This window comes from Bidens hawaiensis, unplaced genomic scaffold (assembly GCF_021521415.1).
Source record: "Bidens hawaiensis isolate Kalapana, Puna unplaced genomic scaffold, B.hawaiensis_p1.1 tig00004283_1, whole genome shotgun sequence".
NCBI classification, from domain to species: Eukaryota; Viridiplantae; Streptophyta; class Magnoliopsida; order Asterales; family Asteraceae; genus Bidens; species Bidens hawaiensis.
In genome coordinates, this window is record NW_027491258.1 from 1,002,640 (window position 1) to 1,074,728 (window position 72,089).

At 36.6% G+C, this 72,089-nt stretch overlaps 3 protein-coding genes across 3 annotated transcripts; all 3 read left to right on the top strand.

The window, feature by feature from the left end:
• Window positions 1-20,503: 20,503 nt before the first annotated feature.
• LOC143626148 (CASP-like protein 1) lies at window positions 20,504-22,142 on the top strand. Its single transcript, XM_077096309.1, has 3 exons — window positions 20,504-20,748; window positions 21,437-21,566; window positions 21,672-22,142. Exons 1-3 carry the CDS (start codon window positions 20,504-20,506, stop codon window positions 21,894-21,896), a joined length of 600 nt encoding a protein of 199 aa, XP_076952424.1. The 3' UTR covers window positions 21,897-22,142.
• A 13,835-nt stretch (window positions 22,143-35,977) lies between these two features.
• Window positions 35,978-37,833, top strand: LOC143626219 (CASP-like protein 1). Its single transcript, XM_077096367.1, has 3 exons — window positions 35,978-36,308; window positions 36,413-36,542; window positions 37,398-37,833. The coding sequence occupies exons 1-3, from the start codon at window positions 36,022-36,024 to the stop codon at window positions 37,620-37,622; spliced, it is 642 nt and encodes a 213-aa protein (XP_076952482.1). The 5' UTR covers window positions 35,978-36,021; the 3' UTR covers window positions 37,623-37,833.
• A 4,229-nt stretch (window positions 37,834-42,062) lies between these two features.
• Window positions 42,063-42,517, top strand: LOC143626181 (uncharacterized). Its single transcript, XM_077096330.1, has 2 exons — window positions 42,063-42,267; window positions 42,360-42,517. The coding sequence occupies exons 1-2, from the start codon at window positions 42,063-42,065 to the stop codon at window positions 42,515-42,517; spliced, it is 363 nt and encodes a 120-aa protein (XP_076952445.1).
• The last annotated feature ends 29,572 nt before the right edge of the window (window positions 42,518-72,089 follow it).

Sequence of the window (72,089 nt, forward strand, 5' to 3'; positions counted from 1 at the left end):
ATGTCAGGTAGGATGGAAAAATAGGCCGTAAAGCTAAGCGCTTATGATATAGCATATGAACCTAGGACTGCCATCAAATCCCAGGCATTGGCAGACTTTGTGGATGATTTCACCAGTGAACTTAAAGAAGAAGCAGACTTGGAAGTCCAACAACTTGAAGAAACCAAAGATAAGTGGACTCTATACACTGATGGTGCTTCAAATGTTAGAGGAACAGGTCTCGGGATCCTGCTGAAATCGCCACAGGGGGACATTATACCTCAATCCATATCCTGCGGATTCCAAGCCACAAACAATGAGGCAGAATATGAAGCTTTGATAGCAGGATTACAACTAGCAATCGACATGAAAATCAGGTTTATTCAAGTACATGTTGATTCATTATTATTAACTAATCATTTTAATGGTTCATATACTGTTAGAGGAGAAAAACTAATGAAATATTTAGAGCTAGTAAAAAAACTAGCAAAATGTTTCGAAATGTTTGATATTTCACAGGTACCTAGAGAAGAGAATGTTGAAGCAGATGCCCTAGCATACTTAGCTTCATCCTTCAGAATACCAGAGGGTGTCAAGATTCCTATCATACACATCCTGAGCCCAGCAATAGAAGAGCAAGGTGTCAATGAAATATCAGAAAATGATGAAGATATGAGAACCAAGGATCCTGAGGATAATGAAAATTCTTGGATTATTCCCATCAGGAAATATATTCAGGATGGCGTTATCCCCAAGGATGAAAACCCAAGAGATTTTCGCACAAATGTAATACCATATACTATAATGAATGATATATTATACAGAAAATCTCTTGCAGGACCATATCTTAGGTGCTTGGAGAAGGCAGAAGCTCAAGAAGTTCTTCAGGATATCCATGAAGGAGACTGTGGGAATCATACTGGGGGCAGAGCACTATTCTCCAAAATCCTGAGAACAAGATACTTTTGGCCAACGATGAAGAGGGATGCTATGAATTATTCTCAGAAGTGTGATACATGCCAAAGACACAGCAACATTCTGCACCAGCCGGCTGAACCATTGTATCCTATTATATCCCCTTGGTCTTTCATGAAGTGGGGTATGGATATAGTGGGAAAGCTACCAAGAGCCCCGAGAGGAAAAGTCTTTATGCTGACAATGACAGACTATTTCTCAAAGTGGATCGAGGCTGAATATTTTGTTCTAGTCAGAGAGAAAGAAGTTATCTCATTCATCAAGCGCAATATCCTGACAAGATTTTGAATCCCAGCAGAGATAGTGTGTGACAATGGCTCGCAGTTCATTGGCAAGAGGACCACCAACTTCTGTGCTAGTTGGGGAATCGAAATGATCACTTCAACACCTGTCCATCCTCAGGCTAACGGACAGGCCAAGTCAAGCAACAAAATCATTATCAATAACCTGAAGAAAAAGTTGGGGTCTAAATAAGGAAAATGGGCCGAGGAACTACCCTTTGTTCTTTGGGCAGTCAGGACCACTTCAAAGAATGCTACTGGTCAGACTTCTTTCTCATTGGTGTTTGGAGCTGAAGCAGTTATCCCGACAGAGATGGTTATCCCTACAGCTAGAGTCAGTCATCAAAATCCCAAAGATAACACTCAAAGTCTACTTAAAGATTTAGATGCAGTAGAAGAACTCAGGGATTTAGCAAAGATCAGAATGGCCTCTTATCACCAGAAGATAGCGAAATCCTATAACAAAAATATCTGGGTTCGTAGATTTCAAGAAGGGGATTTGGTTCTCCGAAAAGCCTTTCAGAATACTACAAATCCTGCAGATGGAAAGCTTGCACCAAAGTGGGAAGGGCCTTACTTGATAGATTCAGAAGCAGGAAAGGGGGCATACAAATTGTCCACTTTGGATGGTGACTTACTACCAAGGGCTTGGAACGCTATCCACCTCAAAAAATATTTTATGTAAGATTTCTATCCCGAGGATAATTTAACAGTAATGTTAAACAACTAAGGTATGTATTCTAATTTATCTTTTTATTTTTTCAATTTTATTATTCTTCCATCCTGGTACTGACTTAAGCATCGGAGGGGTGTTAGCAAGGCTAACACCCACCCCTCACCTAGAATTGACTGTTTTGTAGCTTGGAGATTTGTGATATCCCAACATGGAATGGAGTTAATTTGGGCCTTGTCGCCAGTATTTTTAGGCCTTGTCGCCAGTTTAATCCTAAGGTTTAAGGGGTTTTCACCTCTTCTTAAGGGACTTGTCGCCAGTTGGCCTTTGTCGCCAGTTAAAGGTGTTAGGGCCCAAATTTTATAGTCGGATCTGTGGTCAGCTCAAGATTCTAAATATGCTCGGGATCCCGAATATGTTCAAGATTCTCAGATAAGTTTAGTATCCTGAGTATTATTGCTAATAAATAGATATTTCTCTCTTGGTGTTGATTTATAATTGCAGATATTAATTGTTGATTTATTCCATGCGAAATACACGGTTGGTGGTTACATAAAACGTGTGGAGTGAGTTATAACCGCTAGCATTAAGGGCCAAGTAATGGTTAATGATTAACCATTGACTGCCGATGTGCGAAAATATATATATATATATATATATATATTTATATGAATAAAACACAAGTCGCAACTAAACTTTAAAAACCAAACAATCTATCCTATTTCACACAAACGGCAAGTGTACCAGTCGTGTATAGCACAGATGAGGAAAGTCCGGATATCGAACTCGAAGACACGTGAAAACGTTTATAATCACTAAACTCTAACCAAGACTCACCAAAATATTTAATTGTTTTTTTTTTAGATTTGATTTAACTACTTAACTTAACTAAATGAAAACTTTTGACAAAACTTCGGAAACTTTGACTGCAGTGATAAAAACGTCTACCTAGGTAAGAATCATATTGAAGGAGATGACAAGACAATGGATTGAAAACTCTCACGACACCGGTCCTAAAGGATGACACAACTAAGGTTCGCTCAAGAAGGTCAGATCACCTCTCGGTCTCACTAACAAACTCTAACATATTTTAGTTGATTTTAAGAACAAACCGGGAAAACAAATTATTAACGTGTTCTAATGCCGACTCACCTCTCGGTCTCACCGACACACTAGCCTAATGGAAACGAATACTACGCAACCAAGGATAGAGGAACAATTCAACTTAACTTAAACTAGACCAACTAATCGCTCAAACATCTAAACCCGACAAGAACAAAACCCGCTCTCGCGCGATCTTAATTCTAACAAGTAAAAGTAATGAGACGAGTTTACTTCTTATCACCTCTCGGTCTCCAAGAAGGTGTTTCACAACTGATTTTATCTAATTAATTTACCCACTTATCCCTACGGTTTTACTTCCCCCAAATAAACCCTAAACACAAAGTAAAGAGCCTTAAACATGCAACAACTAATCAAAACCGATTCAATTAATTAAAGCACGAGGTTATTAGGTATAATCAAACAAAACACAGCCACTAAACACAATCTAATTTACTGTTAAATCAAACTTTACATTAACAATTTAAGCCATGATCATTAACAATCCATATTACTAGTCAAAACCTAACAATATTCATCAAACCTAGGTAGAACAAACAAGATTAGCTACTCATTAAGTTTGGACAGCCATTAACATTCAAGTAAAACATCATAAACATCAACATAAACATAATCAAACTCATTCAAAATCCAAGAATAACTAAATCAATGTCGAACAATCAATTACTTGCAAAACAATCTAAAGAAAAAGATCAATTCAACTAGTTAGGGTTCTTGAACAAAAAGTAAAGTTTATGAGAGTTTTACTTAGAGTATATGGCTGATATAAATGATGAAAAACGAGTATAGCTGCTGTCCCAAGTCACCCAAGCCTTCTTTCCTTCTTCCCTAGCCGCCACCTAGCCACCACAAAATTTTCTTTCTTTTTCCTCTTGCTGCTGATCGGACTAGGTAGTATGAGTTAGTGTTCTTTGATTTCGGTTTTTGTGGCTGGATTATGGCAGAAAATTAAGTTAATTAACTTAATATAATATCATGTAAGGCTTCTAACTTGTGGGCTTGGGTCGGGCCTTGAGTTGTAGTTTTAAAACTTGACCAAAAAGGCCCCAAGAGTCTTCCAATTTAACTCTTTTTTTTTCACCATCTTTCATAAACCTACAATTAACATTTAAACTTTGTAAATTATTGCACTTAACCCCCAATACTTTCATAAAATAAACAATTAAGCATAAAAACCATTATAAAATCATAAGGAAAGTAAGTGTGTTTTACAACACATCAACTGTTATCCTGAAATCTCGTACTTATAGTTAATATTAGCACGTGTGGGACCATGTTTGGTGAGTAACTCTCAAAAGAATCAGTCAAACATGTGAGAGACCAAGTCCAACATATAACTTCGCATTTAAAGCCATTCAACCACGTAATTAAAGCATGAAACGTTTTTCATTAAAGATAAAGGCGGATTTCCCGGGATAACAGTTGTAATCTTTTCTTATAAATACGACCTGATAATATCATTAGAGCACACACATTCACTTACCTAGCTACTAGCATACTCTGTAACACTTAGCATTCGATCACTTATCAGCTCCACCACTTGTAATCACCAATTTACGTTATTAATAAAGTCGACGGTGATAGTTTTCACCGTCCGGGGGTTTTTTGTGCCGGAGGTTACCATAATCATATACGAATCCGACCAAAAATTACGTTCTTAATCTTTGACCGAAGTAATTCGACCAAAGATTACGTTGTTAATTCTTAACCGACGTAAGATTATTGTGGTCAAGGGTTTTTTCCCTCGTAATCATATCATTGTGTTCGATCTTATTATCACCAAACACTTCACCTCACACACTAATTTGATCAAAAGTTGCTTTGCCAATTTTTGACCGAAACAATTTGGCGCCCACCGTGGAGAAAACGGTGCTTTGATCATTATTCACTCTCAAACGAAACCCTACTCTCAATATCCACAACATGTCTTCCCAACCAAAGATTGTTTCTTTCTCTGCCGCAACCTCAGATTTCTCAGCGAGGCCGCCTATGCCTCTCCCTCCTGCTGGTGGTATCCAGAAGAAACCTGACAACGTTCAGAAGAAACCTGCTACTCCTGTATTCTCAGGTTCGAGGCCATCTCCCCAGGATCCCGTCATGGTGTCCAAAAACGACTTTATGTCTCTGTACAAAAGGCTACAGGAACAGATGGATCGCCAGAACAAGACCAACCAAATGCTCGTGAGGGAACTGGAAGATTTCAAGAAAGCCAAAAAGCCGGCTGAAGAATTCACACCACTAATCCCAAGATCTCTGGATTTCACTCCTCCAGGATCTTCAGGATTGGTGCATCCAGAGCCGACCACGGCGTACAACTCTGGACCCCCATATTTCCAGCATTTGGGGTCTGCGGGATTGCACTTATCTGAATCTCAAGGATACCCGTATGCGTCATCTGCTGGGCCTTTTCAACATGCAGGATCCTCAGGATTGTCACAACCTGGAGGACCCTCCGGATTGTTCCAACAGTATGGATCCTCAGGATTGTTCCAACAGTCTGGATCCTCAGGATTATTCCAGCAGTCTGGATCTTCAGGATTTTTTCAACAGTCCGGATCCTCAGGATTGTTCCATCAGGCTAGTCCTTATAAGCAGGCGGTATCTTCAGGATTAGCTCAAGCTCAGAAGCCCTCAAGATCCTCTGATGTGCATCAGGGAGACTTTATCCCGATGCAGGCCAATGCTCCAATTGCTCCGCTTACCAACCCTGGAAATACTATGTTTGGGAATACGAACTACAACGCCCAGACCGCTCCTCAGAATATTAATCAGGGTAACTCTTTCAATACGATTCCATTTAATGCTAATCAAGGATTTTTGCAGGATGCAGATTTAAGTTCGATTTTAGCCCGAGAATTACAAAAACTTAAGGACATGATATCAAATGTCCCCGGCATAATCCGTCCCATAGCTGAAGTTCCCACTGATAGTCACAGGATATCCCGGTTTGTGCCGTCAATTAGAGACGTACAGATCCCAAAACGGTTTCAAACCCCAAATATGAAACTATATGATGGCTCAACGGATCCCGAGGAACACGTCGCACAATATAAAGAACGTATGGAGATCAATCCAATCCCTATGGAAATCAAGGAAACATGTCTTTGCAAAGGGTTTGGGTCTACCTTGACCGGAGCAGCCATGAAATGGCTACTGAGTATTCCTCCTAACACTATCAATTCTTTTTCTCATTTAGTTAACATGTTTAATAACCAGTTTTCTTGCAGTAGAACTTTTGAGAAAATAACAGGTGATATTTATAGGGTTACCCAGACCTGGGGAATCCTTGAGAGATTTTATTACCAGGTTCAGTAAGGAGTCGCTGGAAATTCCGAATCTAAACCCAGCTTCAGCAGTGGAAGCTCTCAAGTTGGGGTTAGAAAAATGCTCCTTTTTCTATGATGATCTCGTTATGACTCCGTGCAGGTCCTTAGACGAAGAAAGAAGCAGAGCTCTGAGGTTTATCAGGCTAGAAGACGACAAGAAAAACTCTAAGGTCGATATCCCAAAGTATGATTAGACGAACAGGAAATCCGAATCCCCAGGAAAATCATATCGAGCAAAACCTTACTACAAGCCTGATAACCCAAGGATTAATGTAGTAGATGAGGAAAATGATGAAGAATATCCTAAGATCCTTGAATATTGTTTTTCTGTTGATATTGGTGGATTAATGTGTGTCATGCAGGATTTAGTTGAGAAAGCTAGGTGGCCAAGGAAAATGGAGAGACCAGGAGCTTGGAAAGACAAATCAAAATGTGTGCCTTCCACGAAGACTTTGGACACTTGACTGATGATTGCATTGCACTCAGAAGGGAGATCAGCTATCTTCTCAGCAAAGGCCACTTGAAAGAGCTACTTAGCAAGAAGAAGGGAAGAGAGCAGGATCCCGAGAAAATTCCTGAAAAGCTGACTCCTCCACCAACGGATGCAAGAACAATCATGTTCATATACGGAGGATCTGACATTTGTGGAACCTCCTATTCTGCTGCAAAGAGAAATGCTGACCAAAGAAAATTAGAAGTGGCTGACAGACCAACAAAGACTTCTGTTCTCACTCAAGAGAGGATTATATCCTTCGATGAAAGCGATAGAGTCGATGTTCAGGATCCTCATCATGATAGTTTGGTAATAAATTTATATGTGGCTAACCATTATGTTCGCAGGATCCTCATAGATGGCGGAAGCTCTGTCAACATTATTCAATTAGACGGGCTGAAAAAGATGAATATTCCTGAGAATGAGATCATCCCCATTTCCTCAGTATTGGTTGGATTCAGTGGAGAAACTAAGAGCACTATTGGGGAGATTAAGCTCCCAATATATGTCGAAGGGGTAAATAAAATGCAAAAATTTTGTGTTATTGACTGTTTATCTTGTTGCAATATTATATTAGGCAAGCCCTGGATACACGACATGAAAGCGGTACCATCCACTTATCACCAATGCGTGAAACTCCCAAGTCCGTGGGGAGTTATCAAAATTATTAGTGACTAACAAGACATGAAGAATTGCTACACCTCTTCCATGAAGGGTATTGCTAAACCTCAGCAGGCGTAGCAATTACAAAAGCCAGCACGAGACGAAATGGAGGCCAGGAAAAAAGAAATTAAAGAAGTACCTCTTTATCCCGAGGATCCTGAAGTCAAAGTGCTGATAGGAACGAGTATTCCTAAGGATATTGAATCAAATCTGCTCGATTTCCTCAAGACAAGGTCGTCAACATTTGCATGGAAACATGAGGACATGACAGGTATTTCCAAAGATATTATAACACATAAACTTGGAATTGATAATTCTTTCAGGCCAATCCATCAAAAAGGAAGAAAGTTTGCACCTGAAAGAAACATAAATATTCAAGAAGAAGTAGAAAGACTCTTGAAGGCAAAAATGATCAGGGAAGTTCCATATCCCCGATAGTTAGCAAATGTGGTGGTTGTACAGAAAAAGAATGGCAAATGGAGAGTTTGTGTAGATTTCACAGACTTGAATAAGGCTTGTCCTAAAGATCCATTCCCTCTACCACACATTGATTTGATGGTAGACGCTACAGCCGGCCACGAGATACTGACATTTATGGACGCATCCTCAGGATTTCAGCAAATCCAGATGGAGCCCTCAGATCAAGAAGATACGGCCTTCATGACTCCCACAGGTATTTATTGTTATATTGCTATGCCCTTTGGACTTAGAAATGCAGGTGCGACCTGTCAGAGGTTAGTTAACATGATGTTCAAAGAGCAACTGGGGGACACGATGGAGGTCTATATTGATGATATGGTGGTGAATTCCAAGAAAGCTGAGGATCACCTCCAAGATCTCAAGACCGCATTTGATATCCTTGACAAATACAACATGAAGCTGAATCCTTCAAAGTGCCATTTCGTAGTGAAGTCTGGCAAATTCTTGGGATACATGGTCACCAAAAGAGGGATAGAGGCGAGTCCGGAGCAGATACAAGCTATCTTGAATCTGAAATCCCCAGCATCAGTCAAGGATGTTCAAAGGCTAACTGGCAGGATAGCGGTGCTCAACAGATTTATATCCAAATCCTCAGAAAAATGTAAATAATTTTATGATATCCTGAGGAAAAACAAAAGGTTCGAGTGGACCAGTAAGCATGAGGAAGCTTTAGCATCCTTAAAAGCTTATGTTTCTTCCGCTCCTCTACTGGTTAAACCCGAGGAAGGTGAATCCCTATCTCTATATTTAGCGGTATCAAATAATGCTATAAGTGCAGTTTTGACTAAGGATCTCGAAGGTCAACAACATCCCATATATTATGTAAGTAAAAGTCTTTTGGATGCTGAAACCAGGTATTCTTATCTTGAAAAATTAATTTTAGCACTTATTATGTCATCTACTAAACTTAGACACTATTTTGAAACTCACACTATATGTGTTAAAACTAATCCTATTAACTCTGTTTTGAGAAAACCAGAAATGTCAGGTAGAATGGCAAAATGGGCTGTGAAGCTAAGTGCATATGATATAACATATGAACCTAGGACTACCATCAAATCCCAGGCATTAGCAGACTTCGTGGCAAATTTCACCAGTGAACTTAAAGAAAAGGCATATTTTGAAGTCCAACAACTTGAAGAAACCAAAGATAAGTGGACTCTATACACTGATGGTGCTTCAAATGTTAGAGGAACAGGTCTCGGGATTCTGCTGAAATCGCCACAGGGGGACATTATACCTCAATCCATATCCTGCGGATTTCAAGCCACAAATAATGAGGCAGAATATGAAGCTTTGATAGCAGGATTACAACTAGCAATCGATATGAAAATCAGGTTTATTCAAGTATATGTTGATTCGTTATTATTAACTAATCATTTTAATGGTTCATATACTGCTAGAGGAGAAAGACTAATGAAATATCTAGAGCTAGTCAAAAATCTAGCAAAGTGTTTCGAAATGTTTGATATTTCATAGGTACCTAGAGAAGAAAATGTTGAAGTAGATGCCCTAGCATATTTAGCTTCATCCTTCAGGATACCAGAAGGTGTCAAGATCCCTATCATACATATCCTGAGCCCAGCAATAGAAGAACAAGGTGTCAATTAGATATCAGAAGATGGTAGAGATATGGGAGTCACGAATCCTGAGGATAATGAAAGTTCTTGGATTATCCCAATCAAGGAGTATCTTCAGGATGGAGTCATCCCCAAGGATCAAAACCCAAGAGCTTTTCGCATAAAGGTAATCCCATATACTATAATGAATAATATATTATACAGAAAATCTCTTGCAGGACCATATCTTAGGTGCTTGGAGAAGGCAGAAGCTCAAGAAGTTCTTCAGGATATCCAAGATGGAGATTGTGGGAATCACACTGGGGGCAGAGCACTATTCTCCAAGATCCTGAGGACGGGATATTTCTGGCCAACGATGAAGAGGGATGCTATGAATTATTCTCAGAAATGTGATGCATGCCAGAGACATAGCAACATTTTGCATCAGCCAGCAGAACCATTATATCCTATTATATCCCCTTGGCCTTTCATGAAGTGGGGAATGGATATCGTGGGGAAATTACCAAGAGCCTCAGGAGGAAAAGTCTTTATGTTGGCTATGACGGATTATTTCTCTAAGTGGATCGAAGCGGAAGCCTTTGTTCAAGTCAGAGAGAAAGAAGTTTTCTCATTCATCAAGCTAAATATCCTGACAAGATTTGGGATTCCGGCAGAGATAGTGTGTGACAATGGCTCGCAATTCATCGGCAAGAGAACAACTAACTTATGTGCCAGTTGGGGAATCAAGATGATCACACCAACACCTGTCCATCCTCAGGCTAACGGACATGCCGAATCAAGCAACAAAATCATTATCAATAACTTGAAGAAGAAGTTAGGGTCTAAGAAAGGAAAAGGGCCGAGGAACTACCTTTTGTTCTTTGGGCAGATAGAACCACTTCGAAGAATGCTACTGGTCAGACTCCTTTCTCGTTAGTATTTGGAGCTGAAGCAGTTATCCCTACAAAGATGGTTATCCAATAGCCAGAGTCAATCATCAAAATTCCGAAGATAATACTTGAAGTCTACTTGAAGATCTAGATGCGGTAGAAGAACACCAGGATTTGGCAAAAATCAGAATGGCATCCTATCAACAAAAGATAGCAAAGTCCTACAACAAGAATATCAGAGTTCGAAGGTTTCAAGAAGGGGATTTGGTTTTCTGAAAAGCTTTTCAGAATACTACCAATCCTAAGGATGGAAAGCTTGCACCAAAATGGGAAGGTCCCTACTTGATCGACTCAGAAGCAGGAAAAGGGGCATACAAGTTGTCTACTTTTGATGGTGATCTGCTACCGAGGGCTTGGAATGCTATACACCTCAAAAAATATTTCATGTAAGACTTCTATCCCGAGGATAACTGTTATACTAAACATTCAAGGTATGTATTCGAATTTATACTTTTATTCATTTTCAATATTATTATTCTTCAAACAAAGTACTGACTTAAGCATCGGAGGGGTGCTAGCAAGGCTAACACCCACCCCTCACTTAGAGTTGACTGTTTTGTAGATATATGGAATAAGGTTAACTTGGGCCTTCGTCGCTAGTCCAAAGGGCCTTGTCGCCAGCTTATTCCTAAGGTATAATGGGTTTTCACCTCTTCTAAGGTTTAAGGGATTTTCATCTCTTATTAAGATTGCATGTAGCGCACGTTTATTCAACCTTAGTTGGAGAGGCGGGGCCAGCACATGAAATATAGTGACTTGTTACCTCGTTATCCTCGGCTATTGGTTTGAATCTCGAGGTTTAAGGGGTTTTCACCTCTTCTTAAAGTCGCATGTAGCGCGTGTTTATTCGGCCTTAGTTCGAGAGGCGGGGCCAGCACATGAAATATAGTGACTTGTTACCTCGTTATCCTCGGCTATAGGTTTGAATCTCAAGTTTATGGTAGACGTGCCATAATCTAAGGTTTAGGAGATTTTCATCTCTTCTAAAGGGCCTCGTCGCCAGTTCATTCCTAAGGTTTAAGAGATTTTCATCTCTTCTAAAAGGCCTTGTGCAAGTTCGTTTCTAATGGTTTAAGAGACTTTTCATCTCTTCTAAAGGGCCTTGTCGCCAGTTTATTTAGGCCATGTCGCCAGAATTTCTAAAAATATTATCAGGATAATGCTGATATTACAATTCTATCGCTATATCCCCAGGATTAGAGGAGCATCCTAAACAATGATCTTATTGCAAGAATAAGATGGCTAGACATTATCCAGGTTAATTGATATACGGTTCTGGTATGATTTAATATTTGTGAATATTCTATATTTCGTATTACTTATCTTATTTACAAGATGAAGTTTATGACTTGGTATTGGTTTATTGACTAAAACTTAAGCTATTACTAAGAAATTTTTCATTTTTAACAAACTTAAAATTTTTTCTCTAATAAACAGGGATTTCGAAGGACTGATCTATTCTCGTAATAATGTCACCTTTAGTCGGTGCAAAAACATAAAATTTTGGTGCTAAATGGATAACAGTTTATCATTAGAAAATTTAACAGCTGAAATTGGTAAAAACAACTGTCAAATTTTGGGGAAAATTGTTAGGGCCCAAATTTTACAGTCGGATCTGTGGTCAGCTCAGGATCCTAAATATGCTCGGGATTCCGAATATGTTCAGGATTCTCAAATAAGTTTAGTATCCTGAGTATTATTGCTAATAAATAGATATTTCTCTCTTGGTGTTGATTTATAATTTCATATATTAATTGTTGATTTACTCCATGCGAAATACACGGTTGGTGGTTACATAAAATGTGTGGAATGAGTTATAACCGCTAGCATTAAGGGCCAAGTAATGGTTAATGATTAACCATTGACTGTTATCCTGAAATCTCGCACTTATAGTTAATATTAGCAGGTGTGGGACCATGTTTGGTGAGTAACTCTCAAAAGAATCAGTCAAACATTTGAGAGACCAAGTCCAAAGATTACGTAGTTAATCTTTGACCGAAGTAATTCGACCAAAGATTACGTTGTTAATTCTTGACCGACGTAAGATTATTGTGATCAAGGGTTTTTTCCTCGTAATCATATCATTGTGTTCGATCTTATTATCAACAAGCACTTCACCTCACGTACTAATTTGATCAAAAGTTGCTTTGCCAATTTTTGACCGAAACAAAAGGTATTATTCAATACTTTCTAAGGTTTAAGGGGTTTTCAACTCTTCTTACGATCGCCTGTAGCGCACGTTTATTCGGTCGTAGTTTGAGAGACGGGGCCAGCACATGAAATATAGTGACTTGTTACCTTGTTATCCTCAGCTAGTGGTTTGAATCTCAAGTTAATGGTAGACGTACCATTTTCCAAGGTTTAAGGGGTTTTCACCTCTTCTCAAGGGCCATGTCGCCGGTTTAATCCTAAGGTTTAAGGGGTTTTCACCTCTTCTCAAGGGCCTTGTTGCCAGTTTAGGCCTTGTCGCCAATATATTTGGGCCTCGTCGCCAGAATTTCTGAAATTATTCTCAGGATAAGATTGCAGGATATCCTTATGATTAGAAGAACAACCCGAGAGGTAATCTTGTTAACAAGGACGAAGTGGTCTATACCTTATCAAAGTTGATTACTAAATGATTCTGGTATGACTTCCTATTTTGCAATGATCTTTATTTCCTTCTATTTAATGAATTATATGACTTTATGTTGATTCATTAACTTAAACCTAAATTTTGTTTCTTATCTCACTTAGATTTCTAAGTTCTAAATGAAATCAACTTTATTGTGAAAATTCGATAACCTGAGCGAAGATAAAACACCAACATAAGTTATAAAAGGTTATTTTACTAATATTAAAAGTGCAGGAAAAGGATGATTCAGGTTTCACTCAAAAAAGAGCCCATCCACCTGAACCATCATATTGTCTTGAAGCAGGAAATAAAAGGTTTGGGCTTCGTCCTGAACCAGGATCCTTCCACCCAAACCGTTATCCTAAGCATACTACATTATCCTTACATAACCTTAATAAAAATTGTCCAAACAACCATCAAAAACACATAAAAAACACCTGAAAACCAGGCGTAAACCTTATCACCATCAACCTGGTCTCCCTCCTTCTTCTCCGACTCCGTCACCTCACCAGCCTTGTCTTCCTACACCTGCTCGCTAACACCAGCTTCCTTGACCACCTCAGAAGTGCCCGCCACATCATCTTCCTCGATATTCTCACCCCTCAGCATCTTCAGCTTCTTCCTCCAAGCCATAGAGTTCCAGGAGTCCATCGTGTAGCCTTTCGCTTGAACTTCCTCTGACATCTTGAGCATCGACTCCAGGATACTGGTGGCTGCACACTTTTTGGCCTCTTCAAGGAACTCAGCCTTCTCCAACTCAAATGAGGCTCTGAGATCCGAAATCTCTTTATCCTTCTTTTTGAGCAGCTTATCCTTGATGTCAGCAGCATGCAGAAGATCGACAACCTTAGCCTCAGCATCTTTTTGGGCCAACTCAGCATCCTGGGATCTCTGACGGTAACCTTCAGTTTTCTGTTATCCCCAAATTGACATAAGTTTTCTGCAGTTTACTATTTTCAGGATAAGCAAAAATAGTTACTGTCCCGAGAAAATTGGCAAGAGCTTGCAGCTTCTCCACAGCATCAGTAGTGCTCATATCAGCAAAGGGCTCGGTCTCTGCCGAAGTAGTGGCTTTCTTCTTCTTCTGTGCTGCGCTTTTCTGACGGGTCGTTGGAACTCTCACTATCGGAGAAGCGGTCTTGGAGTGTTCTTGCTTTACGACGGTCCTATCCTCAATAAGATCTTCCAGATCAACTAAGCTGAAAGAAGACTTTGGCTTCGGCATCCCTATACAACAATTCATCAAGTTATTCCCAAAAAGGTAAAATCCTAAGGATTTCATAAAAGACCCAAAAAACTTACCAGAAGACATACTCTCAACAGACTTTGCAGCAGTTACACTCGTCTCTCCCGTTTTTTCTTCTAACCAGAACTCCTTATCCTCTGGTGGAATCTTAAACAAAGCCTTAAGCCTTCTATTTGTATCCTTCCTATACTTTACCAAATCTTCAAACATTACTGCCAACAAAGAAACCATATTAACATAAAATATTTGCAAAAGAAATTCTATCCTAAAGATTTCCTACCCTTGTGAACCCATTTGATAGGCAAATTCATTCTGTCGGGAATAGAGTCACGACGAACAAAAAAGAATTTTTTCTTCCAATCAGGGTCACTAATGGACACCTTGGGAACCATGTAAAGTCGGCTGGATTTAGATTGAAGACAGTAGCGAAAAGATCCGTGAGTACGAAGATTATAAGTCGGGCTATCTCGGGTACGCCTATGGATAACCCATGGGTTTTGTTCAGTCGATCTACCGTGGCCAAAACCCTCCACACCATTGGTATGACTTGCGAGTACGAGAACCTGGTAATGTCAAAAAACACATTGATAAGCGGGGGAAAAGGGTATGAAAGGCCGATTGAAAAAGGATAATAGAAGAAACACACCCAGGTTTTGGAGGAAAAGTCAGCCTTGGCCTTGGAATCGTAGGGTCTAATGATGGCTTCGGCGGGTAGCAGGCCTGAGTCTTTCAGAAATTTGATATCAAGATCTCTAAAGAGATATTGGTCTTCATCGGTGGCCAAAATGAGACCCTGGTCAATAAAATCGTCCGAGAGCGCAAAGGAGAAAGGATTGGGCGCTCGAGGGGTTCTCTTCCTCATTATCGATTGGATCGAGAGAAAAATTTCATGAAATTAAGAAGACAATAGATAAGACCTAACCTGATAATGAACTGGTGGAAGGGTATTGTGATTTGGAAAATTGGGAATGGTTTAATTATAACCTAAGGAAGCGGTTGTGAAGTCTCCTTGATCCCCGCGCACGTCCTTTCAAATCGCAGAGATATTATTTTAAAATTCAAAATTTTTACAGCTGTCACGCAGTAAAAATTGGGGGCAATTGTTGGGTGTACATTTTCTATCCTCAGGATGAGCTGCGATTCAAGGGTTTTGAGCTATCATGTCAATGCTAATATTCTGAGGAAAGTACTTTGACTTATTCAGTTGTCCTATATTATTTTTATTTGTTTTGCAGATAAGATCACGTGTTAAATATGTTAATACGAACGTGGACTTACAACGACTAATGCTTGGACTTCGTCAAATGGAACGTGGGTAAGCAACGGATTATGAAGGAAATAGTCTAGGGTTTCCGGTTATTTCGGGATAGCAGTTGTAATCTTTTATTATATATATGAGCTGATAATATCATTAGGCGACACACAATTCACTTATTTAGCTACTAGTAGTCATTGTATCACTTAGCTCACGATCACTTATCAGCTCCACCATTTGTAAACACCATTTTTATTAATATAATTGACGGTGATAGTTTTCACCGTCCGGGGGTTTTTTGTGCCGGAGATCATAATAATCAAGCGTTAATTCGACCAAAAGTTAAGTTCATAATCTTTAACCGAAGAGATTCGACTAAAGATTACGTTGTAAACACTTGACCGAAACGAAGATTATCATAATCAAGGGTTTTTTCCCTCGTAATCATATCCTTGTGTTCACTCTTATTGTTAACAAGCACTCCACCTCACGCACTAATTTGATCAAAAGTTGCTTTGCCAATTTTTGACCGAAACACATACTCTTCTTCTTATCCACAACTTCCACCCAACTTTATTTTTCTTCCTCTCATCAAATACCCATCTTATATATATATAATAAACAAAACCACTCTTCTTCCTCACTTTACCTTCATTGCCGCCGTCCCCCGTTGCCAGCTCACCCCGTCGCACTTCCCGTCACGGTCGCACATCCCCGTCCCTATCGCTCCCCGTAGCTCATGCAATTCAATATGGAGATCAACAAAATATTATTTGGAATTCAATTTGTACTTAATCTTCGGGTGCGGATTCGAAGAATTTATCCGTTCGTGTCCGACTTGAAGCGGGTCAACTCGGATCGACTACCAGAGGAGGTGGCTCAACTAGTTAGTTTACAATTATTGTTATGTTTATCCCGACAAAATTAATAATTCAGGTGTTTTGTTGAATGTTATATTATGGTTAGGTGATATATATATATATATATATATATATATATATATATATATATTGTGTTCATTTTCGTGTTATATATATGTATAAGAAAAATAAATTATATAGGTTGGTTTCGATGTGTTTGTGTTCGGTTCGGGTGATATATATATATATAATGAATTATATAGGTTCTTTTCGATGTGTTCGTGTTCGGTTAGGGTGAAAACTATAAAAAAATGAATTATATAGGTTCGTTTCAATGTGTTCGTGTTCGGTTCTGGTAAAAACTATAAAAACATGTTTTGTTAGTTTCGTTTCGATGTGTTCGTGTCGGTTCGGGTGAGAACTATAAAAAATAATTTTTTTAGTTTCGATTCAATGTGTTCGTGTCAGTTCGGGTGAAAACTATAAAAAAATGAATTATATAGGTTCGTTTCGATGTGTTCGTGTTCGGTTCGGTTAAAACTATATTTTTTTTAGTTTCGATTTGATGTTATCGTTTCGGTTCGGGTGAATACTATAAAAAAATATATTTTTAGTTTCGTTTCAATGTGTTCGTATCGGTTCGGGTGAAAACTATAAAAAATGAATTTTATAGGTTCGTTTCGATGTGTTCGTGTTCGGGTAAAAACTATAAAAAAATGATTTTTTTAGTTTCGTTTCGATGTGTTCGTGTCGGTTCGGGTGAAAACTATAAAAAGAATGATTTTTATAGGTTTGTTTCGATGTTTCCGTGTCAGTTCGGGTGATATATATATATATATATATTTGATTTATAGGTTTGTTTCGTTACGTTCGTGTCGGTTCCAATGATATATATATATATATATATATATATATATATAAATGATTTTATTGGTTCGTTTCGTTGTGTTCGTGTCGGTTTGTGTGATATATATACATAAAAAAATGATTTTATAAGTTCGTTTCAACGTTTTCGTGTCGGTTCTGGTGAAATCTATAAAAAATAAACGGGTAATTTAAATTTTGGAGGGAATTAAACATTAGGGGTATAATTGTAAATTATTTGAAACACAGGTGTTCAAATTACGCAACTGAAAAGGGCATAATAGTCATTACACGGGTCAACTAACGGAATGGCTCATACTGAGCTCGCCAATAAATAACAGTGGTACAACATGCACATTTTAAAATGCAGTGGTTAATTGTATGCCTGCCGATATTATATAGAGAGGCAAATCATAATTTTCTCTTTCTTGTTATATTTATAGCTTCTGCAATTTACTTCTCTGCTGCTGAAAGCCTAAAGCGTGTTGCTTCCACCATAAGGCTGAGTGTAGTGGGCGTGGGCTTGGGCGACAAAAGGGCGCGAAGGGTCTAGAACACCCCCCCGGGCGATAATTGGGCGAAAAGGGGCGGGGGCGGGTTGTATTTGTCGCCGGTTGGAGAAGAAAATAATAATATTATATATAAATGACCGTTTGACAACGGTCAATGTTAAAAAAAAATTAATTAATTTAAACTATATATATATAAACATACACCCTTCTTCTCCATTCCATACACAATTCATACCCAAATTCTTCAAAAAATCTAGCAAAATGAATTCTACAAACAACCCGAACCAACCGAAATTCGTGGAACTCGCCGCTACCATGAAAGAAATCATCAAAAAACACAAAAAGTGTGTCGAGGAACTCAACGATGTCATGAGAGAAACCAACAAACAACAAGAAAATATTGCCGCTATGTTGGAATTGCGGGAAATGAGTGAAGAATACGAATCCTTCAAAGCGGCCGGGTTACACGAAGAGGTCGCATTATTGCAACGACAACGAATTGAAAAAATGCGCGAATATTATGGATATTAGTATTTTTTTTAGTTATGTGTCTTTTTTTTAGTTATGTATTTTTTTTAGTTATGTTTTTTTTTGTATTTCTTTTTAATTTTAATGCAATTTTATTTTATTATTTAAATAAATTAGTTTTTATTTGATTAGTTTAATTATAAAAAGAAAATAATGAAAAAAGATAATGTGGGCCCAACTTGTAGCCCCTACATCATTACACTCCAAAAACAAATTCTCATTCCTTGCTGACTGTGCGCCACGTGTCACAATTCGCCCCCATTTGTAGCTCCTCCAATACGCATAGCCTAAATATATATAGCAACCAAAAGTAATAAAGTAGTGATAAATTGCTAATCAACGATCATCACTTCATTGCTCAAAACTCAATATTAACAACATAAATTAGAACAAAGACAACAAAGCTAGTAACAAACCGATGATATAATATTTAATGAAGATGACGATCACATCGAATATTAAAACTCAATAAATTACGAATTCTACTTAATAAAGCCCAAAAATATCAAAGGCAAGTAGTGACTGAAACTTTCAACTTTGAACGAAGACACTATAATACATTTCATGCAAAACGATGGTAAGGAAATAACAAAATTAAATCAACCACTCTGTTAATTTGGATATATTGTCACTTGCTTTATTTATTAATTTTCTCCTTATCTAATTGCCATTCAAAAATAAATGAATTATTTTCTAATTTTTTATTTCTTTTTTTTTAACATCATTTGGAACTACCCCCGATACCGGCCTGAGTGATCGAGTCTTTCTGAAACAGGATGTTTTCTTAACAGATTAAGCCACTCATGTGTTATACGTTTCAGTTCGAAATAGTATAACTCCTGATGATCAAATCACTCTGGTTTTCTACTTGAATTGCCTTTTGTTTTACAAGTATGCAACAATGGTCTGCAAGAATTAAACAATGGCCGTGTAGGAAAACTATAGGAAGGCCTAGAATTGAAGAATGAATTATGAAAGTGATGATCTGACTTAAGTTTCTCCTATGTTAGCTCGATTTACTACAACTCGTTTTAGCACCTTAATGGGGCATGTTGTTTTGTTCTTATGTCATTTATAATTTGACATCCGACCACACCATTCGCAAGATTCTTTTCTTTATAGTCATCTTTTCTATGATTTTACCAAAAACACTTTCAACCCATCTTGATTTCTTGAATATACTCATAAGTTACAAATATCCTTTATGCCGCATACAATCTAGTTTTTAGCAGGTAAAGCTTAAAATTTTGAATTTCTTCGAATTCTAATAGTCATATATGCATGAAACATGGAATGTGGAACCGTTCGAGTTGCACATCTTGTTTACAACAAACATTTGTTAGGACCACTGTTTAGAGCATGAAGCTTGGATAACATTCGGCTAATGATGAACCCCCACTTCAAATGTCATTCCAATTGGCTCAAAGCTAGAGAAAACAGAAAACTCTGGAAAGACATTAAACTTAAACTTGCCATTCCCGCTTTGGTGAGGTGGTAAAATGGTTAAGGTATGAAAAAGAAGGCTACGGGTTTCAAACCCTATAGTGTGCAACAAATTTTGTCATTTAAAAAAAAAAACTTTAACTTGATAAATGATTTAATTATACAAAACAGTTGTATAGTTTAGTGACTTTATATGTCAGATCTACATTAGCAAAATCATCCAATATTCGTAACCAACTTCTTTTTGAACAGCTAAATGTTACTTTACAGGGACTAAACTCTTGACCTCTTATTATACACTCTAAAAATCATATCATATTCGTAACCAACTAGTCAACTGCCATGACGTGCTATATAATTATGTTGTTTATTTTAGTAATTTGAAAAAGAAACTTTTTATTAGCTAGAAAAACAAACTTTAATTTAGATTTAACCGTGAAAAAAAAAGAAGTCTAGTTTTTATTTCTGATTTTCCTCCTAACCCAACTAATCAAACACATCCAGACAATTAATTAACGTCATATTGAACCCCACAATTTTGTCAAAATATAGAATAAATTGCTTATTAATTTGTGCTTCTTTGAACATGCTTACATGCGCTACCACAATCATCCAAACAAGTTGAAAAACTCTATATAAATGTATGATGGTACATAGAACTACACTTAAATTAAGTAGCCATGACATCCATTACTCCACCACATTCTACCCTATCAACGGCGTCTCTAGAATCGGAATACAAGGGTATAACAGGTGATGTCAAAAATCATGTGGTGGTTGATGTGGTTTTGAGGGTCATGCTGTTTGTAACTTCCTTGATTGGTATCATTCTTATGATCAATTCTAAACAAACCAAGTCGATACATGTTGCGCCGGGCATGACAATACCCATGGCTGCAAAATTCAGTCAATCCCCGGCTTTCATGTAAGTAGGATTTTTCCGGGATTATTAGGTGATTTAGGAATCCTCAAGGCAGGGTTTCCACTTGGCGGGCACACATTTCACCAGTCTCTTCAAAGTCAAGTATGTGTTTAGGTGAGCTTTTAAAACTTGCTTATTTGCTATTTGTTTGTTGAAAGCAAAAAATGTTTGGTAAAGCTAATAAAAAAGCTTTAAAATGGAGCTTTTAAAAAGTTGCTTTTGTTTTTCAAAAAGCAAATAAGCAAAAAAGCAATTCAAAAAGCTCATCCAAACACCCCCTAAAAATATTTGGGGATAGGACTTGTCCTCAAGATAAGTTTAATGAAACGACGATGTTTTGAGTTTTTCACTTAAAAATAAATAATATATATTAAAAAAAAACAAATTAACCTTGTCTCGAGGACATTCGATCGACTTGACATATATTCGCGAACCCTATCTTGGGAATAAATCGTCGAGATAAGTCCTGTCGAGACAGATCTAATTTCTTGTAGTGACTCTATGGAGTGTGCTTAATTGCCACCCAAACGAACTTGCTTACATGGGCAGGGAACTGCCTAAAAGTACAAGAATTTCAAAAACCGCTGTTAAATACTTAGTTGAATCCTGAGCCCCAACTTATAATCCAAACTAAATTCCATATAACGTGTCTGAAAAACAGTACTAGATTTTTGTTTACATTATGATGCAGATATTATGTAGCAACACTGTCGGTTACTTGCTTTTACAGCATCATTACTGGTGTGCTATCAGTTCTAATAATGTTGAAACCAAAAAGAAGCTCCACTCGACTGCTGTTTTGCTTTCTTATCCTTGACACAGTAAGAACAAATTAAAAACTTATCCTTATTGTATGGTAGTTCATATAATAAAAGTATGAACAAATTACAAACTTGTAGTTATTATCACTTGTTTATATATTGCAGCTTTTGTTTGGTATCATGGCTTCTGCTACAGGAGCAGCAGGAGGTGTAGCTTACATAGGATTCAAAGGAAACTCTCATACGAAATGGAACATGATTTGCAACATGTACGATTCGTTCTGCGGTCATATTGCCGGATCTATTGCTGTATCACTCTTACCCTCCATAGGACTTTTGCTGCTAATTTGGCTCTATATTTTCGTGCTTTCCAAGAAGATCGTTAGATGATAGTTAGGTTGGCATGGTAAAAATTTTCTCCTATGTTACAATATTTGTTATTTCCTTCTGTCATGAGATTTGAAAGGGTGTATGCAATCCTTAATTTGTACAAGGTTACTTTTTGCGAAGTTTGTGACAATAACTGTCACATAAGAGCAAAGAATAATTACAGTGATTGTTCTTTGTCACAACACAAAGTATTCGAGGTCCTAAGTTGACCAACACCTGAAACGAAGGCAGAAAATTACTAAAATAGCCCCCCCCCCCAGTTGACTTTTATGAATGGTCAAAACTACCTTTGACTATATCCTGATCATGCGCCAAACCTTCACCTCGTGCACCATTTAAAAAAAGTTAACTTCCTTGTACTGCGTCATATGGCTTAGCACATCACCTACTACATTGTTTTCTTATGCCCCGCCGTTTACTCATGCGCCATTTTACCAATACACACACACAAATGTCATTTTCTCTTACATCATCCTCACTTTTGCCAATATTTCTCCTGCACCATATTTTTGTCTCCTGTGCCAAAATTATATGCGTCAATATTTGATTAAGTAGTAATTTAACAAAGTTTATGGCTATTTTGGCAATTCTCTTAGTCAACTGGGTATTATAGTGATTTTCACCCTATCCGTTGCAGATGATATAGATATACCGACGTACAGTCGAAAGCGTCTCACTAATTTATGTTATATATGTACTTTGGTTTATATACATGATATATTATGGTTTATATACGAGAGTTTTTCAGTGAAAGCCGCCTTTAACTTGAAAACCCGAAAACAATTACCAACCAATTAGTTCATTTTAATCTTCTTCTTTTTTTTTTAATATAAAGTTGGAATTGTAAAAAAGCAAGTAAAAGGCTGGTTAAAATAATATAGACCAAAAGTCTAGTGGGTTGTTTGATAAACTCTGAATGATTCCAATAAAAAACTACATCTGAATCGGAAAAAGGTGGAGTGTGTTTGGTTCACTAAAAATACATCTCTAAATGGTTCATGGAGTCTCTTAATCAGTCTGATTTCATAGCACAACATTGTCAAACAACCCCCAAGGCCAAAATTCATTATCTTGAGCCAATATTTATCATAACCAAACATTTCCAGCTCAAGTATATACCAGCGAACCGGACCAATCAGTTTTCTACTATCAAAGAGACCAAATTTCAGTTTGGGTTTAGGTCAAAGCCAACAACGACTCATACACACCCCCAAGCATGATTAAGTGATTAAGAATCATTAGCCCCATTGTCAGGGATTACTCAACATTTATAGATGCTTAAGACTAGGCATTATATTGATTTTAAGTTATATAATTAGCATGTGTTTTGATCACTACGTTTGTTATTATCAGTGGCGGATCCAGACTTGAAACCGAGCCGTAGCGCTAAAAAATTTTGTTTCTTCATATTTAATACAATGTTAATGAAACAAATATAAACAACATGACAACAAATAAATTTAAACTAACCGGGTTAACGAACCAACATTGGCGGATCTAGGTTGGGCTGTAAATATCTCCTCTTCGATTTTTGATAGCTTGAAACCGAGCCATTACATCTCCTTCATTTACTTTATCAAACGTTTCTCTTTCGACCGCACAAACTAAAGCATTGTTCAAATACTCATTACTCATTCGATTGGGCAAATCCATCTTGCCTTTCGCATTGTATTTTTTTTGGACACCATCTCCATCTAATTTAATCAATTGAAGTACCTCAACAACTTCCGGGAATAATTTTAACAATCTTGTGATCGTTCAATGATGAGAACCCCATTGCGTGTCTCCTGCTTGTGCAAGGGATTGTTTTTTTAACAAACCTGTGATTGCGCTGCTGCCTGCTACTGTATTATTTTGTGTTGTTGTTGTTGTAAATGTGTAACATCCCGTTTTTCTAGTTTCGGTTAATAAATGAAAGTATGAGTTATTATGAGTCGGGCTACTGTTGGGGTAAATGGATATGAGTTATGGACTTGGGTTATGAAGGAAAGAGGAAAAGACCATGGGCTTAAGCCCATGAACCATAATTATATAAGCATTAATTACCAAGAATTCTCATTTACACACATTCCATACACCTCCCAAAACACACACTTAGCTCTCTCTCATCTTGCTCTCTCTCTCTATCTCTATCTCTCTCTCTCTCTCTCGCCGAAATCACCAAGGAAAACTAATCCCGATCCAAGGTAATGATAGTATGATATTGTATGAGCTCAAACCCGTTAGATCTAGTTGCGAAACGACGAGCCGACACCTTTAAACCGTTAAAGTCACGAGATCCGGGTGGAATCGGGTATAAACCGAACCTAAGATGAGCTTAGGGGTCACCCTAGCTCAGATCCGGATCGAACGGGACGAAAAACGGTGAAAATGCTGCAAAAATACGCTTTTCCGGCGAACCCGCGGTTTTCCGACGACGACGGCGCCGGAAAGGCGGCAAGTATGAGGAAGGGGATGTCAGAGAATGTTTCTGACATTCTCTGACCTAACCCTAATTCGTTAACGGGAAGTTAACGAATTAGAGATAATTCGTTAACAGGGAGTTAACGAATTATAAGCAATTCTCCCAGTGATTCGTTAAGGAAGAAGATAACGAATTAGCTCATCCAGTTCGTTACGTCAAGATAACGAATTAGGCTAACGAACTAGGATAGCGAACCATATAACGAATTAAGTCATGTTCAGATGACGAATTGGAATGACGAATCAGATGCTGACCAGATGACGAATCAGTTAACGAACTATATCACAAAAGATAACGAATTGGTTAACGAATTAGGCTTAATTCGTTATAAGAAATGCTTTAGCGAATTAGAAATAATTTAAAATCCTAATGGAAAATATGTTAAGACAGTTAATGAAAATAATTTTTTTCTAAGCTGACCTGATAGCTTGACCCCCGGCCAGGGACTCTGCCCCTTGGACCCCGCTAGGGGCTGCCGCCCCTAGAACCCCGCTGCTAGGGGCGCTGCCCCCCGGACCCCTGTTTGTTGAGGGTTATAACTAAACTAGAAATACGATATGGGTAACAATAAATGATTGATATGTGAAATTGTTATACAGTTGGCCGCGCACAGCTAAAGAAGGGAATAACTATAAACGGTGAACGTAACCGCATTCAGGTGAGTTTCTAGCCCCACTTCCTTGTTTTGTTTTCGGGGATGTGTGCATACTCGATGTGATAGTTAATACACTTACCTTAAGTGGTTTATGCTTGGTATGATTTATGTATGATGACTGCTTAGCGTGAACGATCTTCGGATATTGCATGTACCGTCAGGAGGTAGTTAAAGATATGAATGATATATGATGTATGAATGATGTATGTATGTTATGTATGTATTATTGATAGTACGTGAACGATATTCGGATATTGCATGTACTGTCAAGGGATGGTTTAAAGATATGGTTGACATATATATGATGTATAAGTGATGTATGAATGTACAAAAGTTATAATTATGAATGTATAGAAATGTATGGAATACAGAGTTAGAACAGGGAACCGACCCTGCTAATGTCGGCGAATGTAGGGAACCGACCCTAAAAATATCGAAGAATGTAGGGAACCGACCTCAATAATATCGGCGAATGTAGGGAACCGACCCCAATAATATCGGCGAATGTAGGGGACCGACCCTAATAATATCGGCGAATGTTATAGGGCGGAATGCTCTTTAAAACGTATAAGTACGAATGAAAGTATGTATGTAAGGATGAAAAAAGAATGAAAGTACGTATGTATGTAAGTAAATATGAAGGTATGTACCTTCGGGTGCATATGTAAGTATGTGGATGTATTATATGTTATAATAGATTAACTAGAACTCACTCAGCGTAGCTGACTTTTTAGTATACACGCAGGTTAACAGATTGAGACAGCTGGTTTGAGCAGGACACATGGCAAGATTGAAGAGGCTGGCATCTGAAGATTTGTCTTGATGTTTGATACTATGTTTTAATTATGTTTTAATTAAAAAGACAAGTTATTTATATTTGTAATGAATGGTTGGCTTTTATATTATTTCGCGAAAATTTTAATTAACTCTGATATTTAGAACTGTGTTTATGAGTAAATCCAACGCCAATGTAGGGCACCGGTAACGGGGCCTTACAAAATGGATAGGTGAAGTGGTGAAAGGTAGTTTGGTTGGGTTAATGGGTTTTTTGTTTGGGCTTTGGATTTTGATTGAGTTTAAAACATAGATTGGTTGGGCTTAAAATCTTAGCTGTAACGTTATTTTTTTCCAGCGGTAACGAAACATGAAAATCGGCCAAAAAAATTCTTTTTACACTACCGGTAAAAAGTTAAGCCGTAGCGGGGACTACCTCTTATATGTATGTATGTCCGCCACTTGTTATTATAATCCCTCCGTTATATTATATTGATGTTTTTAAGAAAAGAAACTAGTTTATATTGTGACTAACAGGTTGGCCGTGCATTGTAGCAAGATTTTATATGCGCGAGATGTTTTTCTTTTGTTTTTTATATGGAAATGAACCCCGTAAATGTTTACAAATTTAAGAAGCAAATCCAGCTAAAAGAAAAGGAGACATTAACGATTAGGACAGATTCCAAATAAATGTTAGACCATCTCCAATGCAAGGAAAAAAAAGGGACCCTTAGTTATCCTTAATGATGTGGCTTATGACTTGGATGAAAGAGAGATGCGAGAGAAAGGAAAAAGCCATTAGCTAAGGGCTTAAAAAAGAAGGAAAGGGTGTTTTGTGAGTGGAGATGTGGGACCCACATGATGATAGGGAGAAGTTTTGATGTTGGGTATTTATGTGGCAATGGATAGATAGGAAGGGCAAATGGTTGCATTATGGATAGTCTTAGTTCTCAGACAATATATAGCATTAGTAACCCCAATGTGAGGGCCCGCACGATTTCCATACAAAATACCAGTGACTAACGATATAATCAAACTTAAATAAGATTTAAAAAACGGTAATTTAAAAAGATAAAATTAAAATAAATAAACTTCTAACGTAAGATAGTTATTAGTTTGTGCATGATGCATTACAAGTTTGCAAACTTATTAATATGGATTTAATGAAGTTAATTGAATGTAGAGCTAAAGAAAAAAGAAACATTTTTAAAATAGTTATAATTAGTTAACGTAAATGATACGTACCTGGTTTCATAGAATCTATTCCCGCCTAAACTCATGTAATCAAACAAGCGGGAACAATTTAAGCAGAAATTAGTGGGGCAGTTATGTTCTAGAACCGCCAATTAGGTTTAGTATTAATAGGGTTATCTTTGTTTTATTAGTTATGGATGTTTATGTTTATCAGAATTTGGGTTCTTTAACCTTGTAATTGGAGATCAAGCCTATCTCGAATGCGGCTATTATCTTAATTTCAGTACTTTAGTTTTCTGGTTTCTATCATTGGTTCCATTGCCGGGAATTGAAGATGGTTGCCAACAACCGTTCAGTTCTACCATCAGCAAATCAGGTTGTTCTTGCTACTCAATTAGCAGCCATTGAGACCCGCTGATAGCCTTGAAGGAGGACATCGCAGAGATCACGGCGGTTTGGATAAATGTTAACTAGGAATCTCACAGCTCACTACTGGATATGGCTAAAGAAGAGGTCCCATACGAAGATTGGCTAAAACATGCTTTCGGTGTTCAGTTGGAACTTGAAGACAGTGTTCAATTAAAGATAGAAAATGATGTTAAGTTGAAGACCGAAGACCGATCTGAGCATGTTTTGGATGTTCAATTGCGGGTCGAAGATTTGGAAAGTGACCAAAATAGAATGAAGTTATTGCATACCAACTTACATGTGAAAGATTTGGAAGAAAATCAAACTCACGTGAAGTTATCTCTTCCTCACATGACTTCATGAGTTGATGAAACTCACAAATGGGCTAAAGTTGGTGGCTGGAATGATCCAGATGGTGTTGAAGACAGACATTTCCCATCATCAAGTGTGGACTGGCCCACTTGCACATAAAAAAGTTACTAATTGGTTCAACATATGTCTCATCTCGACCGCATTTCGTGATTTGAAGCATAGTGTTCGAAGATTATTGGAGGCACAGATCTTGGCAACCATTGAATGGCTCTTTGCTTGGTGCATCGTTTTTTTTTTCAGACTTGAGGACAAGTCGTTTTACCGGGCGCGAAGTATTGATACATACCTGGTCCCTTAGAATCTATTCCCGCCTAAACCCATGTTACTAAACAAGTGGGAACAATTTAAGCATAAATTAGTGGGGTAGTTATGTGCTAGAACCGTCAATTAGGTTCAATGTTAATAGGGTTATCTTTGTTTTATTAGTCATGGATGTTTATGTTTATCAGAATTAGGGTTCTTTAACCTTGTAATTGGAGATCAAGCCTATCTCGAATGTGGCCATTATCTTAAATTCAGTACTTTAGTTTTCCGGTTTCTATCAATAAATGCATAAAGTATTATATCATATAAATAAAATATTGTAAAACTATTAAAATCAAGATACTCTTAGCATGTCCTTCTTAAATGGACAAATGCTTTATTAGACTCTATCTACAATGCTATGAGTGCCCTTAAGAGTCCTTACGTGTCATATCATATCCTTACAAATCCTCATTTCACCTCCAACCTTACAAATATTATTACAATTCTTAGTTTCCACCTCTTCATCTAGATACTACACACAACATTCAAATAAAACATTTTCTTTTACTAGATTGGACTCACTCATATGCAAAAAGCAAGACAAACCAGTGTTTTGAAACCCGGCCCGCCCGGTCAGACCTGTACGGCCGGGACCCGGATCTCTAAACCGGGTCGGGTCAGGGTATTTAGCTCGTTTTCTAAAAACCTGGCCGGGTTTTCCGGGTAGCGGTCGGCCCGGACCTGGTGACCCGACGGGTCAACCGGTAAAACCCATTTTTTCATTAAATTCAAAATGAAATGTGCATGCCGAGATTTGAACTTGGGCAATTTCCCATATAGAAGCTTTAATAATTACTAATGAAACATAAATAAAAATGTATTCAAAAAGTAATGTATGAAACATAAATAAAAATTAAAGTTTGTTATTATTATTTTTGGTTATTATTATTTTTTATATGTATATGAATTATATATATAAATTAATATATATTTAAATTATTTATGACGACATTCGGGTCAAACACCAGTCCGTTCTTCCGGGTCGGTCCGACCTTTGACTCAGTAAGCGGTCCGGGTCGACGTCCGGGCCGGGTCTGAAAACATTGACAAAAACCAAGACCTTTGTAGAGAGCTTGATTGCTTCAAAGGCATGTAACTTAATACAAAGGCATAATTCTCCAACGATAAGGACCTATACGAGCTAGCAAAGACATGTAACTTATGAATGCGTAGAAATGAATGCGTTGAAGATAGTGTAATTTAGTATAGAGAAGTTGGCGCTTTTCTTTGACACACGACATAGTGTGCTCAACAACTTGGGAAAAATAAAGGGGGGTGGGGGGAAAGAATACTCTTACCAAGTACCAATAGTTGAAGTTCAAAGTTTCAAGCTATAGTTTTCTACAACCTGAAAAGGTTGTTATAAATCAACTAATGTTGTTTGTCCTTAAGCACACGTTTAAAGACCAACGTGAGTTACGTTCACTTAAAGGCAGCATCTCTAGTGAATTGCTTCATGGACATTGGCCGCATCTTTTAATGTGATGTTGACGGTAGTCGGCACTTGTATGATCTTTTGCCTTTTATTTTTTTATTTATTCTGTATATTTAAAATAATTTTTAATAAGTTATAGACTTATAGGCTAAACAAGTTTTGAACCGAATAATATAAATAAGCAATCTCAATATCTTCTCCTTATTACAATAACATATTTTAATTTTCTTTCAGTTTTAGTGATTACTAAATGTTTTTATCTTTTTGTCCATGGATTTAAATTAGTAGAGCTCCTAATAAGCTATTTGATACCCCGGGTCAATAGAAGCTAAATCTATACAAGCTAATTCATTAGCTATTCTAAATTGACTCGAAGAAAGCTTGAATTAAGTTGGGTTTAAACGAGCTCGATCAAGCATATCAAAACTAAATTAGAGGTCATCTAATAACCGAAAAGGAGCTCAAGTTTCACATACCAAACTTAATAGGTTCGTAAGCTTAAATGAGTATTATATATAAATATAATCATTTTTATTTTGTATAACAAATCTATAATTACATAATATGTATTATACATAATAAAATAATTTAATCACATACATCTAATGTATTTTAATTACTTTATATATATACACACACACTAGCTTTTATCCCCCCGTATTACGGGGTTGTTTTACAATATTCGTTTCTAATATTTATATAATTTTTTGGATTTTAATTTTATTTATCGTAAGAAAAATTAATATACTTAACGTTTGATGATGAAAGAGTTTCACAAATAAATGAGATGTTATAACCAGGTTTAAAAGTTATCTGGGTTTGATGAGGCCCATGACCCGCTTAGATTTTTTTAGGGGCAATTTCATAGAATAGTAACCAAGTTTTAAAAGTGTTCCAATTAGGTCACTCAACTTTAAAAAGTGTTCCAATCAGGTCACTCAGCTTTCATATTTTATTAAATTAACGATTTTAACATGTTTTTTAACGTTTTTATTTTTTGTTTCACATACTAAATCTTTTTATCTTTTTTTGATGTTGACGTTGAGTGGCGACGTTGATTTTATTTTTTATTTTTGAATTTAAATATAATTAACGTTTTTTAATTTTTTAAAAATATAACTACATATATTGCAAATTCCGACCCCCACATCTTATCCTCCATTTCTTTCTTAACATACAAAAAAATCGGTGAGACTCAATTTGAAGATTTAGTGACCCGATTTAAGAAAAATATGCATGAGTGACCTAATTGGAACACTTTTGAAAGTTGGTTACTATTCTATGAGATATTCCCTTTTTTTTACTATAAATTTTTTTCTTAATAATACATGTTTTTTTTTAAACAAATTAGATATTATTTTTTAGTATATATTCTATTTTATAGGATTTTTCATATCAAATATTTGGTAAGATTACTTTTTAATTTAATGAGATATTATAACAGGTTTAAGGCCCATATGAGTTTGGTGATACTCATATTCGTAAATTTGAGTCAAATGCATGAAAAACCTGCATTTACAAATAAATTAATATGATGGCTTTAGAGGAGCTCAGAAACAACAAGAGAGCTTTTAAATCTAACGCACAAAACGTGAGAAACAAGTAGAGTAATTATATAATTACTCTATAATGTAATGACTAATTACTCTACTTGTATATATAATTACTCTACTTGATTTTCACGTTTAACACGTTAATTTCATTTGTATTTAATTCAAACATTATATATATATATATATATATATCCTAAATATATATAAATGAAACCTCCCTATTTTCTCTCAAACCACCAGATTGATTTATTTGTAAATGATGGTTTCTCATACATTTGACCCGAATTCATGGGCATGGGTCTTACCAAACCTAGATAGTCATTAAATGGGTTATAACATCTCATTATATTAAAAATTAATCTTACTGATGTGCTAAAAGTAGTTAAATAATTATTAACTAAAAATAAGTTAATCTAGACACTAAGTAATAATTCTAGACTCTTAACTTAACTATAACTACTAACCGGCAAGTGTACCGGTCGACTTTAGTACAGTTAAGTAAGCCAGGATATCGAACCCACGAGACTCTATAAATTACGTAAACTAGCTAATTAGACTCAACTTACTAACACGACTATTTAATAATATTATTTGAAGGGGGTTTTAAACTAATTATTAATTAACTAAATCTAACCCTAATTGATTAAAATATAATAAAACATAATCATTACTTAAAACCTAATTAATTAAATATTATAAACTTAACCCTAATTAAATAAAATATAATAAACTATAAAACACTTAGATTAACTCAGATGATGAAAATAACTACCTATGCTAGAATCCTCAATGTTACGGAAATCATCAAATGAGAAACTTAAGTTATGGAACTGGGATTGTAAAATAGACCCTTGACAGAAAACCCGAACAGGACCCTTGACCTTCAAGAAGACACCTATGGATTTCTAACAAGTTTTAAGATTCACCAGTTTTATGAATTAAACTTCCTTACGGTTATTTAATAATTTATGTCTAAGTATCTTTATGACAAAATCTTACCTTACAGCGCGGAAATCAAAGATAGTTAAGAAGACTCAATTGACTTAATAGACTAAGTTGACGATCAAACATAGACGGACTCCTTACGAAGAACTAAATCTAACAATCCTAACCAACAAACATCTATCAATAACCTATCACCTTACAGCTTTCTAGGCTAGCAGCTCACTTTTATCTATTTATTTAGTTTTATTGTTTCTATGATCTTAATGCATATCAATTATAAACTAGTAAATAACACACAGTAAATGACCTAACAAAACCCTATCCTATGAAACAATCACCAAGGGTAATGTGAAACAATAATTCCAAGTAAATAAAACCAAGCAAACATGCGCATCAATTAACTCAAACTCAACACTTTACTTAAAACAAAAAATCCATAACGAAAAGAAATCCCAACAAAATCAAACCGAACTAAGGTTCATCATGACCTAGGTAGTTTATGAGGTTTAGCCTAGCATCATATAATATAAATCAAACAAAGCAAAAAAAAAACTGAAAACATGGTGAATGAATGAGAAACGAAAGAATAAAGGCGATAAAACCCGTAGTCTTCGATCTTGAACGTAAAGCTCTTCACCGGCTGTTCTCTTGCCTTCAAAATCACCACAAGACTCAAAAGTATGCTCTCTAAAACTCCGAATTCATCTGGTGGCTTCAGGTTATTGTCAGGTTTAAGTTAAAGATGTTTAAATACCAAAAACAAGGCCCGACAAGTAACAAAAACAAACTAAAAAATCCATCAGCTTTGCCTAGCCGCCGCGCGACGGGCTTTGGCCTCCCCGGTCGCGCGGCGCGGCGTGCTCCACCAAGGGGGCCGGTCAGACCGGCCTGGTCTGACCGCTTCTCTATTCTGGCACCTTCCTGACGCGTTCCGGATCTCCGTTTTGCTTTTTAACTCGTTTTTCGTCCTTTTTTATATCAAATCCCGGAACCTACAAAACATAAAAAAATGTTAGTAGTATACAAATCTTGACTAAAAACGAACAAAAACAATTAAAATATTAAATAAAATATACACGGGAAACATAAACATTTAGCATTATATCACTTACCAAATATTTTTTGATATGAAAATCCGATAAAATGATATACTAAAAATTAATATCTGACTTTTTTTTTTTTAAATATATATTATTTATAGTTATGAAACAATTTTATAGTATAAACAAGTGGGTCATGGGTATCATCAAACCTATATAACTTTTAAACGGGTTATAACATCTCATTTATTTATGAAACTCTTACATCATCAAACCCTAAGTATATCATTAATTTTCTTACAATTAATAAAATTATAAAATACAAAAAAATATTTCAATATTAGAAACGTAAAATGTAAAACAAACCCCGTAATCAAACCCTAATTTAATTTCTCAATACTGGTTCAGTTACATTAACAATTCTTTTTTCTTTCAAGTTTAACTTAAAAGAAAAGTTTCACAAAATAACATCCAAATTATAACAAATGAACATAAACGAATAAATATAAAAAATTAAGCAGATAATTCATTCAACGTTTCATTGAAAAATAAACATAACCAACACAAATTAATCAAAATAAGTTCAAGTATATTATTAACTTCTTATAATAAATTAATAAACTAAAATTCAAAGAAAACACATTCACAATATTAAAAACAGAAAATTTATACAATCCTATAATACGAGAGATAAAAACTAGTATATATATATATAACGATGATATTTTAACAATACACATATATAAATATCGATTTATTTAATATACACGTGCTGAGTTAGAAAATTTAGTAATGGTAGTTTGAGCCTTAGACACATAGAGGTCAACTTAAGATATATTAAATTAAATGTGTTGAGAATGGTGGAGCAAAAGACGGTTTGATTCAGTATGTATTTTTAATTATAACCAAAACCGATGGCTTCGGTTAAAGGATAAGCTTAACCATAATTGATTTTTAGTTATGGTTAAACGATTATTGTTTAGGTAATGGTTGGTTCAGTTAACGTTCTATTATTTAAATCTTGTTTGCTTTTTAGATTTATTTTAAAAAGTAGTGATTACTTGAAATAGAAGGCAGACGGGTAACAAGTTGTGTCGCTACTGGCTACCCCATTTGAATTGTACGTAAAACCCAATATTTTAAAAGCTACATTGATTGATCTTGAAATTATAACATTACTATGCATGACCAGTTGAACTTGGCTAAGTAACTCCACAACTATAGGCGCGAGGAAACCAAAAGTGTCAAAAGCAAAGCAAAAGATATAAATACATGTTAGTTGTCAAGACATACATTCTCATATATAGTCAATTTGCATGAATCAGCTTGGCAAACTGGGAAACCACTACTCCTTAAGCCCACCAGAGGGGAAACCTGATGCAGCGGTAAAACGAGAATGAAGATCAATCACGTTGATTCAATCGAATACCGTGATGACTTCCAAACCCTAAAAATCTCCACCCAAAGGTCAGGGAAAATGAAGAGAAAAATTAATTATTATAAAATTCAAGTCTGCCTTTTGAAATTACATAACCAACATATAAATAAGAGTTCTAATACGAAATGAGCCTAAAACGGGCCATGGGCCAAACACAAACCCAAAAATAAAAACATAAAAAGTGCTGAAAAAACAATAAATGGCCCATAACTTTATTTAGGAGTCGTTTTTGGGCTTCGGACAGGGGCCAAACCGATGTGGGCAGATTGCCACAATGGGCTCCTCGTCTCAAGCTTCGATTTGACTGGTAATAGGCCTGAAACAGAGCTTCGTGGGCCAAGTTATGCCCGTTTTCGTGGGCCACCTTTGGAGACACGATCATGGGCCTCCAAATATAACATAGTCTGTTCATCAATACTTGGGCCTTCATCAAAACCACTGTTAGATCCACACACACATGTTTTCTTCATATTCATCCAAACACCAAAATGTCAACCGGTCGAAGAGATAATCTTCCATTCAACGGGCCAATCAAGAATCAAGAAATTAATAGGTGTTTTTTTTAACAGAAATTCAAAATTCTATTATGGAATTATTTTCCAAAATCTAGATATATAATTTTTTAAAGATAATTTTTCTGGTCACAATAATAAAATGATAAAATGAATCAAATTTGTAAACGGATGTTGGGAAAAAACTTATTGCCAATAATTTTTTTATGAAAACTGTAAGAAACTATAAATAAATTTGTTTTGTATTAGTTTTTCATGCTACAAATAAAATTGTTTACAGCTTTAGTTTTTGTTTTAGTTAAATCACAGTTTAACAAAATAAAAACTAAAATTTAGTTGACTAAAAATGTGTATGTTTGGTTCGGTTTATTAATGTTCGGTTGTAGGACACCATTGTCTATAACCATAACCATGATTTATCGGTTAATCAAAGAACTTTAATCATAACTATCGGGTAATATAGTTAATTTGCTTTGGTTACCGCTTAATTTCGATTAACGGTTAAGATATGCTCACCCCTAGAATGCTAAATTTGAGCTTAGACTAGCTCGATCTCCACTGAATAGTTTATACAATTTGTTTATAACACGCCAGTTATGATAGCGTGCTAAATAAAATAAACGATCTAAATATATTTAGTTTTTGCAATATATAGTAATATATATCTACATGTGTCACTCAAGTGCTACAAAACGAGAATTATGAAGAAGGCTATATTTGGGACCAGGTACATATATCCAGCAATCAATATCATGGCAAACAAATTAAATAAGTGGTGGTTATATAGTTTCCTTTATTTGATTAAAAGACGAAGAGACATTAATTTCAATACAAAAGCAAATTAATTATGAGCAACACATCCATTTCAAACTTATACCATATTTGTTTATTTATTTATCCACATGCATTATATATCCTGCCAAAGAGAAGCTATATTTTCTTGTATAAATATAACACATACAATATGACAACCATAAACACAACTAAACAAGCTTCTCAATCTTTGCTACTATCAACCTACTAGTGACAATGGCGCGGATTAATGGCACAACTCCTCCACATGCCGCAATTGAGACGGTGATACCTGTAAAGTTCTCAGGACGAGCACTAGAGCAGACGGCTAGTGGTAGTGCAGATGGTGTCAACAACCATGGGGTGGTAATTGATGCAGTCTTGAGGGCTGTGGTGCTTGTAGCAGGCGTGGCTGCTATCATTATTATGGTCACATCTAAACAGAGCAAGCTGATGTCGTTACCCTTTTCGCCAACTACAATAGTATCCTGGGATGCAAATTGGAATCAGTTTCCAGCTTATATGTAAGTAGCACCAGTTTCAACAGGGATGTTTGGCCCAAAATGGCATGCATTGTGAATTACAGATAAGAAACTCGGCTAACAATAAATTTACTTCTGATGCGCAGATACTTTGTAGCAGCATTCTCCACGGCTGGCTTATATAGCATCATCACTGGTGTTTCATCGCTTTTGATTCTGAAGAAGACGGGAAGAAGCTCGACGAAGCTGCAGTTTTGTTTCGTGATACTAGATTCTGTAAGTGCTTCTAGCGTCCTACTAATCTATTAAAAATCGTGTACCTAGCTAGTCTCTTCCAAACTATTGAAAGAATTCAAACGAAGAAGACTATAACGAATAATATTTTCCTTGTTTAAATAACGAATAATAGATATAAAATGTCAATAAGTTTCGTGATATCCAAACCGGATGTATGATAAATAAGTAATAAACAAACAAATTCATAATCCAAAAGTATTTACTTTAATAACTATAACAAATAATCAATCCGGCTAACAAATATAGAGAGACTAGCCGTGAACCAATATAATAATAATATTCACGGGTATAATAGATACTAAACTCGGCTAACAAATATAAATGAGGGACTATATAATCAGGGGCGGATGTAGCTTGAAGGCAGAGGTAGCAACCACTGCCCCTCAACTTTTATGTATTATGATACCTCATAAATTATATTACGTCACCCCTCAAACAATTTTAAATGCCCAAAACTTTCCATTTAAAAAGTTTTATTAAAACCCAACTATTTAATTAAAACTTAAAAGCCCAACTAAAATAACTAGGCGAAGATTAGCGCGAAACGCATTACCAGGCCTTTGTATTCGCCAAACGGGTAACTAGGCGCCGGACGCGCAAAAAGGGTAACCCGGTACTGGTACACGCGTAACGCGAAACCAGGCCCATGGCGCGCGAAATGCGTAATCAAGCACCCGTACTCGCGAAACAGTAAAATCAAATTTCTTAATGTCGGTTAAAATTTTATTTTGTGTTACGTACCCCTAAAATTGTGTTCAAGATCCGTCACTATAATAATAATAATAATAATAATAATAATGCATGAATTACCTAATACACGTTTGGTGTGTGCAGCTGCTATTAGCTATTCTATCCGCAGCGTTAGGAGCAGATCTGGGGGTAGCATGGATTGGCCTCAAAGGAAATTCTCATTCATTCTGGCATGAGATTTGCAATGCATATGGTTCCTTTTGTCACCACTTATCCGCCGCTACCACTCTGGAAATCGTATCCATCATCGCAGTTTTACTACTGGTTTGGCACTCATACACAATTTGGAAGAAAATTGCGAGTCGATAGGTTGGTCCATAAACACAAATTAATTTACGTATACCAGTTTGGTGTTATTTCTCATTCTACTATTGAACACCTGTGAGTTCATGCTTTTACTTTGTGCCAGTTTGAGTCTGAATGTTATGATGTAAACTTTACACATGATCCATGGTTAGTATTAATATTATCCAGGTATAAATATGAATGTTTATTACAAGGATTGGATTATTAGAGTATGATCCAAGTACACCAGTAATTATTTTGATACATAATTTATAAAGATGGTGACATTATTGATGAAATGGTGTTACTTTCAAGAAAGGAGTAAAGGAGCTTATATAATAACCAAAAAAAAATGTGGCACTTTGCAACAAGCTAGTCAATTAAAGAGGTTACATTGTTATTGTTGGTTCAGGCCCTTTATTGCAGCAGATAACACACAGATGATGATCAAAACTAATGATAGACTCTTTCTTGATTAATGGAAATACATACTGAACAAAACAAAGAAGACGCTTGCATTTGTTCCTAACCCTAGCTGCTGAAATAAATAGGCTCATTCACACACACGTAGCATAAACGTGTTGCATTAGCCCATGACTAAAAAAACTGAAAACATGACCCACTACTTTGACTTACAACTAAACATAACAAAACATGTGATTAAATAAATAACTTCCTAACAACTTGACCCTTTAAACTTGAATGTAAAGTCCCGTATCGATAATCAACACACGAATTAAACGACTAACTCTCGTTTATATTAATAAAATAATCTCACTCAAAAAACTGATTACAACTCTCTCAAACCCTAACTCGATTTGACTCTTGATGAACCTAACTCGGTTACACCAACTTCACACACCTCTAATGTCAACCATTACTCGGTTTATATAACCTAACTTGCTAGTCAAGACATTACCAATTATAATAAAACCCTAATTCTCGGGTTGGGCCTTACACTTGGACCAAACAACAATTGACCCAACAATCACCCCCGCAATTGTTGTACCCGAGTCACCCGACTCACCCCTTAATTTCCTACTCGAAATTGGCGGGTCTTCAACTTCACGCTTGTCATTATTCTCTTGATTCTCCCGAGGCTTTTCATGATCTCTTGCAATGTTCTTTCGGCACCACTTGGCTAGAAGACACACTTGCTTCGTTTGATGATAACATGTCTTCCCTTGGGCTTGAATCCTTTTCTTGACCACACTTTTAGTTTCTTGAACACTCTTCTTTGGACTTTGAATTTTTGAACTTGGATCTTTGATTGGAACCTGACTCATAACCGACTTGTCTTCTTTCAGTCCAATACCTTGAAGATCCCTACATGTAATATTCTTCATTCCACTAATAGCTCGTTTACCGGGACTTGTTATCTTAAGACTAATCTTGTACAATCGATTCTTGGTCCTTCACCTTCATCAAAAGCTTACATGTATCATCTTTAATGGTTAGAAAATCATGTTTCATGTGAATCTCGCATCCACCTTCCGTTGCTTGACCAAGACTAATGATATTGCACTGTAGGCTCGGGATGTAGTAGACGTCGGTCAACAAACGTTGCTCCCTCGTTTTCCCTTCAATTAAGACCGACCCTTTTCCCCGAATATCAATACAAGATTCATCTCCGAACTTCACATTTTCCGTGACTTGTTCATTCAATTCATAAAAATATGCTTTATTACCCGTCATGTGATTCGATGCTCCGTTGTCGAGATACCAAACATCTTTCTCCATCTGCTCGGTTTCGAAACGCTTTGGAATCACCCCGTGTTCATTCAGAAAAACCGTACATATTTGAGGCTACGAGTTGAAAGTACTTATCTGGAACCGCATCCAGTAACTTCTTCACCAAGACATCTTGCTCGAACACGTGACCTAGACTCGTTGCCTTTGAAACCATGCCTGTTATTTTTCCTGCAAACTGATCAACGGTCTCGTCTTCCGCCATCTTGAGTTTCTCAAATTCACTTTTCAACGTTAGTAATCGAGCCTTTTGAACTCGTTCGGCCCCAACATATCGTGCTTCCAAAGCCGTCCATATATCCCGAGCATTCGTGTATTGAGATATCTGAAGAAGAATATCACCTTCTATTACTTGAAACAAAAATGCTCTTGCCGTTTATACTTCTTCGCATCAATAACCGCACCCTCATTCGGTTGAACAACTTCCCATAACTCTTGATCATCTAAAATCGCTTCCACCACAATCGCCCATGTGATGTAATTAGTTCCTTTCAGCTTTGGAACCTGCAACGATATCCCCCCACTCGCTTTGGGTTGGATTATCGGCTCTTCTTTGTCGCTTGCCATTGACGTTGTCGAACACCATTGCTCCACCTAGTTGGAACAAACACAAACAACTCAGTCCCGAACAACTTTTCAGAACCGAACCCGCTTGCTCGTAAAATAAAATAACTCAAACCCTGGTTAAAACCTAACTTGTTCAACCCGTGTAAAAAAACAAACTTTTGAATCGAACCTACTCGTTCAACCCAAATAAATACGAACTCTAAATGGAACCATCTTGTTCAACTCAAATAAAAACCCAACAACAATGAATGGTTAACTAAAACTTGTTGAAAAACAAATAATAATAAACCAACTACTTTTTTTTTGTTAATTCTTCCTCGTCAGCACACAAAATACCTTGTTTGATTTCTTTTTTTTTTTCAACCAAACAACCAATCAAAATTGTCAAACCCTGTTTACGTCTTGGAACTTCACATAAACTTTCTTTTTCTCTTTTGTTTAATCGAAAAACAGAGCACAATAAAAACACTAACCCAAACTTGATCGTCAGTCTCCAATAAAAAATACCAACTCCGATATTTTCTTCCGCTCAACATCGATCACCGTTAACTAGATTATCGATTTTTTGAACTTGGCTCTGATACCAATTCAAGTCCCGTATCGATAATCAACACACGAGTTAAACGACTAACTCTCGTTTATATTAATCAGTAAATCTCACTCAAAAAACTGATTACAACTCTCTCAAACCCTAACTCGGTTTGATTCTTGATGAACCCTAACTCGGTTACACCAACTTCACACACTACTAATGTCTAAACATTACTCGGTTTATATAGACTAACCTAACTTGCTAGTCAAGACATTACCAATTATAATAAAACCCTAATTCTCGGGTTGGGCCTTACACTTGGGCCAAACAACAATTGACCAAACAGAATGTCCTGCTGACCCGTATCCGACCCGGTTTGACCCGTCAAGATTAACCGAACAGTTATTAGCATCGCCATTCGCAAGGTCAGACTATTATTGATTATTTACGTTACTATCACACTGGAGTATAGATGTGTGAGACTCCAACTCATGTCCCCACCCAAGCGAAACATTGGAGGACCAAGATGACACACCGGACTGATTGTGTGTGAGTAGTCGAGACCTTGAGCAACGAGTCGAGCTTTGAGATGCTTAATAGAGCCACCAAAATCGTATCTGTGTAGAGCGTAGCCTACGCCCTACTTGAAAAAGTTGATCAAAGGTTAAAAAGTTGGTGTAGCATGAAAATGATATGGGGCGTACGCCGGGTACGTCAAGGTAGGGCATAGGGTACGCCGCGCCCGTGTATCCTTTGCTGAGTGTCGAAAATTTTTAGGACCGTCTCAATTTTATCCCACCGATTTAATGGTTTAAACTCTAAATGATTTTACACTTCCCTTGGGCATTTTTGAAAGAATTTCAAAGGCTCTCTATCAATAACTGATGATTCTAATCACAATTTTATCAATGGTTTCTCAGTTCAACCGTAGTTCTGAAGATACGATGATGATTCAAGGTTAAAAGTCCTCGGTAATCAAGATTCAAGTAAGGCACTATATTATTTGGTTTTATTTATATATTTTGGATTGAATTTTGACATGCTAATAATTAGGCTAAGGGTAGTGGCGCGCGAACCCTTGGCCGCGAGCGACGTGGCAACCGAGCACACGACTACCACCTTCTCGTGATGGGGGCACGAATGCCTTGGGTGAGCCGGACCACGGGGCTCAAAAGAGCAGTTGGGAAATGGAGGTGGTCTAAAGAGCCGTTGGGGGCTTTGGTTTTTTATAAAAAAAAATGTTTTTTTAACCTATTAAAACCAACCCACACACTCCATTTTAATTAAAACTCACCTCATTCTCCCTTATTCTCTTAAAAAATCACACTTTCCCTCTACCAAAACTATATTTCTCTCCATTTTTATAAATGACATTGTCTTCATCGTCTTCGTCTTCCAATTCTTCCGAAGAAGACGAACTCATTTGTCAAGCGTTTCAGACGACAATAAATTTTTTGATCGATCGAAGACGCCCCTGAGCCCCATTATTCCGGCAACCACGTCCTCGTGATCGAAAGACTTCTAATGAAACTATGATACGTCACTATTTTAGCCCCGATCCCGCATATGGTGAGGAAAGTCTTAAAACCCGTTTTCGAATGACTAGATGATTATTCATGCGTCTAGCAAATGACTTGCTGGAGCACTTTGAGTATTTTCAACAAAGGGATGACGCTAGAGGTAATCCCGGGTTCACGGATACTCAAAAAATTACTGCCGCTCTTCGGCAACTAGCATATGGTGTTGGCTCGGACATGTTGGACGAGTATCTACAAATGGCTAAAAAGACCGGACGCGATTCGCTTAACCACTTTTGTAGAGGTATATAGTTTTAATATAATTTTATTATTTACATTTATTTATATAATTTTAAATATTTAGATAAGTTATATAATTTTAATAATTGTATTTAGGGGTCATATCGCTATACAAACGGAGATACTTACGTAGACCAACAATGTATGATATCCAACGAATATACGAGGTGAACGGTGAAAGGCATGGTTTCCCCGGGATGCTCGGTAGCCTCGATTGTATGCATGTTGGTTGGGCTATGTGTCCTAATGCTTAGCGATATCAATTCCATCGAGGTGATCACCCCCGCGCTACTATTTGACTTGAGCCGGTGGCGTCATAGTATCTTTAGTTTTGGCATGCGTTCTTTGGGGTTGCCGGGTCAAATAATGACCTCAATGTTATCGATCAATCGCCGATAATCGATGACCTTATCGACAAGGTTGAACCCCCTCAGGCGTTTTTTTGCAAATGGAGAACACTTCAAGTACGAGTACTACCTCGTTGATGGTATTTACAACGAATGAGGGACACTTTTTCAAGCTTATGCGTCTTCACTTTCTGACAAACGAAAGTACTTCACGAAGAAACAAGAATCGGCAAGAAAAGATATTGAAAGGGCGTTTGGAGTCCTAAAGAAAAGATGAGCAATGTTGGCGAATCCAATAAAATTTTGGACAAGGGAGAAGATAATGGAAGTCGGCATCACGTGTGTAATCCTACATAGCATGATACTAGAAAACAAGGGTCACGCTACTTGTCAAAACTACCAAGGTGATATTCCAAGATAAGAATCAACGATCACCAATGAACAACGACTCAACAACTTAAATATCATCAAGAGCCGTGAGATACACGGCAACCTTCGGCATGAGTTGGTCGAGCATTTGTGAGATAGAAGACCCAATAATCTTGTATTAGACTAGTAATTTTTTAAATTATTATTAATGTAAAATAATGAATTTTTATTAGAAAAGTAGTATTTAAAAAAAAATTAATCAAGCCCAGGATCACTTGGACCACTACACCCTCTGGGGCTTGATCCTATGGCACGTCAGCGCCTACGTGTCGTAAATATATTTGATCACTTGGGGGTGGATCAGCCCCACTACCCTTAGACTAACTTTATTCGCAACCCAATCAAACCCAACTTTTTTAATAAAAAAACTAATTTCTCTCTCTTTCACCTATACAACCCAACCTAATCTAAATTTCCACTTTTGTTCACAACCCAACCCAAAAAAATTATTTTAATAGATATATCTTATTTAGATTTTAATTTATTCGATAAATTTATTAAAACTAATAAAAATATTTATTAAAACTAATCCAAAATTTTATTTTCATTCACAACCCAACTCAAACTTACTTTTTAACTATATAAATATATTTTGTAATTTTCAAAATATATTATAAAATGGACTTTTAAGATAATAAGTTTACGAACTAATAATATTGTAACGCAACCATACTTAAAAAAATAACTTTTTTATCCAACTCCGTTTTTAATAAAACTTATATCGGAACGTTCACAAAAATAATTAAACAAGACTGCATTTTTTTTATCTTTTAAGAAAGTTAAATATTAATAGTATTAAAGTAAAACTAGATTATATGTGAAATTAATTATTAAATGAAAAAAAAGAATATATGAACCAATTAGTTAATGACATGTGACATATAGTAGGTTGCAACCTAAGGTTGCCATAACAACTTGAGTTGAGAACTAAAACTTATTTTTTCTTTTCTTTAAATTGATTGAGCCCACCAAATAGTATAATGACCACCTAGATAAACTTGGTCTTAGCCTTAGAGTGGAAGGGGAACTCATGATACTACCCTTGAACCGTCCGATCTTACATTGTCACCTCAATTTAACCATTAAATACCCACAAACTACAAAACTACTTGCAATACTACCCACATGTGTAATAAATTAATTATTAAGTAATTTTAATTCTCGAAACTTTGCCATTGAATCAAGTTTGTGGCAAACATTTGCCATGAAATGATCCCATACACCCTATCTATATGGGGTGGCGACGGTGTTACCATGTGATTTGAAAACCATACACTTTATCCATATGGGTGCCCCATCCTCTCTTAAAAGATAGATTGTGTTATGATTGTGAATTGATATCTCCGTGATAAAATAATGATTAAAATAATTAAATTATATATATATATATAATATATACTTTTAATTATATAAATTTTTTTAATGTATAAAGTTTTAGTTTATATATATATATATATATATATATGTAGGGAAAATATAGAATAAAAACCCACTCCAGTTGAGAAAACCATGAAAACTCAATTTATGTGGTTTAAAATGCATCCACATAGACATGTGTATTATTTAATATATTATATTAATGAAGGTTAGTATGGTAATTTAACATTCTTTCTTTATCTCTCTTCTATGTCATCCATACAAACATTTACCACCATCACCAGCAGATTATTTCTTTCTCTTTCTTCAAAACTCAAAACCCCAACAACAAATCTCAACATCTCTCCACCAAGATCAAGTTCTGGCCCCTCTACGACACCATCCACCGCCACCTCACACCACCTTAGCACCACCACCGCTTGCGGTCGCCACACTATCGGATCTGCAATTTCTCTTTACCAAGATCAAGATCAGCCTCTCTACAACACCATCCACCGCCGCCACACACCACCTCAGGACTACCATCGCTTGCCACACCACCGGATCTGCAATTTCTCTTTACCAAGATCAAGATATGGCCCCTCTACAACACCATCCACCGCTGCCGCACACCATCGCTTGATTGATGAAGGCCCAAGTATTGGCAAACGGGCCATGTTATATTTGGAGGCCCATGATCGTGTCTCCAAAGGTGGCCCACGAAAACGAGCATAACTTGGCCCACGAAGCTCCGTTTCAGGCCTATTACCAGTCAAATCGAAGCTTGAGATGAGGAGCACATTGTCCCAAATAGCCTAAGGCGGTTTGGCCCCTGTCCGAAGCCCAAAAACGCCTTCTAAATAAAGTTATGGGCCTTTTAATGTTTTTTCAGCAGTTTTTATGTTTTTGTTTTTGGGTTTGTGTTTGGCCCATGACCCGTTTTAGGCCCATTTCGTATTAGAACCCTTATTTATATGTTGGTTATGTAATTCAGAAGGATAGACTTGAATTTTATAATAATTACCTTTCCTCTTCATTTTCCCTGACCTTTGGGTGGGATTTTTGGGGTTTTGGAAGTTCATCACGGGTATTCGTTGAATCAACGTGATTCGATCTTCATTTTCGTTTTCCCACTGCATCATTGACGGATCTGTCTCCGGTTGACGGATTTTGTCTCCGGTGTGTTTGTTCTCTATCACAGATCTGAACAACCCATAACTCGCCTCTCTCTCCTATGATGAGTTTGTTTTTTTGTCGGGTTTAAATGAGATCTAAGATTTAAATGATAGTCATTCCTAAGAGGAGTTTGTTTTTTTGTCATAATCTTGGTATACGGATTTTTTCAATATGTTGTATACTGATTATGGAGTTTTTGATTGTTTATTTTAATGATAAAGTATGAGTTTGTTGTGTTGTGAGTCTTGGGATTTAAATGAGATCTAAGATATCATGAACGGATGGTTTATTATTGACAAAAATTTATATACGTGTAATGATGTGAATTGATATACGTTGAACAAAATCTCATATACAAGTTTTTTTTTTTGTTGATATACGATGAACAAGATCTCATATGCAAGTGAAATCTGATGTTTATAAAACCCTAATTCGATAATAAGTTTTTAACAATTAACATATGTTTTTAAACACATTACATATATTTTATTTATACAATTAACATATGTTTATAAACAATAACATATTTTTTAAAAAAGTAACATATGTTTTTTTACACAATTAACATATGTTTTATATTTTTTAAACAATAACATATGTTTTTAAACAAGTAACATATGTTTTTTTATACAATTAACATATGTTTTATATTACTTCCAGGTCGGAAACCCGATAAGAGATCGACTTGTGGTGTGACGGATTTTCAAAGAGTGCCGGGAAAACGCAGATTCGTTTAAAACCTGACAGATGCTTGCAAAAAGAGAGAGATAGAGAGGAGAGAGAGAATAGGAGTACAAAAGAAAAAAAAATAGGAAAGAGAATGTTGATTTGATCAAGAAAAGAGAAAAGTAAAAAGTGGTTATGTGTTAATTTACTAGATTGCCCTTTTTGTATTATTTAAATGTTTATTAAAACTGATTTTAGTTTTTTATTAACTTTTAATATGGACCACACAAATCAACTGAATTATTTGAATATGTGGTCTAGAATGGGTTTCCAGGGTTTTCTCAACTCAACCATGTTTTCATTATAACCCAACCCTATATATATATACATATATATATATATATATATATAATACCATTGATATTTAATAAATAAGACACGTGTTGAGTTAGAAAATTTTATAATGATTTGAGTTTGAGCCTTGGACACATGGATGTCGCCAACATAACTTAAACTCTATTAAATTAAACTTGTTGAGAAAGGTGAGAAAAAGAGGGTTTGGTTCGGTAGTACATACATGTAACCTTACTCATAAGACCATTCGTACTGGGGAAATTATGCTGGTGTTTTGGAGGATAACGTCGGGGGCACACCGCCCCCCCTCCCCCCAAATGTTTTGGGTTTCTTTTTCCGGCGTTTTATACATAATGCGGGGGAAGGCACACAAATTTAAAAAAAAAAACAAATTCTTCTTTGTTTTATACATAAAATGCAGTCAAGATCCGGTGGTTTTCATGGTGGGTTTCATGGTGGCCGGAATGACTGAATCCGGTGGTGGGTTTTCATGTTGGCCGGAATAATGGATAAAGTGAGTTTCATGGTGGCCGGAATAACGGATCCGATGGGTTTCATGGTGGCCACAATGATTGGATAAGGTCGTGGGTTTTCATGGTGGCCGGAATAATGGATCCGGTGGGTTTCATGGTGGCCGGAATGATTGAATACGGTGGTGGGTTTTCATTGTGGCCGGAATAACTGGATTCGGTGGGTTTCGTGGTGGCCGGAATGATTGAATACGATGGTGGGTTTTCATGGTGGCCGGAATAATTGGATCCGGTGGGTTTCGTGGTGGCCGGAATAATTGGATCCGGTGGTGGGTGCAAAAACGTGTAAACGTGACTGGGCGCCACGTGCCGCATAACGCCTGGTGTAACATCCTAAATTATTCTAATATCAAATAAAGAAAGTCACATTTAGTTATCGTGTGTTAATAATTAATTAATACTAAATAAAGAGAAGATCATGGATTGGGATTAAATAAGATGGGTTAAAGGGTAATGGGCTTTAGGTCCATGGGCCTTGGGGGATATAAATATCCTCTTAAACCACCTTAAAACCCTAAATCCTCATTTCTTTCCATCCTAATCTCTACACACTCCAAACACACACACACACATACCGCCTTACACGCGGCCGAGAGAGAAAGAGGGGAAACGAGATCGAGCGAACATTGGTTTTGGTAGATCTTTGCTATACGAGCCATATACAAGATTTAGAGTCCATAAACAAGCTAACCAAGACCGAAGAACACATAAAGGTATGCCTTTTTACCTTTTTAAGTTTACGTTTTTATAAACGTTTAGTCTTGAAACTTAGAACGAGAGTAGATCGGGCATAAACAAAATGTAAAGTAACAACCTTGACGTTAAAATACGAACTTAATGAACCCACGGCTAGGCACGACTCGTTTAAAATAAACCTTTGATCTAGTATTGAACGTTTTAGCTTAAAGGTCCAAACTTTATGCTTTTCCGGGCCGAGTCTTATCCTAAAATGACCTTGGGAATGTTTACGGGATTGATTAACATCATATCAAGGTTCACACGTTGAAACATAGATGTTTATGAGCTAACAAGCAATCCCGTCGATGCTGCTAGTAACTTCGCTAGATAAGTTCGCCCGTACGTAAGTTCGTAGCACGCCAAGTTCACATATTGTAAACTTCGCTGTTGTACAAGTTCGCCTGGTGATAAGTTCGTTTAATGCTAAGTTCGCTTAATGTTTGTAACAACTCGGTATTTCCGAATATTATATAATATCTGCAACCCGACCCGTTTTAATATTCGGGTAAATTTTATTTTACTATAAACGATAAAATATCGCGTCTATCGAGTATTTAATATTTTATTAATTGTTTAAATATCTATTTATTAAATATAAATTAGTTTCAAACTTATACAACTTTAACCCCAAACTATACTTTTGCTCGTTTATGATTCCATCTTATTAGTTTAGGGACTGATCAGCAATTTATTACATCCAACCCTTTAACCTACCTAACCAGGAACCCGTAACTCGTTTAAACCTCAACCCATAACCCGTTTTGATTGCTTGAGGCTTAATTCTCGCCATATTATTGGAATTGATTATTGTAAATCGCTTATACGCGTATTTCGAACCTTACCGACAATCTAATTAAGAAAAGTCGATCAATCTAATATTTATTAACATTTATATCTAACCCGTCTCATATCATAATACGTATATACCTAAATTATATAAGAAAACGCGATTAAACCCTAGTACACCTTATTCCTCACCTTGCGACCATCTCTATCAATTAATTGAATTTTAGCTAGTTCTGTACTCTTTGTTTGTACCCTTTGGTCGCCGTCGGTTTCGTTGATGGTTCACCATTAATCCAGCGTCATGACAGGTAATAAAACATCTCAACGAGTTCGTCTTGATCCGTAATATAAAAGCCCTAATTTGAATTTATCAATTAACAAGCAGATCGATCTATTGTAGTTTCTAGGGTTTTATGATTTGGGGGTTTTTACCAGTTGCTGTATATATTATATCGCTTTCAGTTATTAATCATCTATCATGCTAGAGCAGTTGGTTGGGCTGGGTATTGAGATTCCGGTGGTCGCGGGTTCGAACCCGGCCACCCGCATTTTTAGGCCTTATTTATATTTAATATTTTGTTAATTAACATAATTAGTTTTAATAAATGATAATTTAATAATTAGATGTAAATTATATTTTATCAATCTACATCTCTAAGTTTATGGTCTTTGTAAATAAATCTCGTCCTAATTTTTCCTTTACATATAAAGACATATATATTTATATGTATGTATGTATTATAAGTATATTTTGATAATAATAAATCATCGTTATTTTATTTATAACCCGACACCATTATTGGTGTTCTCTAGTCATTAAACATCTTTATAAAATTTGTTTATAATAATTTTATAATATATCTATGTATATATGTATCATACTTTAAATTGTAAAAATTGTATTTTAAAACTTATTAATTATATTTATAAAGCTAGATTTTTGTTAAGTAATCCAAGATATAATTATCATGACTACTAATATTGTTTTCATAATAACAAATAATCCGTTGAATTTGAACGTCAAATCCATAATCCCAATCATAACTCCAATTACACCAAAATCTTAAATCATTAAATTATGTTACATCTCTATAATTAATCTTATTAATATATTTTAACTAGGAATACTTGTCAGTGAATCCCGAAGGGTTCATCATTCTCACATCATCATTTTTATTCCGTTCATCCGATCAGGTGAGTAATCACTCCCCCTTTTACTTATTTTTAACCTTTTTGGGGACATATGCGTATCGTATCATATTTATCTATTATCTAGTATTCAAAATCGCAACTGTTTAATCCTTGTGTGTATATCAGTTTCATGCCTAACTTGCCATTTGCTTACTTTCTTACTTGAATCGCATTCGGAGAGGTCCAACATAATCTCATTATCGTATGATCATACGACCGTCTTAGTGGCCGGAGCCCGATCGCATTGGCAATGGTTTCACCGACACCTCATTTTTGGTAATCAATGCTCATTCGCATTGCAACGGTTTAGCCCTTTCTTTATCGTTGATTGTTTATGTATGTGCTATGGTTTAATTGTTTATACTCACAGATAACTGTTATGCCTATTTTTATTCACTTATATCGTTATATATATTATTACCATTTTTGTTTGTGTCAAAACTGGTGATCTACTCACTCAACATGTGTTGTTGACAAACATATATTTTGTACGCATTTGCAGGTTATAGATTTGGATTGCTTATCGAACTGAAGCTCACATAGATATGACTTTAGGATAAAACATATACAAGAACAGTTGGTTTTGTATTTGTAATTTTCATTATTTTTGTTGTATATGAATGTTGTTTGATAATGAATAAATTAATTAGATATTGTCGCTTTATAATTCCATGATAGTAACCTTGTGAGCTGTAACAATCAGTTCACGCCCCGGCATTTCCGCCGTAGGTTGGGGTGTGACAGATTAGTATGAGAGCCGAAGGTTTAAGATAGGTCGTTAGTGGTGCCTTAGTAACATGCTTAGGAACCCCATATATGCTTATTTGTTTACCTAATGTGTTCTATTTGGTTGTTTACAACTTACGTAATTACTTGTTAGATTAAATACTTATTTAGCTGCTTAGCTAATTGTTTATTTTATTGTCATGTACACACACAACTCCGAAGCTATGCTTCACTCTCAAAATATTTTATTACTTCGAGACTGTGTCTCATCCTCAAAATATTTTTATAACTCCGACGCAATACCTCATTCCCAAGATATATATTTACATTTAAATTTTTGTTGGTTGTTTTCGTTGACGGGAATTTCTTTTACGATTTCCTAAGCTTTGTTTTTACCTTTTTAGTGTTTATCGTAATCAGTTAACGGTTACATTTTTTTCCATTGCGTTTTATTGTTATTATTTTATTACTTTTTAAATGTTTGGTCGGGTGAAAAATCCATGGGACGCCATGGACACGCCAACTATTCTTTTCACAATTATTATATTTACGATATTTGGTTGGAGCATTATCACGTGTGGTGATACATGAGATACTTCAACTACTCATACTTACATTTGTCATTCGTTATTTAGTTTGGTCGGTTAAAACGACACGTTACACTCATGGACCAACAAAATATCATGAATAAGCTCATGGGAAACCCAATATATCGAGAAACTTACGTTATTTATTATTTGTTTATGTATTTTATTCTTTTTGAAACAAGTTACGACTTGACTCAATTATTTAATTATTCAATTACATTGAACTAAGACTTATTAATTCAATTCATTCACATACTCACAAATATTTTCATTCCCATGATGAAGCACAAATCATTCACTTACTAGGACTCTGTTATCACAAGTTCATCTAAACAATTTACTATTTAATTATCTAATCGGTTATCTCGCACTCATATTATCACATTCACAAATTATCAAGAGAAATTAATAGCTATTTTCTCATATGCATATTATAACATCATCAGACTATCAAATATAATAAAACTATTATTAAATACCTTAATATTTAAACAATATCGCTCATGTTCACGATTATCACGTTATCAACTAACAAACTTATCACAAGTAACTCAATACCCCCAATAACTATCTATTTATTAAATATAAATTACTTTCAAACTTATACAACTTTAACCCCAAACTATACTTTTGCTCGTTTATGATTCCATCTCATTAGTTTAGGGACTGATCAGCAATTTATAACATCCAACCCTTTAACCCACCTAACCAGGAACCCGTAACTCGTTTAAACCTCAGCCCATAACCCGTTTTGATTGCTTGAGGCTTAATTCTCGCCATATTATTGGAATTGATTATTGTAAATCGCTTATACACGTATTTCGAACCATACCGACAATCCAATTAAGAAAAGTCGATCAATCTAATATTTATTAACATTTATATCTAACCCGTCTCATATCATAATACATATATACCTAAATCGTATAAGAAAACGCAATTAAACCCTAGTACACCTTATTCCTCACCTTGCGACCATCTCTATCAATTAATTGAATTTTAGCAAGCTGTGTACCCTCTGTTCGTACCCCTTGGTCGCCGTCGGTTTCGTTGATGGTTCACCATCAATCCAGCGTCGTGACATGTAATAAAACATCTCAACGAGTTCGTCTTGATCCGTAATATAAAAGCCCTAATTTGAATTTATCAATTAACAAGCAGATCGATCTATTGTAGTTTCTAGGGTTTTATGATTTGGGGGTTTTTTCCAGTTGCTGTATATATTATATCGCTTTCAGTTATTAATCATCTATCATGCTAGAGCAGTTGGTTGGGCTGGGTATTGAGATTCCGGTTGTCGCGGGTTCGAACCCGGCCACCCGCATTTTTAGGCCTTATTTATATTTAATATTTTGTTAATTAACATAATTAGTTTTAATAAATGATAATTTAATAATTAGATGTAAATAATATTTTATCAATCTACATCTCTAAGTTTATGGTCTTTGTAAATAAATCACGTCTTGAGTTTTCGTTTACTTATAAAGACATATATATGTATATGTATGTATGATAAGTATATTTTGATAATAATAAATCATCGTTATTTTATTTATAACCCGACACCATTATTGGTGTTCTCTAGTCATTAAACATCTTTATAAAATTTGTTTATAATAATTTTATAATATATCTATGTATATATGTATCATACTTTAAATTGTAACAATTGTATTTTAAAACTTATTAATTATATTTATAAAGCTAGATTATCGTTAAGTATTCCAAGATATAATTATCATGACTACTAATATTGTTTTCATAATAACAAATAATCTGTAGAATTTGAACGTCAAATCCATAATCCCAATCATATCTCCAATTACACCGAAATCTTAAATCAATAAATTATGTTACATCTCTATAATTAATCTTATTAACATTATTTTAACTAGGAATAATTGTCAGTGAATCCCGAAGGGTTCATCATTCTCACATCATCATTTTTATTCCGTTCATCCGATCAGGTGAGTAATCACTCCCCCTTTTACTTATTTTTAACCTTTTTGGGGACATATGCGTATCGTATCATATTTATCTATTATCTAGTATTCAAAATCGCAACTGTTTAATCCTTGTGTGTATATCAGTTTTATGCCTAACTTGCTATTTGCTTACTTGCTTACTTGAATCTCATTCGGAGAGGTCCAACATAATCTCATTATAGTATGATCATACGACCGTCGTAGTGGCCGGAGCCCGATCGCATTGGCAATGGTTTCACCGACACCTCATTTTTGGTAACCAATGCCCATTCGCATGGCAACAGTTTAGCCCTTTCTTTATGGTTGATTGTTTATGTATATGCTATGGTTTAATTGTTTATACTCACAGATAACAGTTATGCCTATTTTTCTTCACTTATATCGTTATATATATTATTACCATTTTTGTTTGTGTCAAAACTGGTGATCTACTCACTCAACATGTGTTGTTGACAAACATATATTTTGTACGCATTTGCAGGTTATAGATTTGGATTGCTTATCGAACTGAAGCTCACAAAGAGATGACTTTAGGATAAAACATATACAAGAACAGTTGGTTTTGTATTTGTAATTTTCTTTATTTTTGTTGTATATGAATGTTGTTTGATAATAAATAAATTCATTAGATATTGTCGCTTTATAATTTCATGATAGTAACCTTGTGAGCTGTAACAATCAGTTCACGCCCCGGCATTTCCGCCGTAGGTTGGGGTGTGACAGATCGGTATCAGAGCCGAAGGTTTAAGATAGGTCATTAATGGTGCCTTAGTAACATGCTTAGGAACCCCATACATGCTTATTTGTTTACCTAATGTGTTCTATTTGGTTGTTTACAGCTTACGTAATTACTTGTTACATTAAATACTTATTTAGCTGCTTAGCTAATTGTTTATTTTATTGTCATGTACACACACAACTCCGAAGCTATGCTTCACCCTCAAAATATTTTATTACTCCGAGACTATGTCTCATCCTCAAAATATTTTTATAACTCCGACGCAATACCTCATTCCCAAGATATATATTTACATTTAAATTTTTGTTGGTTGTTTTCGTTGACGTGAATTTCTTTTACGATTTCCTAAGCTTTGTTTTTACCTTTTTAGTGTTTATCGTAATCAGTTAACGGTTACATTTTTTTTCCATTGCGTTTGATTGTTATTATTTTATTACTTTTTAAATGTCTGGTCGGGTGAAAAATCCATGGGACGCCATGGACACGCCAACTATTCTTTTCACAATTATTATATTTAAGATATTTGGTTGGAGCATTATCACGTGTGGTGATACATGAGATACTTCAACTACTCATACTTACATTTGTCATTCGTTATTTAGTTTGGTCGGTTAAAACGACACGTAACACTCATGGACCAACAAAATATCATGAATAAGCTCATGAGAAACCCAATATATCGAGAAACTTACGTTATTTATTATTTTTTTATGTATTTTATTTTTTTTGAAACAAGTTACGACTTGACTCAATTATTTAATTATTCAATTACATTGAACTAAGACTTATTAATTCAATTCATTCACATACTCACAAATATTTTCATTCCTATGATGAAGCACAAATCATTCACTCACTGGGACTCTGTTATCACAAGTTCATCTAAACAATTTACTATTTAATTATCTAATCGGTTATCTCGCACTCATATTATCACATTCACAAATTATCAAGAGAAATTAATAGCTATTTTCTCATACGCATATTATAACATCATCAGACTATCAAATATAATAAAAGTATTATTAAATACCTTAATATTTAAACAATATCCCTCATGTTCACGATTATCACGTTATCAACTAACGGACTTATCACAAGTAACTCAATACCCCCAATAACTATCAGTTACATCTCAGTTATCACCCTCAAATTTTAAGTATTAACATTTTAATTTGTTATTCTTCGATAAAATATCATATCAAATCATCTCATTGATTATATCACCTACTTAACGAATTATCGAATAGATTACCTCATTTAAATTCTGACTTATCCTTAAGTCATGATTAACGCTAGCACAACTTATGTCGAATTTCACTTTTTCTTTAATAACTAATAAGAAATTTAAACAACTTATTATTTATACTCATTTAATCTAAATTTACATAATTATAGAATGATTTCTACATCAAACAATATAGGTCATATATTCTATACACCCGCTTTATGACCACAATTATTGTCAAAGAGATAACTCCTACAATCTCCAGGGTATAAATTCTAACTCAAAACACTAATATAATCAATTTAATCTTGTTCACTAATTTCGTTCAGAGAAATTTCGATTTATTTACCTTTACTCACCCTCACAACAACGATAATAACGATAATAACAAACGCAAGCTATTTCGATTCATTTACCGTTATTCACTATTATCTAATGACATTTGCACGATTGTTGTCGAAAACCTGCGGTGATTCGTGAATATCCGCTTCCCAATTTCATCTATTTAAAGTTTGTTTGTATACATAAATTTTTGCATTCTCAATTACTACTACCAGTACTTTAATATTTTAATTTACCTCATCTTAAATACACATGTAGGTTCCTGGACGGATCGTACACGGGATGTCTCTAACAACGCAGGTGCGGAATCCCTGCGTAGGTAGATACGAGTGTAGAGTATGTAGAGATCGAACACACAAGCAATAAACCAACCACGTTATATTGATAACAAACACGTGACCCGAGGTCACTGTTACAGACTATGACACGTAACTCGGTTACTGAAAACTGAAACGAAAACCCTAAACGAACAACACGTAATCTGTTCTGCTGAACAGTATTTAAACACGACAACTTTGCCACAGGCGAAGTTGTCAATAACTTCGCTGATTCAACAAGTTCGCCATAGCGAACTTGTTGACAACTTCGCGCATTACAAAACAAACATAAACAAAACATAATTACATTACAGACTCGATTACAAATGCTAGACTATGAACTACTGACATACATGTACCAACAGACTCCCCCTTGGCAGTAGCTTCATATCTTGATCTTCAAATCTTGAGTCTTGTAATCTTTACCTCTACGCGTGTGCCCCTTCTCTCACACATACCGACACTACCCTTTGATATTTCCTAGCTTGATCCTTCCAAGCAGGAATGTAGAAGATCTTCTTCTCGTTGAGCACTTTCAAATCATCCTTCGATAGATTAACAAGATGCATCGGGTCGTACACCCGAAGTACTTCTTGTTCATCCTCATCTTCCATTACCGCCTCAGCTGTCTCACAATCCACGTACCACCATTTTAAATCTTTTAGGACGTTCTTGGGCATAACTTTCATCGGTACTTCTTTCAAATGACGGACTGGTTTATACTTCATTACCATCCAAGGTTTGCCGTCAGCCCTCATTCCACGATCTTTGTCTTCTATCAACTTTCCTTTTTGAGGCTTTAGGAGTTCAAACTTTTTGTCTTTAATGGCTTCTTTCCAGACGATCTTCCCAATGATTCTTGCCATATCATCATTACTTCTATTGATCAGCCCCAATCTCGCTAAATCTCTCACCTCACATTCTGGTAAGGAATTCAGAGATCTCAACAATCTCTTAAAGTACTGAATGCCGTCGTACCGTTTGATCACAAATAGTTTCAGTTCTTTGTCGTACAACCAACATATGATTCCTTTCTTTGACTCTGCATAGCCCTTTATATTATAAGTCTTTCTGAACATCGTTGGCACTGCAGGCTTCTTGGTTTTAACAAACCACTGAGCACAGCCTTCTTTCCAGTTCGGCTGCTCCTCCCATACTGTATCTTCTGTCACACTCTCATCCCCCAATTCTGATCTCTCAACAGCTGGAATCTCATGTTCCACTGACTCATCTACAATCTCACCTTCTTCTAATACATCTTCCACATTAATCTGTTCTCCAATCCTCTCAATCTCATCCATAGGCAACACGTCATCATCATCCATCAACTCATCGTCCTCCTCCTCATCCAACTCCTTCAACGCATCAATAACGTCTTCAACATCAGCGTCGTCATCCACAACTACAACATCATCACCATCTGCATTTGTAGACTCCCCCTCAGTTGTGGAAGCTCCAAGAGCCTGAGAGGTTCTTGGCAGCTCACCATCTGCACCTGAAGGTGCATTGGGATCATCGTCATGATCTTCTCGTCTTTTCGTTCTCAACTCATCGCCCCTACACGTCTTCTCCCCCTGAGATGCCAAGTAATCCTTGAAGGCATCTATTATTCGTCCATGTTCAACCAGGAGGGCAGCTTGTAGTCGATTGGATTCCACTAGGCGGTCAATAGTCTTTGACTGTTCAGCAACAATCCGCTCTAGCGAAAGAATCCTCTCGGTATCTGAAGTAGGCAATGGAGTTGGTGGAACATCAGCAGAAGTGACCGCAGGTGGTACACTTGGTAACCCTGCAGTAGAAGTTATTGTCGACTCCACAAACCGTGCAACTACCACCGGTGGATTAAGCGGTTGAGGTGGTAGGGACACAATTGTTGGTGCCGACGTCTCGATCGCTGAAACCTGTGCAGTAGTAGGAATAAGAGACATACCAGATAAGGCAGGTGGAGCAAAACGTACTAGTCTTGAAGATTCTCCAGCTCCCGAACCTATCCCTCTCTGTTCTCTTCTTGAGCGTCTTAGCACAATCTGTACTGCCTCCTCTTCATCCACTTCATCCTCATCCTCCCCCACAGTTCTCTGCCTCTTTCCCGTAGTCCGTTCACGAGACACCATAAGTCTTCTTGCCTCAGCAAACGTCTCGTCTAGATCAGAGTCAGCTACCGAAGTAGCTGCTCTGGTAACATCCATAAACTGAGGACCCGAGACATCCATATCAAACAAACCATGTCCACTAAAAGCAGCATCTAGATCAACGTTTTCAGCAGTGGACACAGCCTGAGATATAGTAGCTGGCACAGCAGCAGAAGATACAACAGGCGCAGCTGATACAGCATGAGGTGCTGCCGCCTGATGTGGTTGCGGATCCCTGAACTCGTCCCCTCCTGCAGGAACATACTCCGGGTTAATGAGATACCCGAAAAGTGGAGTATGCCTGGGACGCCGCTCAGGGTTGCTTCGAGTGCTCGACGTTCTGCACTGAGCAAAGATACGTTTTGTTACGCACTCAACGTATCTGATAGGGCGTCTTTGCGGTACAGACGGAGCGACATGATTGATAATCATTTGTAGGAACCGAGGATACATAATAAAACGCTCGCGCGCCGTCGCCCGTCTCTGACGATCAATCTCGTAAAAGATTAGCTGACTAAACGAATATCTGCGGTTGTAAGTCAGCGCAATCATAGCCGATTGCATCGTCGCACCCATCCCATCTGTTCCTGCCTTTCTGCCGGACATGCATACTATCAACACATGCATCAAAAAGCGCCATTGATCCAGCAGAAAGCCTTTCCTCCTCTGCGAGTCCCCCAGCGGACCCGAATAACCCATCCTTAAGTAAGCTCCGTCACGGAAAGGAGCTACGAATTCCGTTGGGTCGTCTCTCGTTTCATCACCGAACTGCAGAGCCAACCGTATGTCTTCCGAGGAAAACTGTATGTCTTGACCATTGACAGTTGCTCGCATCACTGGAGGCTCAGGTCTGCAATCATAATACACCGTCTGCCAGAAATCTTGAATGTTGGGCAGAGATATGGGTAGTGTATTAGTGATCGCGTGAAAAACTCGTGATCGTTGGAGAAATGTGATAATCTCCCTATAGTCTTCAACGCCTCGTGCGTCTGGATCCAAAGTGATGTATTGGTTATGGGCTGGGAAGAATTGTCGTTGCTCATCACCATCATCACCTCCAGTACCTCCAACAGCAGCCATATCTGCACAAAACAAATCAAGTTAGAGACCATATAACCATCTCACAAGTTCGCTGAGTACCATGTTCGAAGTTGTGATGTACAGGCGAAATTAAAGGTGAGGCGAAGTTGGGAACAACTTCGCTTCATCTGTAAGTTCGTCTAAAAACTTATAAAAAATTTGAAATAGGCGAAGTTGTGTTCAAGGCGAAGTTATGGATAACTTCACCATAGGCGAAATTAAGCTTCAAGCGAAGTTGTGGATAACTTCGCTGAAGGCGAACTTAAGCCACTGGCGAAGTTGAGAATAACTTCGCGTAAACCTTAACTTCGCCTGAATCTGAAACGGCGACTGTTCAGATTCAAACAAGGTTTATCCGATGTTTCGGACCGATTTAACGATCTAACAATGAAGTCCAACATATTTCAATGGTGTTAGGACGAAAAGGTTGTCCATGAACACGTAACGTGAGGTCGGAAAACTTGGTTTCTAAGGTTCGACGACCCGAGGTCTCGAACCGGGTAAAACCATAACGAGAAAGATAGGATAATATTGACTACACATACCACTAGTATAGTAGAAACAAGGAACACAAGATCGAAATCGAAAGTGAATAACAAGATCCGGATATAATGATTATTGTAACAAGTTCGCCGGAATTTCGAAAATAAGTGATACTGTTACTGTTTAAAATCCCTTATATAGGGCAGAGTTGGTTCAGGCGAAGTTACGCTTAACTTCGCCAAGGCGAAGTTAAGCACAACTTCGCCGAATTCAACAACTTCGCCCGTAATTTTCAAAATCAGCCCTTTAAGTTTGAATAATCTTGAATTTAACCTTATAAGTTACCAAAAAGAGTTAAACAAATATGATCAAGACCCAGTAACCAACAATACAATAATATAACTACAAAAAACAACAAAAAAAACTTAGAAAAATTTTAACGAAATAAGGGATCAAATTTCAGTCTAGTCAGGGACCGCTGCGTTTTAGAAAAGATCCTAACAGGAATCATACTAACGATGTGACTGTCACTTAGATCCGTGTTTAGCTGTATTATGACATAGAGACACAGGTTGTAAGCATGTAAATAACGTAAATGGTTTTCATCGTTTCTGTGATACGGATTAAGGTTCAGTTAAGCTCAAAAATTTAAGTTGGCAACATCTCAGAGATAATGATGTCTTCTATCTATTCTCAAAGCGTATTTGGCTATACCCAAGTCACCCCGAATTGACTTCGACCCATAGTGTCTGATTAACTTGTATATACTCGTTGACTGCTTCCCGTTCTTTTCTTACTCCAGACATGAGAAGTCTTGATTGTTACTATGTCTCATAAGTACTAAAGATATACACACATTTTTTTTTTTTTTTTTTTTTTTTTTTTTTTTTAAAGCAATCATTCTTATTGACTTCGGAGTATTAAACTACTGCAAGTCCCGAATCTGGATCACTGTAGTGTCTTGAAATGCTTTCTTCACGGGAATCAGATCACTCAGGGGCTCGTGTATGACTGGGTAGTCGCTTTTCTGCCTATCATTCGGAAAGATATGTGTGAAGACATTCAAAACTCTTAAGGAGTTTCCACGTAAATTCGAGTAGTTTAAGTTAGTATCACATACACTTTTACGCACCATAAAAATTACCACGACATACAATGACTGTTCTAAAGCCTTTTAAGCCTAATAACTTCACTAGTTAAGCACACACGATCAGTATATATATCATTTTCCAAGGTTGGATCAATTTTCTGTTAAACACAGCATAGAACTTCATACGAAGTAACAGACTTGAAAATTAATTTCATTTCCCTTAAAAAAACTTTAAATTCAATCGCCCCAATCACGTCAAAGTCGTCAGGTAAACGGCTATCCTGAAGATCCAATGGATCAACTGGACCGACCACATACAAGTATGTGTCCTTCTTACTAAGTATGACCGACTAATTTTCAGCAACTGAAAGAACACACGTCATAGCTGCACCGGTCACTTTCAGTCTTCCGGTTAATGGCTATCCTCATTCTCTAAGTTGAAACGAGGACCAAAACATATCCTAGGATATGTCCATCAAACTGAGGTAACCGACTAATTTTAAGCAAAAATGACCCATGTTTTTTTTTTTTTTTTTTTTTTTTTTTTTAAATCAAAGACATGGTTACTCGGGATTGATCATCCCGTTTAGCTCAATTAGGTTTTGAAATCTGGATTTATCAAACGCTTTTGTAAACAAGTCAGCAAAATTTTCAAGTGTATCAACTTTTTCGATCTTGATCAGTTTCTTCTCAGCACAATCCCGTATGAAGTGATGACGAATGTCAATATGCTTAGTTTTACTGTGCTTCACGGGATTGTTAATTACTGAGATGGCGGCAGTGTTATCAATTAAAATAGGAGTGAGTAAGAAATTCAGACCATAGTCGCGTAATTGTTGCTGAATCCACAAAACCTGAGAGCAGCAGTTGGATGCTGCCATGTATTCAGCTTCGCATGTTGAAATTGCAACTGATGTCTGTTTCTTGCACTGCCAGGAAACTAATCTTCCTCCAAGAAACTGACAGCCTCCTGTTGTTGACTTCCGACTCTGATTACAGCCACCATAATCAGAATTTGTATACGCCACCAGTTCAACGTCTCCTCCCTTTGGGTACCACAACCCTAGTTTCGGCTTGCCCTTAAGATACCGCAAAATCCTCTTCACACCTTTCATGTGAGATTCCTTTGGGTTTGCCTGAAAACGAGCACAAAGACAAACAGAAAACATTATATCGGGCCTAGAAGCAGTTAAATACATTAATGAACCTATTATCGCCCGATACAGAGTAGGGTCCACATCTGCGTCACCATCTGATTCAGCGCCCAATTTGTGATTGACGCAGATTGGGGTGTCATATGGAGAACTGTCCTCCATCTTGAATCTCTTCAGCACATCATGAACATACTTTGTTTGATGAATGAACATCCCATCCTTCTTCTGATCAACCTGCAATCCTAGAAAGAAGGTTAGTTCACCCATAGCACTCATCTCGAATCGTTTCTTCATGACAGCCTCAAAATCCTGACACATGGATACTCTTGATGCAGCAAAAATGATATCATCCACGTAGACTTGAACCAGTAAGAAGTCACATCCTTCTCTCTTCACAAACAGCGTACTATCAATCAATCCCCTTTCAAAACCATTTTCCAGCAAGTAGTCCGATAACGTTGAATACCAGGCACGAGGTGCCTGATGTAACCCATATAACGCCTTGCTCAACCTGTATACGTGATCCGGAAAGTCTGGGTCAGGAAAACCCGGAGGTTGCTCAACAAACACAACCTCATCAACTTTCCCGTTAAGAAACGCGCTCTTCACATCTAACTGAAACACCTTCATCTTTTTAGATGCAGCAAACGCCAAAAACAATCGAATCGCTTCTAACCGGGCAACAGGAGCGAAAACCTCATTGTAGTCAATACCCTCTTGTTGATTAAAACCTTTAACAACCAGCCTCGCCTTATTTCTCACGATAATCCCCTTTTCATCCCTCTTACACTTGAACACCCATTTCGTGCCTATAGCATGCACATTTCTTGGTTTTTCAACCAAGGTCCAAACTTCCATTTTCTCGAACTGAGCCAACTCTTCTTGCATGGCTTCGACCCACGAGCTGTCCTTTAAAGCCATTTGATAATTCTTTGGTTCAATTTGGCTTATAAAGCAGGAGTACAAACATTCATTCATTATACCTGTTTCTTTTATACTTGAATAAACACAGGTGTGCTCATTCAGGCTACTTCTGGTTTGTACACCAGAGGACACATCACCTATAACATTCTCCAATGGGTGATCTTTGTGAATTCTCGTGGTCGGAACAGCACCGACATGCAAATTGTCTTCCAAGTTTGAAGAGATCTCATCTATGGTAGTTTCAGGCTGAGAGTGAAAAGGATTAATAAACTCATCTTCAGTTGAGGCCGCAGGGGTATCGATAGGATTTGATGTGGAAGGCTGAGATTTTTCTGTCATCTGATGTTGCACTACCTCCTCTTCCTCATCAAAAATCATCTTCGTCACTGCTCTTTCGTCTTCTTCAGAAATTTCCAAAGTAGGTACATTAAACGACTTAAAAAGTTTAACATAGTCAAACAGCTCAGCAGGTCCATTGCTTGGTTTTGGCGGTTGGTAACTAGTAATGTCGGTGTTACAAACCACCTCCACCTTGCAAGTTGTCGTATTGAAGACCCGTCTGTTGGGAGTCCCAACAACATAACCGACTAGGATTCCCTCATCGGCTACTTCACCAAATTTCGAGTTAGTCTTCAAAATCGAACAAGGAGACCCAAAAGGTTCAAGACCGCACAAGTTGGGCTTCCTTCCGTGCATAAGCTCGTAACAAGTTTTTCCAAGTCTCTTAACGGTTAACACCCGATTCAGAACATAGCAGGCTGTAGCAACTGCTTCAGCCCAGAACATCACAGGAAGCTTTGAGTCTGCCAGCATAGTTCTGGCTCCTTCAATCAACGTTCGGTTCTTCCTTTCAGCTACTCCGTTCTGTTGTGGAGTATACGGAGCGCTGTATTGATGCTCAATACCCTTCTGAAGACAAAAGATTTCCATCTCAAAGTTCTTGAACTCTGTCCCATTGTCGCTTCTGATGAATTTAACTGATTTACTCATGACGTTCTCGACTTTTGTAATTAGATTCTTCACCATCTGAGTCGTCTCGTCTTTCGTTTTCAGAAAATATACCCACGAGTATCGTGAGTAGTCATCAGTTATCACCAAGCAGTAAGAAGTACCACCTAGACTTTGTACATTCACCGGACCAAAGAGATCCATATGAAGTAGTTCTAGAGTACCAGCAATTGAGTTGATCGTCTTGGTGAGATGGCTTTTCTTGTGTTGTTTTCCCTTCTTGCACGCTATGCATTTATCTTCAAAGTTAAAACTCTTTAAGGGAACGCCCATCACAAGCCCATTTTTGACAATGAAGTTCATCTTACGAAGATGAATATGTCCCATTCTCCTGTGCCATAATTCTGATTCTGATTCGCTTGCCTTTGTCATTAAACAGGATTCTCCGGTGGCCATTTCAGTAGACCTCATATCCATCACGTATGTATTCGTTTCACGTGGAGCTTTCATTACTATCCATTCTTCTGGTATATGAAAACCAGGCTTCAATACAATCGCTTCATTCTTAGTGAAATGGACAGTGTATTCTTTATCACAGATCTGCGACACACTCAGCAGATTGTGCTTTAATTCCTCCACAAAATTTACGTTTTCAAGTGTCATTCTCCCATTCGACACAGTTCCTCTACCGGTAATCCTTCCTCCGCTTTCACCAGCAAAACTAACTCTAGCTCCCTGAACATGTTTTAAGTCTTGCAACAAGTGTTTGTTGCCTGTCATGTGCCTGGAACAGCCGCTATCTACAATCCAAAGATTGTTTGCAGCCCTGTTCAACTGTTCCTGCACAATAAAACAAAGAGTTAGAATCTTGGGACCCAAGACCAATTGGTCTTGGATCGATACGTCCCGTACCCTGGCTTTCTCAAGTTAGAGACTCGATAATTTCTGTAAGTCCTGTTAGGGTATCTCCTTGCAGATTGGGTGTAATGCCTTTCAAACCTTTGAGAATTGAAGGTGCTATATCTTGAGGTTTGGTTGTAAAACTGAGGTTGGTTTTTATGAAAACTTGAATTCGTTACATTTTGGCATTTTTTAAAGTTTTCATTTTTAGCAGTAACAAAATGACGCTTATACTCAGTTTTATTTGGCTTCATACCTCTTAATCTCGGCTCCAGAGGGCAATCTGCAACTAAATGCCCTAATTTGTTACATCTAAAGCAACATCGACGCTCCAATTTCTTGTCAAATGTTGGTTTGGATGTAGAGGCAGTGTTACCAGCCGTTCGTCTCACATAAGGTGGGACGTACGGATTGAGTGGAGAACTCTTTTTAGAAACTTTATTTTTATCTCCATCGGTGGGTAACCCTACCTTCTCTTTTGTCTGATCAGATTCGGACAACTTATCCGAATCCGATGAGACTGGACTCAAAACAGAAATATTCACATTAGAAACTTTCGAACTTGTTTCTCCACAGCTAACACTTGGTTTTACACTTGTAATCTTGATTGGAGTTGTCTGAGGAACTTCGAAATCGACAGATTTCTGAACACTCGGATTATAAGTATAGTTGTGGTTAAAGGGTGGTGGAACTTCATTATATCCGATTCCTCCCCTCTTTGCAGAGGTACCTGGATCACTCACGAGGTGATCAAGGATGGCCGAGGAATTCCTGAACTGCTCAAGTTTGCGGTTCAGTTCCACCACCTTTACCTGGTGGTCAGCAATCTGTTTATCCCGATCAGCAATCACTTTAGTTTTTTCCTCCAAAACTTCATAACTAAGATCAATTATTTCAATTTTCTCAGCAAGTTTAATTTTTAAGCTTTGAACGTCTTTTTTACATGCTTTTATTTTAATTTTATAACTCGTTTCTCTTGCTTTCGTAAAATGGTGATCTTCTTTAATAGTTTTAAAGTCAGCATCTAAATGGACATACTGATCAGTTATTGTTTTAAGTTGCTCAGACAAATTCTCACAACTAGTACAAATAGTTTTAGGACTTACCTCGGAGCGATTATCTTTGTCATTTGCCATGAAAGCGGTTTCTTCTTCATTTGCTTTCTCAATTTCTTCAACCTTCTCACATTCTTCAGCTTCAGACTCAGCCATGTTTGCTTGCTCACCAGAACCACTTGAGCGTTGATTCCAGTTGTACTCTCCTGCCTCTCTGGTCAACATGGCATTTATCTCTCTGTTAACTCCTGAGTGTTGTGTAGGTCGACCTTGTCCTCGTTCAACCCTCTCATTTCTGCATTCCTTGGCAAAGTGCCCGTACTGTTGACAATTATAGCACCTTACTTTGGACTTGTCGAACCCGGGCCGACCACCAACAAACTTTCTCCCCGTCTTATTCATGAAACGCTTGACTCTCCTCACTATCATGGCCATTTGCCATTGCAAATCCATCTCCTCCAGATCATCAGCATCGATCTGGTCATAATCCTCATCCAGAACAGCAGGGTCCACAATCTTCCCCTGGATGTAGTTTTCATAGGAAGCAATAAATGATGCATAGACTGCAAACTGCTCTTCAGCAGATTTTACACTCATAGGCATCTTGGAATAACTATTGCTAGATGCATTTGCAGAAAAACTACTTGTGGATGCTTGAGGCTTTGAAGTACTAGATCCTCCAGCAACGAAACATACATCACCATTCGTGTTTACAGAAACCTTTCCTTCATGAGACGAGTCAGAGCCTGACTCCCCTTTAGAGTAATAAGCAGCAGATTCAGGCCTTGAACTTGAGCCTGAGTTGACCTTTGCACCATACATACCAGGGTCTTGTATCTGATCTGTAGGTGTTTCTTTTCGAACCATATTAAGCTCATAAGTTCTGAGCTTGTTCACTGCCGTTTCAAGATCATAATTAGGAAAGTCTCTGTCTTCCCTCATAAGAACGGTGTACATTTCCCACTTCGGTGGAAGAGCATCGAGAAGTTTTTCAACGATCTCTTCTTCTCGGTAAGCAATCGAATAATTGCTAAGCTCTGTCATTAGATGATAGTATCTGGTGATAATATCATCCAGCGATTCGTTCTTCAAAAATTTGAAGACGGAGAACTGGGTCTTCAAAAGTTTTACCTTCGATGCACGGATACCCACATTCCCCTCGAATCTATTTTCAAGAGCATCCCAAAGCTCTCTTGCAGAAGTGTATTTTCGGAACGTATGGAGAACTTCTTGAGGAAGTGCCATTGTTATCGCAGCATGGGCCTTGCTTTCGGCCTCGTACATTTTCTTTTCTTCGTCCTCCATTTTGCTGTACTTCTTAACTACGTCACGGCCTTCGTATTGCATAGTAGGAGGGATATATCCATCCTGGATGCACACCCACATTTTGGCATCCTGGTATTTGATGTATTGGATGAATCTATCCTTCCATGCCACGAAGTCAGTTCCTTTCATAAGCCTCGGGGCCTTAGTGGCAGACCCCGCTTCTACCTCCATCTTGACCAAATCGGAGATATTGATCGACGACATCCTTGCAAAAACCTGAAAAACCTGAAAAAAACAAAAAAAAATATTAAAACAGCTCAGTTGGCGAAGTTAAGAATAACTTCGCTTGAAGGTTAACTTCGCTGAAAGAGAACTTCGCTGAGATCTTAAATTCGCTTGATTTGGGCGAAGTTAAGAATAACTTCGCTTAGCTCTGGCGAACTTATGAGTTGAGCGAACTTGGGTTTGAAGCGAAGTTGCGGATAACTTCGCTAAGGCGAACTTATGAAGTGAGCGAAGTTGTAGTTAACTTCGCTAATCCTTATATCTTCGCCAAAAACCCTAATTCCAGCGACGGCAACTTCGCCTGAAGAATGGTAACTTCGCCCGATGAACGGTAACTTCGCCCGATGAACAGGGAAGTTTGTTCAGATCTGTTTTCGTCAATCCAGCAGCTCCCGATCAATGCAAAGGCTTGAAAATGACTGTCAAGCACTAGCAAAACTCAATCCCAACAAAAACACGTCCCGCGAATAGGTCAAACGAGACGTTTTCTACACCCGCGTGAAATCCCGAACCTCACAATCGAGCCGATTGGCTCTGATACCAATTGTAGGTTCCTGGACGGATCGTACACGGGATGTCTCTAACAACGCAGGTGCGGAATCCCTGCGTAGGTAGATACGAGTGTAGAGTATGTAGAGATCGAACACACAAGCAATAAACCAACCACGTTATATTGATAACAAACACGTGACCCGAGGTCACTGTTACAGACTATGACACGTAACTCGGTTACTGAAAACTGAAACGAAAACCCTAAACGAACAACACGTAATCTGTTCTGCTGAACAGTATTTAAACACGACAACTTCGCCACAGGCGAAGTTGTCAATAACTTCGCTGATTCAACAAGTTCGCCATAGCGAACTTGTTGACAACTTCGCGCATTACAAAACAAACATAAACAAAACATAATTACATTACAGACTCGATTACAAATGCTAGACTATGAACTACTGACATACATGTACCAACAACACAATTGTGACATTTCAATGTTGTATAAAGTTCTTTTTAAATTTCATGAGTTTCTCATTTAACTAAACTAAACCCCCAAAGTCTTCGTTTATTCTTGTTCAAATTTGTGCTCTCGATCTTATGAATTCTACCTCGAATGTTGCAATATATAAAAATTTCACAGGTTATTATTCGTCTACAATTATCAATTAATTCCTTCATAAACTTTTGTTGATGTTATCCTTGTAATCATAGAATTTTTGGTAAATTCACATAAATTTGTTAGTTGGCTCGTATCCCCACTCTCTTTCTTCACAATCGATCTTGTCGACGCATCATATATCCCGACTTCAATGTTTCCGTTTCTCTTAACTTTTAAGTTACTTTAAAATTTTCACTAATTTCATTAATCAAATTTGAAAGTTTATCTAAATTGCGTTATTAGAAATATTTTATAAATTCTTGAGATTTTACACTTATAATAAATCAACTCGCAATGGTCTTATAATATGTTAACACTTTCCTCATATTTATAATAAATTAATAACTTTTCTCACAAAATCCTGCCTTTTAAATATTTTGTAAACCACACGATGGGGCGAGTTATGTGGACCATCCAATGACCTAAGTAATTATGGAGGCCTACATAATTATCGAAGTCCTCGCATAGAAATCATAATGCGTGTAATTGTGTGTCATAATATAGAATCGATAGTAGATGGTATAACGGTTCAAATGGAGAGATGATAAGGACATAGCGGATACGCCGCTGGTACATCCTATATATAAGTGTCCTTATTGGATTTTCATTTGGAGCGTTGTTTTGGACTATTCAAGGTTCTGTGTTATGATTATTTTTTTATTATATTTTTAATTTTTTTTCCTTTTCTCAAAATTTAATGGTTTTATTATAGTATTCTTTAATTTCGGGACGAAATTCTCTAAAGTAGGGGAGACTGTAACAACTCGGTATTTCCGAATATTATATAATATCTGCAACCCGACCCGTTTTAATATTCGGGTAAATTTTATTTTACTATAAACGATAAAATATCGCGTCTATCGAGTATTTAATATTTTATTAATTGTTTAAATATCTATTTATTAAATATAAATTACTTTCAAACTTATACAACTTTAACCCCAAACTATACTTTTGCTCGTTTATGATTCCATCTTATTAGTTTAGGGACTAATCAGCAATTTATAACATCCAACCCTTTAACCTACCTAACCAGGAACCCGTAACTCGTTTAAACCTCAACCCATAACCCGTTTTGATTGCTTGAGGCTTATTTCTCGCCATATTATTGGAATTGATTATTGTAAATCGCTTATACGCGTATATCGAACCTTACCGACAATCTAATTAAGAAAAGTCGATCAATCTAATATTTATTAACATTTATATCTAACCCGTCTCATATCATAATACGTACCTAAATTGTGTAAGAAAACGCGATTAAACCCAAGTATTTATTAACATTGATTATTGTAAATCGCGATTAAACCCTAGTATTGGAATTGATTATTGTAAATCGCTTATACGCGTATTTCGAACCTTACCGACAATCTAATTAAGAAAAGTCGATCAATCTAATATTTATTAACATTTATATCTAACCCGTCTCATATCATAATACGTACCTAAATTGTATAAGAAAACGCGATTAAACCCTAGTACACCTTATTCCTCACCTTGCGACCATCTCTATCAATTAATTGAATTTTAGCTAGTTCTGTACTCTCTGTTCGTACCCTTTGGTCGCCGTCGGTTTCGTTGATGGTTCACCATTAATCCAGCGTTATGACAGGTAATAAAACATCTCAACGAGTTCGTCTTGATCCGTAATATAAAAGCCCTAATGTGAATCTATCAATTAACAAGCAGATCGATCTATTGTAGTTTCTAGGGTTTTATGATTTGGGGGTTTTTACCAGTTGTTGTATATATTATATCGCTTTCAGTTATTAATCATCTATCATGCTAGAGCAGTTGGTTGGGCTGAGTATTGAGATTCCGGTGGTCGCGGGTTTGAACCCGACCACCCGCATTTTTAGGCCTTATTTATATTTAATATTTTGTTAATTAATATAATTAGTTTTAATAAATGATAATTTATGTAACATTCGTTACTTTTCAAACCCGAATATCCGACCCATTTTAAATTTTCAGTTCTTATCTATAAATATATGTATTAATATATATATATATATATATATATATATATATATAATCCAAGTTTCATTTTATGTATTTTTTTAATGTTCGTCAACCGATTCATTTTTCTGTTTCGACGTATTCGTTTCGTTCGTTTATTATATCTATATATATATATATATCTACCGATTATTGATTTAATTATAATTACGACGTTTTATAGTCATTCCTCGTTCATTTCTGTTTTCGTGTTATTCATAAACGAGACTTGAAGTTTTAAAGTGTTTATTTAATCGAGTTACATACTAGTCGAGTATAATACGAAAAATAATCCAAAATCATTAACTTTTTATTTCATTTATATAACCTTTAAAAGTATAAGGTTCATTTGGTAAATTAAGTTTATATTAAGCTTAAATAAATATTGAAAGTTGAGGGGTTATAAGTGTAAATATGAAATTAAATATATAATATAATATAATAATAATAATATACATGCCCATCCCCCCGTCCCCTACCCCTGGCAGCCCGATTTTCCGGCGGAGTTCCGGCGACCTCCAAGCATCGCATACGAACCTCGTTTGATCCGTTAATTTAACCCAAACGATTTCTCCTCCATTAATAAACACTAAACGAGTGCCCGCGTGATGCAGCGGGAAATACAGGCCTTAATAATCACGTAAGAGATTTTTGGGTGCTCATCGTTCCATTTAAAACCGTGGATTAAGAATTCTAATTTTAAACTCAATTTAGTAGCGAAGTACAAATGAAACCGAAATCTAACCATTGTTAATCGTTTGTTTTTGTTGGGTTAGAATTTTCAACGGTTTGGTTTCTGTTTTCGATGACAAAAAACGGCTTGGCTCACGGCTTAGTTTAAACCATTAAAACCGGATCACAAACGACTATACGTAAGATGTTATTTTTTTAACTGAAAATACACTATGACAATATCATATTCAAATTAAAGAGAATTAAATGCTCGTTTTTATGGTGCAATTTTTTTAAAAAAATATTAACGTATGAAAAAGTTATGACCATTTAAAAATCGTGGGGGAATTTGGGTTAAAAGTGAAATTATAAATAATATATACTTAAAAGATGGGGGATCAAAGTTGTAACTATTTTTTAAATTTCCAAATGTTGATTAAAGTTGAGGGGGCATTGTTATAAATAATTTGAAGAAATATAAAAGAAACGTTAAATTTAGTGTTAGAATGTCTACTATGCCCCTATTTAAGGTATTACAATGTGTTTGAAAAATTGTAAATTACTTAAAATTTGGTATCTTAATTTGCCCATGGGTGGTGCATTATATATAGTATAGATTATTATACAAGTTATTTCGACATTAACGACCTAATAAACTCTAATTAATCTTTAAACCGTCGGAATTTAATCAAAGTTTTAATAACACGAATTTAACACCTATACGCTCCGATTAACACTATAAATAGGCCGATATGCATAAGCTAAACTGGTCCCAATCATCTTTTTCATCTCAAACACTCTCAAAATCTTGAAATATCTATCAAATTCGTTTTTCCGGCGAGGTTCCATTCTCCATCAATCCTTAACCATACGAGGTAATTAGTATATGTTTTGTCATAGTTTTTGGCCGCCTATAATAACCCCTAAACTTAATTGATCAAACAGGGAACGGAATATCAGATTTTAAATCTAGGGTTTCATAACGAAGAAGATGAACCAGTAACATGTTTGATATATCTTTTTGTTTTTGAGGTTTTTACAAACAAACAATATGGTCTAGTGGTTAGTTCATCTGTGTGTGGGCAGAAGGACCCGGGTTCGAACCCGGGTCAGGCCGTTTTTGTTTTATTGTTATTTTTTTCTTTTGATATATATTTTAACAAAATAAAATTTATAAAAATTATAT

Excerpts from the sequence above, each read along its gene's own strand:
- LOC143626219 (XM_077096367.1), top strand. The coding sequence starts at position 36,022 with ATGGCGCGGATTAATGGCACAACTCCTCCACATGCCGCAATTGAGACG. Across the intron at positions 36,309-36,412 it reads AATCAGTTTCCAGCTTATAT|ATACTTTGTAGCAGCATTCT; the intron begins GTAAGTAGCACC and ends TCTGATGCGCAG. Across the intron at positions 36,543-37,397 it reads GTTTCGTGATACTAGATTCT|CTGCTATTAGCTATTCTATC; the intron begins GTAAGTGCTTCT and ends TGGTGTGTGCAG.
- LOC143626148 (XM_077096309.1), top strand. The coding sequence starts at position 20,504 with ATGACATCCATTACTCCACCACATTCTACCCTATCAACGGCGTCTCTA. Across the intron at positions 20,749-21,436 it reads AGTCAATCCCCGGCTTTCAT|ATATTATGTAGCAACACTGT; the intron begins GTAAGTAGGATT and ends ATTATGATGCAG. Across the intron at positions 21,567-21,671 it reads GCTTTCTTATCCTTGACACA|CTTTTGTTTGGTATCATGGC; the intron begins GTAAGAACAAAT and ends TATATATTGCAG.
- LOC143626181 (XM_077096330.1), top strand. The coding sequence starts at position 42,063 with ATGCGTCTAGCAAATGACTTGCTGGAGCACTTTGAGTATTTTCAACAA. Across the intron at positions 42,268-42,359 it reads GCTTAACCACTTTTGTAGAG|GGGTCATATCGCTATACAAA; the intron begins GTATATAGTTTT and ends AATTGTATTTAG.